The 72,089-nt window shown below is 40.9% G+C and overlaps 5 protein-coding genes across 5 annotated transcripts; 3 read left to right on the forward strand and 2 right to left on the reverse strand.

Annotated features, from left to right (window-relative positions):
- The first annotated feature begins 9,868 nt into the window (after positions 1 to 9,868).
- LOC102960143 (olfactory receptor 7D2) lies at positions 9,869 to 10,807 on the forward strand. The gene has a single exon (XM_007079372.1). It carries the CDS (start codon positions 9,869 to 9,871, stop codon positions 10,805 to 10,807), a length of 939 nt encoding a protein of 312 aa, XP_007079434.1.
- Positions 10,808 to 24,550: 13,743 nt separating this feature from the next.
- On the forward strand, positions 24,551 to 25,489 carry LOC102966048 (olfactory receptor 7D4-like). Its single transcript, XM_007079387.2, has one exon. The coding sequence runs from the start codon at positions 24,551 to 24,553 to the stop codon at positions 25,487 to 25,489; it is 939 nt and encodes a 312-aa protein (XP_007079449.2).
- A 16,534-nt stretch (positions 25,490 to 42,023) lies between these two features.
- On the forward strand, positions 42,024 to 42,959 carry LOC122234094 (olfactory receptor 7A17-like). Its single transcript, XM_042969207.1, has one exon. It carries the CDS (start codon positions 42,027 to 42,029, stop codon positions 42,957 to 42,959), a length of 933 nt encoding a protein of 310 aa, XP_042825141.1. The 5' UTR covers positions 42,024 to 42,026.
- Positions 42,960 to 51,072: 8,113 nt separating this feature from the next.
- Positions 51,073 to 52,065, reverse strand: LOC102965479 (olfactory receptor 7E24-like). The gene has a single exon (XM_007079385.2). The coding sequence runs from the start codon at positions 52,063 to 52,065 to the stop codon at positions 51,073 to 51,075; it is 993 nt and encodes a 330-aa protein (XP_007079447.2).
- A 7,845-nt stretch (positions 52,066 to 59,910) lies between these two features.
- On the reverse strand, positions 59,911 to 60,806 carry LOC122236565 (olfactory receptor 18-like). Its single transcript, XM_042978105.1, has one exon. The coding sequence runs from the start codon at positions 60,739 to 60,741 to the stop codon at positions 59,911 to 59,913; it is 831 nt and encodes a 276-aa protein (XP_042834039.1). The 5' UTR covers positions 60,742 to 60,806.
- Between the last annotated feature and the right edge of the window lie 11,283 nt (positions 60,807 to 72,089).

The raw sequence follows: 72,089 nt of genomic DNA on the forward strand, positions 1-72,089 counted from the left end.
GGAGCAAAAACACTGATTTCCATTGGATTGTCATAATAAGAAACTGATAAAATGATCTCTCTCCCTCAGGTAATGCCATATGTCAGTTAAAGTGTTTGAAGTAGATGAATGGAGTTTACAAAGACACGTAAAACACAGGGTTGTGGTAAATGAATAAGATTACGGGGAAATATGTGTAATATACTATTTAGGTGAACATTAGGTGCTTTTTAGGTAAGATTTTGTGAAACCTGTTTATGGATACATAAATAAATGCTGACATTATGGAGACATTGACAGGAAAATACACCCACCAAACTCTTGGCATGGTAGCTATTGGGAGTAAGATCCACAGAGGAATAGTATCATGCAAGAATACCAAGAAAACTCAAATTTTACTGGTAATAATTTAAATTTGTTTTATGTTTATTTTTGGCAGAGAGAGAGAGAGAGAGCATGACCAGGGGAGGGGCAGAGAGAGAGGGAGACACAGAATCCGAGGCAGGCTCCAGGCTCTGAGCTGTCAGCACGGAGCCCGACGCGGGGCTTGAACCCACGAACCGTGAGATCATGACGTGAGTCGAAGTTGGACGCTCAACCGACTGAGCCACCCAGGAGCCCTTTACTGGTAATAATTTAAATCTCTATGAGTCCTGAAGCTAATAATCCTGAGTGTTAATACTTTTAATATAGGTAGTAGATATTAATGAGAGTCATAATAGGTAATATTAATGAAAAATTTCTAAGTGCCAAGCACTATCTCAGGCAGTTTCTCAACTCTGGATGTTAGGACCTTCAAACACCTCATATGTAGAAATTCTGATTAAATTGGTTCTAGGCTGAAGCTGGTGGCAGTAAATGTATTTTTAAATTTTTTTTCTAATGTTTATTTTTGAGAGAGAGACAGACAGAGTGTGAGCCATGAAGGGGCACAGAGAGAGGGAGACACAGAATCTGAAGCAGGCTCCAGGCTCTGGGCTGTCAGCCCAGAGCCCGACGTGGGGCTCGAACCCACAAACTGTGAGGTCATGACCTGAGCCGAAGTCTGGCGCTCAACCGACTGAGCCAGCCAGGCACCCTGCCAGTGGCAGTATATTTACAATATCCACAGGTAGGGTGCCTCGATGGCTCAGTCGGTTGAGCATCTGACTCTTGATTTTGGCTCAGGTCGTGATCTCTCAGTCGTGAGACTGGAGCCCCCAGTCAGGCTCTGCACTGAGCATGGAGCCTGAGATCAAGAGTTGCATGCTCTACTGGGACCAGGTACCAGTCAGGCACCCCTACAATGACTTTTTAGATACAACACCAAAGATACAATTCATCAAAGAAATAATTGATAAGTTGAATTTTATTGAGATTAAAAACTTCTGCCCTGAGAAAGAGAATCCTGAGAGAATCAGAGAATAAGCCACAGACTGGGGAGGGGGAAATTGCAAAAAACACAACTGACAAAGGACTGCCATCCCAAATATGCAAGGAACTCTTAAAACTCAACAATAAGAGAACAATCTGGTTTAAAATTTGGCCAAAGACCTGAACAGAAATCTCACCAAAGAAGATATGAGCATATGAAAAGATGCTCCACATGATGTGTTATCAAGAAAATGCAAATTAAAATGACAGTGACATATCACTGCATACCTATTAGAATGGTGAAAATCCAGAACACTGACCACACCAAATGCTGACAAGGATATGGAACAAGGGACCTCTCATTCATTGCTGGTGGGGATGCAAAATGGTAAGCCGCTCTGGAAGAGAGTTTGGTGGTTTCTTACAAAACTAAATGTATTCTTACATGATCCAGCAGTTACACTCCTTGGAATTTACCCAAAGGACTGGAAAACTTATATGCACACAAAAGCCTGCACATGGATGTTTGTGGTTTCTTTATTCATAATTCCCAAAAGTTGGAAGCAACCAAGATGTCCTTCAATGGGTGAATGGATAAATAACGTGTGGTGCGTCCAGACAGTGGATTATCATTCAGCACTAAAAAGAAATCAACTATCAAGCCATGAAAAGATGTGGAGGAACTTGGGGGGTGGGGGAGAGAGGAAAGTGGGTGATGGGCATTGAGGAGGGCACCTGTTGGGATGAGCACTGGGTGTTGTATGGAAAAAATTTGACAATTAAATTATATTTAATATAAAAAAATAAATAAACTACAATAAAAGAAAAGTGTTTCAGCTTTCACCTGCAGATCATGAAAAATATGGTGGGAATCTTTAGCACCATCATAAACTGCATATTGTTACCAGACTAAAAAGTACAAAAAGATGTCCATATTGGGAAAAAGATATAATAAAGGTGCTTGGGTTAGAAAAAGCACATACTCCTCAAGTTCGTAACACTATCCCTTCAGGGAATGCAAAACTGAAAGTGGTTAAACATTTGATAAGAATCAAGCCCCTGAGGTTGCCACAAGGACCTCCAGCAGAGAAGAACATGTATGGCATGTGCCTCAAGAGCACTGGGGAATTAGTAATGGGGTGGCATCTAAACCCTATAGATCAGGAAGCAGTTAAGTCCTATTGCCAGAGAAATTTCATTTTTAAAAACGTAAATCATTTTTATTTAAATATAGTGTGAGGGGTGCCCGGGTGGCTCAGTCAGTTAAGTGTGCGACTTCAGCTCAGGTCATGATCTCACATTTCATGGGTTCAGTCTCTCTCTGCCTCTCTCTCTGCCCCTCCCCTGCTCTCTCTCCCTCTCTCTCTCTCTCTCTCTCAAAAATAAACATGAAAAAATTTTTAAGTGGTTAACATGGCAGATTTTATGTGTATTTTACCACAAGTTAAAAAAATCCGTTGTTTATACACAAACCTTTATTTCCTTGTTGATATTACATTTCAACTTTCATAACTGAGTGTATCGTCCTGTGTGTATGTTGCAGACCATCTCATTACTACAACAGATTCGTTCAGTTTGAGTGATTTTCTTAATGCACCAATGTAACATGATAATGTCTTCATAAGAATTAAAGCACAAGTTACAGGGATACCATGTAGATTGTAATTGGGAATTAAATCGAAATATTTCCTTTCCCTTACAGTACAATTCTTTTTTTCTAGTTTAGAAAGTAAGTATGAACGTGTTTTGAATTCCAAATGAAGTATGGTGCAGAGCTGAGTGGAGACGCAGGAAGGTATACAATGAGCACAATGTAAAGAAACAGAGCCTGAAGAAGGTGTGTCCGCACGGATGGCAGTTACAATTTGCTGCGATGGAGCAAAATGAAAAAAGATGTGTTTTGTAAAAACTTTTCAGAAACAACACGGTGGACAAAGTTAAGAGACGTTCTTAGGAAATAATTAATGAATCCGATGAGTTTCCTGTCAAAGGTCAAAACGTTGATTAATTTTGTCACCTGAAATCAGGTGACCAATGTCTAGCAGAAGTTCTTATTTTAACTTGTTTTGTTGGTATTGTGGTAAAATATAATATATACATATATTATGTATGTGACATAAAAGATACCATTTTAACCACTTTTAGTGCAGCTCAGTGACGTTAAGTACATTGACATTGTTGTGCAACCATCCCCCCCATCCACCTCCAGAACTTTCTCATCTTCTCCAACCAAAACTCTGTCTCCATTAAACACTAACTCCCCCAACCCCTGTCCCAACCGTGGCTCCCACCATCTGCTTTCTGTCTCTCTGAATATGACTACCCTAGGGACTTAGTGTAAGCTTACTTCGTGTAAGCTGACAATATCTGTCCTTTCTTGAGTGGTCTGTTTCACTCAGCACAATGTCTTCAAGGTTCATCCATGTTGTAGTATGTGTCAGGATTTCCTTCCTGTTTTAGGCTGAGTAATATTCCTTGTATGTATACACATTCATCGGTCTATGGACCCTTGGGTGGCTTTCACCTCTTGGCTATGCAAATAGTGCTGCCATGAACATGGGTGTACAACCAACAGAAGTTTTAAAGCCATTCCCCGCCCCTCCCCCCCCATCTGAGCTTGTAGCTTTGGTCAGCTATATATATAGCTCAGAATCTTACACACAAAATAAGGAGAAAGACTTTTAGACAAATAAAACAGAAAAAACATATTTTTTCAGTTATCAAAGTTTTGCTAGGAAATTATCAGGAAAAGACAAAAAGGATATTTTTACCGTGAAAGGTTCAACTAAGGCACTAAACAATTGCCCACAGACTAAAGACCTTTCTTAGAGTATCAGAGAAAATTTCTTCAAAATCTGAAAAACTGCAAATATCTTTCTTTAACTGAGACTTGTAGTAGAAGAGACCCTGTCCAATTAATATTTTGATACACTTTGTCTCAAAGAATTTCTAAATTTATTAAGGAATGTGTTCAATTCATAGCTTTAAAAATATGAATTCCTGGGGCGCCTGGGTGGCTCAGTTGGTTGAGCGTCCGACTTCAGCTCAGGTCACTATCTCATGGTCCGTGAGTTCGAGCCCCGCGTTGGGCTCTGGGCTGATGGCTCAGAGCCTGGAGCCTGCCTCAGATTCTGTGTCTCCCTCTCTCTCTGACCCTCCCCCATTCATGCTCTGTCTCTCTCTGTCTCAAAAATAAATAAATGTTAAAAAAATATATATGAATTCCTGGCATAGGTTTTTTTGAATCTTGCCATAGTGAAGTTACTGCTCTCTAAGACTATTTACTAAAAGGGATGAAGATATTTCCTATATGGTATTTGAAGTCTTGTACTTATGGTTCCAACAGCTGTTGGATTATACCACTGAGATTACACGTTTGTTAAATTATATATATATATATGTGTGTGTATATATATATATATATATATATATATATATATGGTAGCAAGCTATGATTTTAATACTTGGGGACAGGCAATTGCTTTTGCTTACTAAAGTTGTGTTACTAACACATCGGACTTTGATTTCACCACTCCAGTTTTAATTTACCCAACTAATTAAAAGTGATACATTTCACTTGCAATTACAATTCCTGACGGAGCATTCTGCACTCAAGAGGTCAGTTTTCTCACTGCCCTAGCCCCAGTACAAGCAGACTCATCTCCACCACCCCACCAAATCACTTTCTATTGTATTTCCATGTCAATAAGTCCAAAGGACATTGTGCAGCCTTTATTACTTGACCTAGTATCATCATTTTACACGGTTCACCCTCCATCTCTTGAAACAGGACTTTGTTTATCTACACAGCATGTTCAACACCGTGTAGCCTACACAGTCACAACGTGGTCACAAGGGATTCACTGAGACAGATGCATGTCTCTTTTCTTCTGTGTTACTTTGAGACCCTAAGTGCTGTGGCTATGGGGGAATGGGTCTTTGCAGCAGGGACACATTCCTGAGGGGGAACGCTTTGCCTCAAAGCCAAAGCCATAGTGATGAAACATCCTCCAAGAAAGAGGAGGCCCATGGAGGCAGAGAGATCCATCTGGCTCCAAAAGTGCCTTCCTGGAAACAGAATTAGCACACATGGTTCCGTTGTGCCATTTTCTCCCTACCCCAAGGGAGCGGAATGAGTGGAAGAACAGAACATCAGAGGAACAATTTATTTAATGAGGAGTGATGAGAAATCATCCCCCAGGGACTTGAGAAACCATAAATACTTCCCTAGCACCCTCACCCACAGTGCAGTGACGCCTGACCAGGAGGAGACCACACCTTGCCTCTCTCACAGACATGATTTGGTGACAGGTTCCATCTCCCCGTCATTCTCTGGTAGAGTCTATCTTCAGCATCCAACAGAGGAGAAAGACGTTGCACAAGTATTGCTTTATGCAATGCCAGCCAATTGAGTCACACTGTCCTAGTGAGTACTAGGTATGAAAGGAGGATAAAAATGGGACAGGGGAAGGAGGTAACAAGGTTGATGATGACTCATGGCCCTTTTTATTTTTACCTTCTGGAATTTATCTCTGATTATTTATGTCTTTTTAGATTCCATTGCTGCTATTTCTATCACCTCCAGCTCTAAGGTGCCCTCATTCTGGAAACTAGTGACTTTCTCAGTGTCACTGGCGTTGACACTCCCTCAAATGGACTCTTAACAGTTTCTAACGCACCTGCTTGCACCTTCCTTGTTCTTCTCTAGTGCAGTAGTTCTCAAAGTGGGGTTCCTGCAGCAGCAGTGGTATCTTCTGGGAGCTTGTTAGAAATGCATATTCCCAGGCCCTGCCCAAGACCTGCTGACAGAAACTCTGGGGGGAGACCCAGAAATCTGCTTTAGTAAGCCCTCCAGGTGATTCTAATGCATGCAGTAATTGGAGAATCTCCACTCCAGCAAGGTATCTCCTTTTCCACCCCACCGCCATCATGGGGTTTCTCCCAGGTTGTATACGCTCTGTGATTCATGGAGTAGGTACTGAATGCCCACTCTGGGCCAGGTGTTATCTGTGTCGTCATTGTGACTGTGAATAGATCTGTCTCTTATTTTTCTTAATGATGGTTTACAGGTACATAAGAAGCTAATGACACTGATTAATTCTAATTGTGTTTAAGTTGACTTTCTTTGGTGTTCTAAGCAGACAATCACATCGGCAGCTGATAGTAACCACATTTGCTTTTGATTTCCTAATATTATATTTTATTCACTCTTCTGTCTTATGGCATTTCTTTTGAATTATTGAATTATTGAATAATTATTGAATTATTGAATTATTTCTTTTGAACATTTAAACAATGTTAAATCATTATAACAGGAGGCATAATTTCATTTTCCCCTTTTTTTTGTTTCCTTATTTGGGGTTTAATAATGGATCTTGGATTAACACTTGCTTTAACAGCTATTCTTGGGGTTCCTGGGTGGCTCTTGATTTCGGCTCAGGTCATGATCTCATGGTTTGTGAGATCGAGCCCTGTTGCTGTACTGACAGCAAGGAGCCTGCTTGGAAATCTCTTGGGATTCTCTCTCTCTCTCCCTCTCAAAATAAATTAAAAAAAAAATTAACATAGCTATTCTTTTTCACCTTTCGGCAGTATTCTTCTATGCCATGTGACTAAAATTTTACTTTGTTCCCTTCCCATCAGTAACGGTTAGATTTTACTAAATGTATTTTGATTTGTTTTGAAGCTATAATTATTTTCTGAGTTATCTAATTCATGCTTCATCTTACTCCTTTTTCAGTTTGTTGCTTCTATAGTCAGTGTGAGATTAGCCTATAGATTTCTTGTTTGTATTACATATGACCATTTTTTGTTTCAACTTTTATCCTACCTCCATACTCTTTGAGTACAAAGCACTGGGGATATGAGGAAAAGCAAATTTTATAACATGTGATCTGAACTTGTGTGATTTAAAATTCGGTGGTGAGAGGGACAGATATTAATCAAATAGTTCCATAAGTAAATGCAAATATATATAGCTATGATCTGTGCAGTGAAGAAAAATGCAGGAAGCTATAAAGGCGTGGATTAGGGGACTATGCCTGGTGGTCAGGGAGGGTTCAGGGAAGGCTCCTCTGAGGAAGTGACGATTCATCCGAGAAATAAGGATAGGAATGATCACGGGAAGACAAAGGCCCCAGCAGAGAGGGCAGTACTTACACAGGCTTACATGTACTTACATGGCTGGGGGAAGAATCGCAGCATTTTTAGAATTCCCAAGAAGGCAAAAGTGTTGGTTCTTCAGGAGTGAAAGGCCAGTGTGGTGCTTAATAAAACTGGGAATTCGGAAGGAACCAGCATATGCAGGCATGCCTGGAAAAGAAAGAAAATCTCAGACCAGCCTCCCTTGTGGGCACAGAGGCAGACATCCTCAGATGAAAGCACCTTCCAGAGAAGATTTGTGTTTGCTTCCGCCTAAGACCCAGAATACAATTCACTCAGGACCACTTCAGACTGATCCCTCTGACTGAGGTTTCTAGGGGAGGGTGAAGTGTAGTGTTAGAAGTCTGACTCTTTCCTGACAGCACCTTATGGATGGATTCTCTTCCTTTTTTTTTTCCCACTCGGCATTGTGTGAAAATGCTACTTTTTAACTTTTAATTGTGACCTCCTTTCAGATTTACAGAAAAGTCGACAGAACAATATAAATAGCTCCTATGTATATCCTTTACCAGATCCCCCCAAAGTTAAATTTTGCTATCTTTACTTTTTACTTCATCCACTTTTCTCTCTGCCTTTGTCTTCGTGTGTGCGTGTGTCTTCAGAGCCATTTGTGAGTAAGGTGCACTACAAGTGTGGTACCTCTTTACCACTAGCTCTTTGGTTATTTCCTAAAATCAAAGATATTTTCTTCACATAGCCACGGCACAATGATCAAAATCAAGATAGTTGCATTAATCTAATGCTACTCTCAAATTTACAGAATGTTGACAGTTACAACTTTTGATGGTTATCCTAAGAATGTCATCTGTAGCAAAAGAAAATCCAAGATCATGCATTTCATTCGGTTGTCATGTCGCTCCCTTTCTTTTTAAGTTTATTTATTTATTTCGAGAGAGGAGAGGGACAGAGAGAGAGGGAGAGAGAGAGAATCCCAAGCAGGCCCCACACTGGAGCCCAACTTGGGGTTTGAACTCACAAACCATGAGATCATGACCTGAGCAGAAATCAAGAGTCAGATGCTTAACCTACTGAGCCACCCAGGCACCCAGGTTGACATGTCTCTTAAACTTCCTTTAATCAGGAACTGTTCCTAGACTCTCTTTGTATTTGATGACACTGGCATTTTTGAAGGGCACGGGTCAGAAACTGTGTAGAATGTCTCTCAATTTGGGTTTGTCTGATGCTTCCTAGTCTTTAGATTGAAGTCCTACATCTTTGGGAGGAATCCCACAGAAGTAACGTTGGGTCCTTTCCGGTACCTCCTACCAGGAGGTATGTGATGTTGCTGTGTCCTATTTTGAAGCTCCATGACCATATGACAGGACTATTATAAAATGGATGCTTATGGGGCGCCTGGCTGGCTCAGCTGGCAGAGCACATGAGTCTTGATCTCAGGGTTGCAAATTCGAGCCTCACGTTAGGTATAGAGATTACTTAAAAAGTAATAAAATATTTAAAAAGAAATCATTTTAAAAAATAAAATAGATTGGATGTTTGAGGAGCCTGGGTGGCTCAGTCGGTTGAGTGTCTGACTTCAGCTCAGGTCATGATCTCACCGTTCCTGAGTTCGAGCCCCACGTCGGGCTCTGTGCTGACAGCTCAGAGCCTGGAGCCTGCTTTGGATTCTGTGTCTCCCTCTCTCTCTGCCACTCCTCCACTCACGTTCTATCTCTCTCTGTCTCTCAAAAATAGATAAACATTTAAAAATTTTTTAAAAAAAGAATGGATGCTCAAGATAGGTGATTGGGAATTCTAGACCCTATTCTGTAGGATTCCATTTTGGTTGTGTTATAAAATGGATTTTTTTTTAATATAGTTGACACACATAATATGGATTTTTAAAGGCTTTTTTTAAAGGTTTTTATTTAAATTCCAGTTAGTTAACATACAGTGTAATATTAGTTTCAGTTAAAGAATTTACTAATTTAACACTTACATACAATACCTGGTGCTCATCACAAGTGGGTGCCTTAATCCCCATCATCTAGTTCACCCATTCCCGCCCCTCACCTCCCTTCTGGCAACCCTCAGTTTGTTCTCTATAGTTAAGAGTCTGTTTCTTGGTTTGTCTCTCTCTCTCTTTTTTTTCCCTTTGCTCATTTGTTTTGTTTCTTAAATTCCACATATGAGTGAAATCATATGGTATTTGTCTTTCTCTGACTGACTTATGTCGCTTAAGAAGGGTGGTTGCCATAAGAAACTCCATGTTTTTGGGTTTCACTTATAAGTGAATGGAGACCCATTTAGACAGAATGACTGACTTCATAAATGACTTGAGCGAAAGCCATGGTCAACATTTTCATTACATGGAGGGTGCTGGTTTCCTACTAATCGACGTTGCTCTTGTGTCTTCCTTCATAGATATATCAGGTACATGGAAGCAGGAAACCAAACAGGAATTTTAGAGTTCATCCTCCTTGGGTTCTCTGAGGATCCAGAACTGCAGCCCTTCATATCTGGGCTGTTCCTGTCCATGTTCCTGATCACTGTGCTCGGGAACCTGCTCATCATCCTGGCCATCTGCTCTGACCCCCACCTCCACACACCCATGTACTTCTTCCTCTCCAACTTGTCCTTGGTCGACATCAGTTTCAGCTCCACCATCGTGCCCAGGATGCTGGTGAGCATCCACACAGAGAACAAAGCCATCTCTTATATGGACTGCCTCACTCAGGTCTATTTTTCCATGTTTTTTCCTATCCTGGACACTCTCCTCCTGACTGTGATGGCCTATGACCGGTTTGTGGCCATCTGCCACCCCCTGCACTACATGGTCATCATGAACCCACCCCTCTGTGGCCTGCTGGTTTTTGTTACCTGGTTTATTGGTGTCATGACCTCCCTTCTTCATATCTTTCTGATGATGCATCTGAGATTCTGTGGAGATCTCAAAATTCCACATTTCTTCTGTGAACTGACACAGATTCTCAAGTTGGCCTGCTCTGACACCTTCCTGAACCGCACATTGATATACTTTATGACTGGTGTGCTAGGCGTTTTCCCCCTTGTCGGGATCCTTTTCTCCTACTCACGAATTGCTTCATCCATAAGGAAGATGTCTTCAGCTGGGGGAAGGCAAAAAGCATTTTCCACCTGTGGGTCTCACCTCTCAGTGGTTTCTTTATTTTATGGGACAGGTGTTGGAGTTTACTTCACTTCTGCAGTGACTCACTCCCCCAAGAAAGTCTCAGTGGCCTCGGTGATGTACACTGTGGTCACTCCTATGCTGAACCCCTTCATCTACAGCCTGAGGAACAAGGATGTGAAGGGGGCGCTGGGAAGGCTTCTCAGTAGAGTGGCTTCTTGTCTGTGACGGATCTGCTGGCCCCAAGACTATGAAATTTTATGGATCCTAAGAGCAAAAACGTTGATTCTGGAGTTTACTCTTGAATCTTACACACTTTTCACCCAATCCTGAAGGATCAATGACTTCTCTCTCCTAGTTTTTACAAATTTTTAAACAACCAATTTCCTCATAATTTATGTGATGATATTTCCGCCCCATCTGTTGTCCCAAAGTTATGTCCTCCACTTTCTTTCTTACTTCCTCACTGGTGAGTTCTAACCTGGATTTGGAGCGTTAACTTCAGCCTTGTTGTCTGAAATGTTGATGGAGAGTGCAGTTGTTCATATTAACTTATTTCTATGTGTTTTATTGTGGGTTTGTGTTGTTCATGTGCATGTATTACCAACAGTGTTTTGGAGTTTTTTTAAACTGGATAAAATATGATTTTAAAACATAATAAAATAAAGTCAATGTTTTAGTGCTTATTATATGGTAAACCTATGTTAGCTGCTCTCTATTTTCTTAAGTATCTTCCTCAATGGAAATGATTACTGTCTCCATTAAAAAAATATATTTTTTAGTGTTTATTTTTGAGAGAGATGAAGACAGAATGCGAGTAGGTCAGGGGCAGAGAGAGAGGGAGACACAGAATCTGAAGTAGGCTCCAGGCTCTGAGCTGTCAGCACTGAACCCAGCCTGGGGCTCAAACTCATGAACGGCGAGATCAGGACCTGAGCTGAAGTCGGATGCTCAACTGACTGAGCCACCCAGGCACCCCACTGTCTCCATTTTAGAGGTAAGGAAATTTGAGACTCTAAAGAGCCTAAAGCAACAGAGGGACAAAGTGGCAAAACCAGGATTCAAATCCAGAACTCAGACCCTGAACCCATATTCTTACCTAACAGGCTGCACAGCTTTTCACATGGATTTCAATGTGTACATCTGAATGGTGGATTTTATTGCTTGGTGGACAATATTTCTGGTTATTCTCTCCTTTTGGATATCTAAGAGAATAGCATTTTCTTTCTCCCTTGAAATTAAAGCTGGTAATATGTTTTCATGTGTCTAATAAAATGTGAGTGGAAGTGTGATGTGTCCCTTCTCCGTTAAAACAAAATAAGAGCTGGCACATTATTCTTTGCACTCCCTCTTCCCTTGATATGGCTGTTGTGGAGTGAAGTGATCATCCAAAGAGTCTAGAAAGCTGGCCAATAGGCAGAGGACTCCCTTGGATTGTTGCCCAAGTTGGTAGATACTTTTCATGAACAGGAAATAAGCTTTTGTTTGATTAAATCAGTAACATTTTAGTTCTATTACATACACTGTTGCTGTGTCAACATCAGCATAGCCTAACCTACTCTGACTATTATGTATCCCAAGGCTGGAAATCCAAATTTGAGAGTTTACCTACTCTGATGATTTTTACTGTTATGCTAAGAGTAAGTCTGAGATCTCCTTTTTCATTCCTTTGCAATCTTTCCACTTTCTTTTGAGAGCTTTAATTCAATTTTACATTAATACTTATACACACACACACACGTATATACACATACAGAAACATATGTTAATCTATACATGGCCTGCATCGTTGAAAGAGGAGAATTCATTTATTATTGTGCCAGAAATGCTCTTTCAATGGGAGATAAGTTCCTCTGAAGTAGAAATCCTGTATATCTTAAAATAAGACTAGCACTATCCACTGGTAGGACTGTGGAGGTATCACATTGTCTAACTGGACCACTTAAGAATATTGAGTCTAGTTCCCAAAATAGTAATTTGAGGGGCACCTAAATGGCTCAGTTGATTAAGTGACCGACTTCGACTCAGGTCATGATCTTGCAGTCATTGAGTTCAAGCCCCACATTGGGCTCTTGGCTGTCAGCGCAGAACCCTCTTTGGATCCTCTGCCCCCCCACCCCGCCTCCTACACTTGTGTGCACTCTCTCTTTCTCTCTCTCTCAGATGAATACACATTTAAAAATGGTAATTAGAATAGGGTTTTTAACATAAAATTCCATTCTGTTAGTGTCATAATTCATAATCTCCTTCCAGTTTGATATGTGATATCTCTGATATGGCATGATATGGGTTGTGATTTTGCATCATGTTGTTAAAATTTTTGTCTATGTATTGTAACAAATATATTTTTCAACAGTTCTTTATAATAGTTCAAATATGTATTTTCTTTTTAAAAATGTTTATTTGTTTTGTGAGAGAGTACGAACAGAGGAGGGACACAGAGAGAGAGAGGGAGAGAGAGAATCCCAAGCTGTCTCCATGCTGTCAGCATGGAGCCCAACAGGGGGCTCAATCCCATGAACCTCGTGATCATGATCTGAACTGAAATCAAGAGTCAGATGCTCAACTGACCAAACCACCCAGGCACCCCTCAAATATATATTTTCATTTTAAAAATTTAAAATTTACTCCACCTATGATGTATTTCTGTTCGGTAGGATATAGAGATCTCTTCTTTCCCTATGAAAAACAAATTTGTTCTAACAGTTTATACTAGTCTTTCCTTTCCCACTGACTTATAAAGGCGCTTTCTAAAATTCTCAAACCACAGTTTTCCCCCTATTCTGAGGTCAAGTATCTGGTCTAATCCCAGCCCATGCCATCTACATCAGGCTGGTCAGCTTCTCTGTACTTCTGTCAGTCATCTCTAAAATAACAATAACAGATGTCAGGGGTGCTGTACATATTAAAGGAGCTAATAATTATAAAGACTATGGTGTTTACTGTTGGCTTTGTTAGTAAGCTTTATTGATACTGTTACATGTTTTTATATTCATACTGATAGGCCACGTCTTTGACTTAGGGAGCCACCAGACACTTAGCAGGCCTTTTACAATTGCTATGTAAGTATTCTGATTGGCAAGGAACATGTAGCTCAGACTCCAATGAGATATTTTTTAGAAGGAATCCTGAACTCTGAGATCTTACCTAAGAAGACAAGAGTTTCCACCATGAAGAAAAACATGATCACCTTCAAATTCTCCACATTGGAATAGAATTGTCAAGCACATTTTCCATTATATTATCATTCTCTCTCCCAACTAGCTAAACTGTTTAGAAATAAATTAATAAGGGGAGCCTGGCTGGCTCAGTTGCTGGAGTGTGAGACTCTTGGTCTTGGAGTTATGTGTTCCTGCCCCACATTGGGTCTAGAGATAGTTTAAAAATAAAATCTTGAAAGAAAGAAAGAAAGAAAGAAAGAGAGAGAGAGAGAGAGAGAGAGAGAGAGAGAGAGAGAGAGAGGGAGGGAGGGAGGAAGGAAGGAAGGGAAAAGAAAAAGAGAAGAAAAAAAAGAAAAGGAACATTTATTTAATTAGGAGTTTTAAGATTTCAACCTTGGATGTCCCTGAGAGGGTAAATGTTGTTTGTCTGCCCCTTTGCTTTCAACTCACTGACCAGGACAATAAGAATAATATTGTTGTCCTGCTGACTCCAGGTTGGCTTGGATTCCATAATAAACCCTATTTTTGGAGTGTACCATCCATCAGTACAACCATGTTCTTGTTTCCCACTATAGTCTGGATGATCCATTTGGACTTAGTAAATGCTTTTGGAAAGAGGAGTGTCTAACATGTGCATAGAGAGTTTTTGCTAGCAGTAACTCCAGGAACAAGGACAGTAATGGCCAAGAGAGCCTAGTTAAAAATCCCTAGAGATTTTAGATTTGTGGCTTTGAAGGGTACTTCAGACTCTGGAGTGGATGAAATAATGATGATTATGAGAGAAAACATGCTTATCATATTTATAAATTTAATGGTTTATGTATCTCATCAACTCTATCCCCTCAGATTATTAACCAGAATCTGACGTTCATTTCCAAATTTCCAGGAGAGAAACTATTTAGCTAGGTTGGACCAGACACCACTCTCTGATCCAATTAGCCATTGGATCACAGGGCCACAGAGCAAAGTGGCCCACCAACATCCACAGATTGGCTACAATATAAAAGAAATGTGGGGAAAAGCAGAATTATCCAAGAGGCAAATTTCAGTCCAAAAGAAGGAAGGATGTTCAAACCACTGATGTTCTATATTTCAAATGGACTGATTCTGAGCTGGACATCCCAGAGGGTGATGGTCCATTGAGATAGATCTGAAGGCATGGCTACTTTGTGATAAAGATCATAAGGAGGAATAGATTACCCCCTGTAATGATAACTGTACAAGAAAATGGCATCTGTAATCCTTTTTTTGATGGATGAATATCAGATTGCTAGTGAAATGTACAATTTTGTTTTTCTTTGGGTATTCATATCATAAAAATATTTTTATATCTTAGGGCTCCTATTCAGAATAGCAGCTGTTGTTGTTGTTAAGTAGGCTCCATGCCCAACGTGGGGCTTGAACTCATGACCAGAGACCAAGAGTTGCATGCTCTACCAACTGAGTCAGCCAGACACCCTTCCTTTTTTTTTTTTTTCATTTTTGTTGACTTTTTAATTCATTTTTGAGAGACAGAGACAGAGCACAAGGGTGGGTGGAGCAGAGAGAGAGACACAGAATATGAAGCAGGCTCCAGGCTCTGAGCTGTCAGCACAGATTCCAATGCGGGGCTCGAACCCACAAACCATGAGATCATGACCTGAGCCAAAGTCGGACGCTTAACCAATGGAGCCACCCAGGCGCCCCCCTATTTGTTTGTTTTAATTAGCATTGCTTTGCCTGTTTCCTGGCAGAATTATCAGCTACATGGATTCAGGAAACCAAACAGGTGTCTCAGAATTCTCTCCTTGGGACTCTACTCTTTGGGCTGTTCTTGTCCATATACCTGGTCACCATGCTTGGGAACCTACTTATCATTCTGGCCATGAGCTCTGATTAGGACCTCCACATGCCCATGTAGTTCATTCTCTTCCACTTGTCTTTTTCGATACTTGTTTCAATTCCACCATGCTGGTGAACATCCATACAGAGAACAAAGCCATCACCCATGCAGGTTGCATCACTCAGATGTATTTCTTGTATAGTGTTTGGGTATTTGGACTTTTTCCTCCAGACCATAATGGCCTAGTACCAGTTTGTGGCCATCTGCCACCTCCTTCACAACACAGTCATCATTTGTATGATCTGTAGTTAGCCAATTTTCATCTGACTATACATGGCAAAACTGTACCAAATGGTAGGCATTCAAATATTTGTCAAATGAATTAAACCAAATTTGAACACCTTAAAATTTTTTTTTTTTATTTTAGAGAGTGCAAGTGGGGAAGGGGGCAGAGAGAGAGAGAAAGAGAGAGAGAGAGAGTGCACAAGAGAGAGAATCTTAACCAGACTCTATGCTCAGTGTGGAGCCCAATGCAGGGCTCAGTCCCAGGATCCTGGGATCATGACCCAAGCTGTCAAGAGACAGATGCACAATTGACCTAGCTACCTAGACGTCCCTGAACCACCTTTTTTGAAATAAATGTGGAATAATAGGTTTTAACCATAGACTCATAGAGGTAGAAAAGAACTTTGTGTCATTCATTTCACTTCATATTTTTTAAAATTTTATTAATTTTTTAAAGTTTATGTCTTTATTTTGAGAGAGAGAGCAAATAGGGTAGGGACACAGAGAGAGGCAGGAAGGAGAGAGAGAATCCCAAGCAGGCTGGGCATTGTCAGTGCAGAGCCTGACACAGGCTCAAACTCATCAACTGTGAGATCATGAGCTGGGATGAAATTAAGAGTCGGGCGTTTTTTTTGTTTTTTGTTTTTTGTTTTTGTTTTTTGAGAGAGAGAGAGAGAGAGAGAGAGAGAGACAGAGTGTGAGCAGGAGAGGGGCAGAAAGAGAGAAGGAGACACAGAATCCGAAGCAGGCTCCAGGCTCTGTGCTGTCAGCACAGAGCCCGATGCGGGGCTTGAACTCACAAGCTGTGAGATCATGACCTAAGCCAAAGTCAGCCGCTTAACTGACTGAGCCACCCAGGCGCCCCAAGAGTCGGACGTTTAACTGACTGAGCCACCCAGGTGTCCCCCCCCACTATGTTTTTTAAATGAGAGGACGGATTTCCTTGAACAAGGGTGAATTCCCAGTAATGGATCCATTGATGCCAAGGACTGTTTGGGGAAGATCAGAGTTCTCTCTGGCAACAAATATGTCATTAGTCTTTTTTTTTTTTTTTTAATTTTTTTTAACGCTTATTTATTTTTGAGACAGAGAGAGACAGAGCATGAACGGGGGAGGGGCAGAGAGAGAGGGAGACACAGAATCTGAGGCAGGCTCCAGGCTCTGAGCCATCAGCCCAGAGCCTGACGCGGGGCTTGAACTCACGGACCGCAAGATGGTGACCCGAGCCGAAGTCGGAGGCTTAACCGACTGAGCCACCCAGGCGCCTGAGTCTTTTTTTTTTTTTTTAATTTAAATATTTTTCAATTTTTTTAACCTTTTCTGTATAATTAATATACAGTGCTATGTTGTTAATCTCGGGTGTACAATAGAATGATTCGACAATTCTTTACATTACTCAGTGTTCATCGTGACAAGTGTACTCCTAATCCCCTTCACCTATTTCCCCCATCCCCCCACCACCTTCCCTCTGGCAACCACCAGTTTGTTCTCTATAGTTAGGAGTCTGGCTTTTTGTTTGTCTCTTTTTTTCTTTGTTTTGTTTCTCAAATTCCACATAGGAGTGAAATCACACGGTATTTGTCTTTTCTGATTGACGTATTTTATTTATTTCATGTCTAGATCCATCCATGTTGTAAATGGCAAGATTTTATTCTTTTTTATGGTGTAGTAATAGAATTACCATATGATTCACGAATTCTGCAACTGTGTATTTACCCAAAGAATACAAAAACACTAATTCAAAGAGATATGTGCCACCACGTGTATTGCAGATTTATTTACAATAGCCAAGATGGAAGTAACCCAAGTGTCCATCAATAGATGAATGGATAAAGATGTATATACATATATATATATATATATATATATATATATATATACACACACATATATATACACACATACACACGCAATGGAATATTAGTCATAAAAAAGAATGAAATCATGCCATTAATCTTTGTAGTAGCCCTTCACATCCTTATTGGAAGCTCATTTCTTCCTTAATACTTGCTATGGATTGAATGTCTGTCCCCCCAAAATTCCTATGTTGAAACCCTACCCCCCAGTGTGATGGTATTAGGAGGTGGAGCCTTGGAAGATCATTAGGATTAGAAGAGGTCATAGAGATAAAATCTTCACGAATGCAACTAATATCCCTATCAGAGTTGCAAGAGGATTTGCTTCTTCTCTCTGCCTTATGTGGATACAATGAGAAGCCAGCTATGTGCAACCCAGAAAAGGGGTCTCGCCAGAACCTGATTGTGTTGGCTCCCTTCTCTCAGAGACTTCTAACCTCCAGAATTGTGAGAAATATTTTTGCTTTGTTGTTTAGAGCCACGCAGTTTATGATATTTTATTATAGCAGCTCAAACAGACTATGACATCACTGTTCAAGTAGATGAAAGAATTTGTATAATCCATCTATTTTTTAATGTTTATTTATTTTTGAGAGAGAGAGAGAGAGAGCACAAGCAGAGGAGGGGTAGAAAGAGGGAGGGAGACAGAGAATCTGAAGCAGGCTCCAGGCTCTGAGCTGTCAGCATGGAGCCTGATGCAGGGCTTGAAATTATGAACCATGAGATCACGACCTGAGCAAAAGTTGGATGCTCAACAATCTGAGCCACCCAGGTGCCCCTAATCCATCTAGTTTTAGATATAATTTCCCACATGACCAATATTCTCTCTATATACTCCAATTTGTCAACTTTCCTGTTGTCAAAATCTACTCCAGATTTTCTTTATAATAATTGTTTGATATGAATAATTTGAGCCTTATCATCCTGCTTTAAAATAATTGTTTGGGACACCTGGGTGGCTCAATTGGTTAAGCATGCAACTCTTGGTTTGGCTCAGGTCATGATCTCATGGTTTTCTTGGTTTGAGCACCACATTGGACTCTGCACTGGTAGTGCAGAGCCTGCTTGGGATTCTCTCTCTCTCCCTCTCTCTCTCTGAGCCTCCCCCAATCACATTGTCTCTGTTTCTTTCCAAAGGAGTAAATAAACTTTAAAAAAAAGTAAAATAAAATAATTATTTGTCTAATGAGTATGTTCAGGGTTCAAAAATTCAAAAGTTTTGAAAGTTTATTTTTAAAAAGTTTTGAAAAGGTAGACCATGTAAAACACCTATCTCATGTCTATTAAGGAAGGAAGGAGGGATAGAGGGAGGAAGGAAGGGAGGGAGAAAGGGAGAGAAAGAAGAAGGGAGGGAAGAAGGGAGGGAGGGAGGGGGGGAAGAAGGAGTGAGGGAGGAAGCAAAGAAGGAAGGAAGGAAGGGAGAGGGGAGGAACGGAGGAAGGGAGGAAGGAAGAGAGGAAGGGAGGGAAAAAAAAATTAAGTTTGTTGTTGGAAAGATTCAGTTTCACGTCCCTCACAGATAATTTCCACTTGGCAGTGGCATGGGTTGATCTTGTGTTCTGTCTTAGTGGCAGTAGTTGGGGAGAGAATTGGGTTACAGAGGAGTAGGTCCAAGATATAATAGTATGCTTAGCTCAGCCCCAGTGTGAGCTCCCACTTCCTAAAGACAATTCTTCCCAACTACTGAACCTCATGCCTCACAAATAAATTCTCATGGACACTACACGTTGTTGCAGGTCACTATCCAAATGGTGATAATGTGGACGGTAAGCCTGTGTTGGGTCACCCACTAGTCCCTTCAGAATGAAGGGTTCCTCTCCAGGTTCAGGGAGTGCAGCCATCTGACAGCAGCCCTCAGCCTTCAGCCCTCTTAGAGAATTGCTCTCAGCTGAAGGAAGCTGCTGCAATTCCCCAAGTTCCCACCACAAAGGTCTCTTGCTGTGGGAGCATAACTGCCTGACAGCCATCTGTAGCCACCACTGTCTTTGCTCCGAGGATGCTGTTGGGCTGCTCCCATCCACTGACTGAGCACAGTAGGGTACCAGTGCATGTCCATTGCCATGCTCACACAATGACATTGGTGACCAGGTTCAATCAACTTTGCCAAGATAGTGACTCCTTCTCCTGGCATGAGGGACCTCAGGTGCCAGGTAGTCAGATAGTTTCAGGTCCAATGGGACTCCTGCCATGTCTCTGGAAGTGCTACCCTTTTAGGTGTCAAGACCTTTAAACTTGCTGATGGCAGAGTTGAGGAGACCTGAAGCAAATACTGCCTAGGTTGCTCACTGGGAGTGACATTACACAGGGCTGCTTCTACTAACAAGCCTGATTTCTGAACCCATGTATCCCACGTATTGGAGATATAGAGCACATCATGATTGTCATTGACTTAGAGTGTATATGCATCCTGTGAAGTGTGTAGCCAGGACGTGTTGTGGATTCAAATACCTACACTGAATATGACCGGTCTCTTTCAAGTTACAACTGCTGCATATTTTCCATTAAGCAAAAATTTTGTCAACTAACCATACTCCATAATTTCTTTATGCAATATTTTACCTCTATCTCACCTTCCCTGACAAACTTAATAGGTGATTTATACTGGCACCTCTATTTCCTCAATACTCCTCAAGCTTCTCTACATGGATGGTTTGTGCCTCTATCCCTCACTTCAGAGGTAAAAAATGGAGCCCTATCTAACATCAACAAAGGCTTCCATGTCACTAGCAAATGTCAAGGGATGTTTTCACCCTTCATTTCCTTAGTCCTTTCTTTCTTTCTTTCTTTCTTTTTTTAATGTTTATTTTATTTTTGAGACAGAGAGAGACAGAGCATGAACAGGGGAGGGTCAGAGAGAGAGGGAGACACAGATTCCGAAACAGGCTCCAGGCTCTGAGCCATCAGCACAGAGCCCGACGCGGGGCTCAAACTCACGGACCGTGAGATCATGATCTGAGCCGAAGTCGGACGCTTAACCGGCTGAGCCACCCGGGCGCCCCTCCTTAGTCCTTTCAACAGTCAAAAGCATTAATCACTCTGCTTTTCTTCAGAAAGAATCTGTTTGTCCCCATGACACTCAGCCACAAGTGATCTTTGAAATCTCTAAAGAGTCTTTAAAGGATGAACATCACAGAATGTTCATTCCTGGTTTTGGTTCTTGCAGGAATGAAACGTTCCTTAGGGGATACATTGTCATTTCAGTCAAACCAAACACAAGAGAATTTCTCCTTGGAGAAATTGCCTTCAGCTTTGCCCATTGTTGCCTACATAAACACGATATTGTCTGATTTTTTTCCATTCTTTTATTTTTGTATCCCAAGGGAACTGAATTGTTTGGAGAGAGGAAAGTCAGTAGAACAATTTATTTAATGAGCAGCTCTAAGAACTCCATCTTTGAGATGATAATAACATATCCCTGCTGTCCCTGTCCTATAATTCTCTGATACCAGCCTAGGGGAAAACCCAAATGAGCTACTTCTGGACACACTGCAGAGAAGAGAAAGCTTCAGTGATAACCATCACAGAGGGTAGGATCATTGCTCTCCAGTAAGGGCTGGAGGAGTATGAAGAAAAGGGACGAGAAAGTGGATGCTGGCTTTACCTCTAGAATAATGAGACTGGAGCAGCCCCATATTTAATTAGTCAACAAAGCTGAAGTCATTGTAGTTTGAAGGTGCTTTACTTGCTACTTAAACCAGTCTTTTCCAGCTCCTGCTAAGTCTCCTTACCTCTCTCACAATCTAGAGCCTCTTCCAGTAAGAGTTATTTTCTAGTGAGTTTCCTCCTCTTCTCTATTCTTTCCCATAAATAGTAGGCTCCTGTTTGATTTCCTGTCCCATCATTTATTTCTTAACTACTCACTGAAGATCTATTAAGCCCAAGATATTGCCTAGTTTGTTTCCCATGTGATTGGATTTTTTAATAATATTCTCTGTTTTTGCTGGCAGATTTGACTTACTTAGAGCACTTAATAGTCAGTATTGTTGTGTTTACCTTTAGTGTCCACAGTGTATCTACAAGTAACATCATTGTTTCTGACATTTGGTTCTCAGGCTAATTTTCTTTTTTCATCAGTCTTTTTAAATGTTCATGAGAATGTGGACTGCCTTAGCCTTTTCATGAATTTAACACAAATGTTTTAGTGTTTGAATGGAGGGACCCTGTTGGCTACAGTTTTAAACAGCTGTCCTCTATTGGGTTAAGAAATTGTTCTTAGATTCCTCCTTTGGTGAGAGGCTGTGTCCTGGCTGCCAGCCATGAAAATAGCTGCTACATTCCCTCAAATTTATTTTCTATGGCGATTATGGTTATAATTCCTCTTAATTTCCCTGTATTTGTGATGAATTGTTTTTCAAACATCCTAGCGTTAAACCATCTTTCCATTCCTAGAATAGGTATGACTTGCTCATGGTGTATTACCCTTTTAAATAGATATGAATGCACTGTATTTACTCTGCTATTCTAGTGTGTATCTACATTCAGGTATATGATGAATTTGCACTATTCATTATATTATTATATTATTTTTCTGCATTATTGTTGATGCTTTTGGTCTCAATCTTTATTACACATCTAACATTTGCATGTACTGAACACCTGCTATATGCAGACACATTGTAAGTCCCTGCAAAGACAAGTGAGCAGAAACAGTCTTAATTTCTGACCCGCTAAAAATATATATATATATAATTATTAACATGATGGCCACAATAAGGAATCATACAGGATGCTTTCTCCACATGTGCTCCTCACACACTCTGTCCCTCCTGACCCTCACTGTCTGCCGTCCATCTTACTGACTTCTCAAGTCCTTTCCATTACCAACCTCACCCAACCACGGAGAAAGTGCAAATTCTATTCTTTCCACCTCAAATTTGTGGCCTTACCTAATTTCCCTTTTAACATTTACCCATCTTTCCTCTTGCAGCTCAGATATTCATATTTCAGAGAAGTCTTTCCTACCCATCTCCTGGGGTAAATTGGTCCCCCAAAATTCTGTTTTCCTTTTAACTAAAATTTTTTAATTAAAAAAATTTTAATGTTGATTTAATTTTTTGAAAGAGAGAGAGACAGAGCACGAGCGGGGGAAGGACAGAGAGAGAGGGAGACACAGAATCTGAAGAAGGCTCTAGGCTCTGAGCTGTCAGCACAGACAGCCGATGTGCTCACGAACCTGGAAATCCTGACCTGAGGCAAAGTCAGATTCTCAACTGACTGAGCCACCCAGACATCCCTGTTTTCCTTTTAATTAATTAACATTCTATAGACACTAATAATATTGAAATTTTTTCTATCACAGAGGAAATAAACATATATTTTCAATTTTTAGGATGCTTCAATTTATAGAAGCTTTAAATATTTTTCAATCAATCAATAAATCAATCATTTTTGGCAATTAACTCCTCTGATCTTAATACAACACATCTCACTTGTGAGCATGTACACAGGAGCACACACACTCACACATGCTTTGTATTTCATTTTAGTGGTTTTGTGATTTCCCCTCCTTATTTATGTAGTCCATATGTTTTGCCTCCCTTGTGGTAGAGTCCACCTGGCAGGTGATATCTGAAAGAGGGAGGTATAGAATCTTCATTAACTAGAAGTGCTACATGGTGGTCAGCAGAACTACCAGACCTGATGTGCTTATCATGATCAGAATTCTGGGGGACCTTGGTGGCTCAGTCAGTTAAGCTATCTGACTCTTGATTTCAGCTCAGGTCATGATCTCATTGTTCATGAGTGCCAGTCCCCAACAGACTGCACTGACCATGCAAAACCTGCTTGGGATTCTCCCTCTCCCTTTTCCAGGCGTGTGCTCTCTCTCTCTTAAAATAAGTAAATAAACTTAAAAAAAATTTTTTAATGTTAGAATTCCATCTTTGATGGCTGCCCAGTCTGAGTAGAATATTGATAAATGATAACCATAAATGACAAAGTTCTTGTGATACTAAGAACAGAAGCTCATATTTTTCAAGTGTCCACTGTATGTCACAAAAACTACAATAGAAACATAACATGCATTATCTTGTTTAATTCACTGACCAGGCTTGTAAAGCAGGGAAATTTACTACTTTCACTGTAAACTGAGGTATCTGTAGTCTCATGATTTTAATTAACTCTGCCAAGGTCACACAGAAAGTAGACTGGTGCACCAAAGTTTTACTCTAGAAGGTCTGACTCAAGATTCCTTTTTTTAAATCATAGGTCTATAATGATTTTTATGACAGTTATATATCAACAAACAATTGTCATAAAAGGAATAGATTAATAAAAAATAGTTATCATTTTTGACATCCTACTGTGCACAAAAGCATTTTGAATCATCATAAAGAAAGTAATAGCAGTAACCACATTTTTAGGGGGAAAAAAAGACAGAGTTAACTGTGACAATAACAGGACACATCAGATCACAAAGTCAAGGGTGTTCGAGTTGAAAACCTATCTTAATCACTATTTTAGGGTTTTTAGAATAAGGGCAGTTATGGAGGTTATCAAAGAGAATACCTTATTTGTCTTCAATGACTTTGGAAGATCATATCAAGGAAGAAATTGGTTTATATCCATAGATTTGAATAGAATTAGAACCAGTGAGTAGGAGATACAATGAGAAAGATTTCTGATAAATTAAAGATAGTCTGAATGATTGCATACATTTAAATGGATTTGGGCTATGACTTTAATGAGTGAATCACTAGATTTGGAAGGACTGATTGAGAGTGAAGGATATTCGTGTAGAATGGATGCAAAAAGGATGTCCATGCAAAAAGGTGATGACTAGGAGGTGTCAGTTGACTCTTAACTGAAGGCTGCTTTTGCCTCCTTCTCCAGCAAACACACCAGATACATGGAAGCAGAAAACCAGACAGAAGTATCAGTATTCCTCCTCAGGGGTCTCTCAGATGATCCAGAACTGCAGCCTCTCCTCTTTGGCATGTTCCTATCCATGTATCTGGTCACTGTGCTTGGAAACCTGCTCATCATCCTGGTTGTCAGCTCTGACTCTCACCTCCACACCCCCATGTACTTCTTCCTCTCCAACCTGTCCTTTGTTGACATTTGTTTCATCTCCACCACTGTCCCAAAGATGCTGGTGAACATCCAGGAATGCAGCAAAGGCATTTCCTATATAGAATGCCTCATTCAAGTGTATTTTTTTATGATTTTTGCTGGAATGGACGATTTCCTCCTGACTGTGATGGCCTATGACCGGTTTGTGGCCATCTGCCACCCCCTACACTACACAGTCATCATGAACCCACGACTCTGTGTCCTCCTGGTTCTGAGTTGTTGGCTCACCCTTTTCTGGGTCTCCTTGATTCATATTCTACTGGTGAGGCGGCTGACCTTCTGTACAGGCACTGAAATTCCACATTTCTTCTGTGAACTGGCTCAGATTCTTAAGGCAGCCTGCTCTGACACCCTCATCAATAACATCTGCTTGTATGTTGCCACTGCACTGCTGTGTGTGTTTCCTCTCACTGGGATCCTCTTCTCATACTCTCAGATTGTCTCCTCCTTAATGAGGATGTCGTCCAGTGAGGGCAAGTATAAAGCATTTTCCACCTGTGGGTCTCACCTCTCTGTGGTCTGTCTGTTCTATGGGACAAGCCTGGGGGTCTACCTCACTTCTGCTGTGACCCATTCTTCCCAGAGAAGTTCGATTGCCTCAGTGATGTACACTGTGGTGACCCCCATGTTGAACCCCTTCATCTACAGCTTGAGGAACAAGGATGTGAAGGGGGCCCTGCAAAGATTCCTCAGCAGAGCAACCTCATGGCCATGATGGGCCACTAGCTTTGAAGCCACGTGGACATTGTAGGTCCCAAAAGCAAATGTGAGATTAAATCTGTCTCTTTTTCTCCTCTAATGAACAAGTTTGATTTATTCTATTCCCAAAGCACCTATGACTTCCCTTCTATTTGTTTTTATATTAGTCTCTCCTCAACAACTCCTCCATAAAACATTTTGGACTTTGCTTCTCCATATGCTGTCAATAAATTTCCATGTTTGATCAGCTTTCTTGCAGCCATTCTTAAGATTTCTAACTTTAGGCTTGAAGGACTTGTCATATCAAACGTTGCTGTGTTTGCTGCAAGAATAATGCTCTAAAATGTTGATGTTCTTCACCTCAATTTTTTTTTAGTGGTGAAAAAACTTATATTTAGCCAGCTGGACTTAGTTTATTTTTTTAATTTTTTTAATGTTTATTTATTTTTGAGAGACAGGGCACAAGCGGAGGAGGGGCAGAGAGAGAGGAAGACAGAATCTGACGCAGGCTCCAGGCACTGAGCTGACAGTACAGAGCCCAATGCGGGGTTCTAACCCACGAACCATGAGCTCATGACCTGAGCTGAAGTCAGACGCTCAACCAAGCCACCCAGGTGTCCCAGCTGGACTTAGTTTAGAAAATCCCAGTTTGTTGGCAACTGCAAAGTGTCATAGTCAGGAGCCAGTTGAACATATGCTTTCTTTTCTCCATTCGGCCTGATCAGAGTGTTGGCCCTGGCCACATCAATGTCATAGAGATTCTTCACAGCCTGTTTGTTCTGGTGCTTGTTGGCCTTGATATCCACAATGAACACAAGTGTGTTGTTGTCTTCTATTTTCTTCATGGCTGACTCAGTAGTCAGGGAAAGTTGATGATGGCATAGTGTCAGCTTGTGTCTCCTGGGGGCTCTCTTCCAGGGATATTTGGGCTGCCTTAGGAGATGCAGTGTCTTGGGTGGTCAGAAAGTAAGTGACATGTGGATCTTTTTTTTTTTTTTTATGACTGTGGACGCCTTTTATCACTGTTTTCTTGGCTTTCAAAACCTTTGCTTTGGCTTCGGCTCTGGGAACAGCAGGGGCTTCCTTCTTTGCCTTTGGCATCATCTTCGTGAAAGACTCTTCACCTTTTGTTTGTGTGCTTGTCTTCCCCACAAGAAATGGAATGAAATCCTATGTGGTCATTCAAAAGTGCTTACCTTCTCAGAACTGTACCTTTTCCTTCACATGTATGACTTTCTGTCATCTTGAAAACGTGTGTGGAGACATTTCCTCTCATTCACCTCACTTTTCAAAAGAGGAGAATAAGATGGAATTGGGTAGAACCTCGCTAACTGACATGGAGTTTCCATCCTACTTTGTATAAGAATAGTGATGTGATTTTCAACTTCAAAATCAGAATCTAGATTTCTACGATCATGTTCATAGTAATATCCTGCCTTGGAAAACTCTGAGATGTTGCTTCATTCTTTGTGATCTTTCCATCTTTCCTCCTTTTCTTCCTTTCCTTCTTTCATTTGATTTTTATTTCCCATATATGCAATTTTAAGATATACCCTCTAAATAAATAAATAAATAAATAAATAAATAAATAAATAAATAAGATATACCCTCTAAGATCCTAAAACATACAATAGTGAAGACAATAGAATAAAAGTTATTTTCTAGTGTGGTTTCTGGGACTCTCTGGAGGTGCCATCAGGAATGGTAATTACACACATGTGGAATGTGTTCAGAACATAACTCACTTTGGGGGAATAACGTGGATAGAAACACTCACTTTCACTGAGTGTTCAGTGAAAGATGGACTAGTAGACGCTGTCAACATTTCTCCCACATTTCTCTCCCATTTCTTCCCTGGGACCCCTCACCATGTCCACTGCATGACTGCCAAATGATAGCCTAGCCAGAACCAATTTTCCCCACTAGGTGGTGGTGGAAGTGACAGAGAATTATGCCCACACAAAGACAGCCCTTCATGGAGACCTATAGGGTATGGCATGTCTTTCACACACTAGACTGGATAATTCTGAGGTTTGTATTTTGTACCACTTTCCGGAATTGCCCCACAGGATGAAATTCTGCTCCTTCCCTGTGGTAGCAGACTGAACATAAACTTAATTCTAATGTATTTTCTTCTTTTTAAAAAAATTTTTTTTAATTATGTTTCTTTATTTTTGAGAGGCAGAGAGAGACAGAGCATGAGCGGGAGGAGCATGAGCAGAGAGAGAGGGAGACACAGAATCTGAAGCAGACTCCAGGCTCTGAGCTGTCAGCCCAGAGCCCAGCACAGGGCTCGAACCCACAAACCATGAGATCATGACCTGAGCCGAAGTCGGACACTCAACCAACTGAGGCACCCAGGCGCCCCTAATGTATTTTCTTCCATGTATCACTTCTCCTCTCACCCATGTTCCATGTTCCTTGTTCTTTCCAATAAAGTGCTTGCACATAAACCCTTGTCTAAGCATCTGCTTCTCTGAGAATCCAAGCTAAGACAGGTGGTAAAGCTATAATGTACAACACCATATCATGAAAGGAGTTCAAACTTCTGGAGAGAAAAAAAAAAAGAAACTAATCATTGGGAACATAGGACTGCAAAATTACTCTAAAATTATAGTCTGTTAGAGAGGAAAGGCTTATTTGATGTAGCTCCAATTCACTTTGATTCCATTAAGTTGACACCAATGTGAATTTATTGTCTACTGTGTCCAAATCAAGGAGGGGTCCAAATGGTTGCAATACACAGTGGTGAGCATAATGTGGTGTGTCATAGATCGTTTTGAAAACAAAGGTAAAAGTTTTGAAAACATCCTGAATAATTCCAAGAAAACTCTTTCAACTTTTTTAAAATAATTTTTGAGGCATGATTTACATATACAAAATTTACCCAATGATAATGTAAATTCAATGATTTTAGTAAATTTGTAGAATTATGTGATTACTGCAATCCACTTTTAGAATATTTCCTTTACCTCATAACATTCCCTTGTGCCCATTTGCAGTTACTATTGACTCCCACCTCAATCCTAGGAAATCACTTATCACTGTCTCTATTAATTTGCTTTACCAGATATTTTATATAGATGCAATCATACAATGTGTAGTCTTTTGTATTGGTCTTCTACTCAGCGTATGTTTTTTCAGAGTCATCCATGTGGAACTATGTATCAACGTTTTGTTTCTTTTAATTGCAGAACAGTATTCAAATGTGTGGATGTACTAATTTTTTAATCTACTTGTCCGTTGGCACACATTTGGACATTTCCAGTTTCGTGTCATTATAAATAATGCTGCTGTGTGTACTTGAGCACATGTGTTTGTGTCAACATGTGTTTTTATTTCTCTTGGGTAGATACCTAGGGTTGGAATTGCTGGTTCATATGGTAAGTTTATCTTTAAGTTTTTAAGCAACTACCAAACTGTTTTCCCCAGTGACTGCCCAATGTACATTCCCACCAGGAATGCATGAAGGTCCAGTTTTTCCACAATTTGGCAACACTTGGTATTCAGGGAAAACTTCTATAGGAAAATATATGCTTACGTGATGAATAACAAATAATGAGTAGAAATTTAACTGGATAATAGGCTTGGGTGACATTTAACAGACATGCAAGAATGAAGTATTTTAGGAATATATATAGAACTTAATGGCTGAGTTATTGGGAATAAGCCTGGGGGTGCCTGGGTGGCTTACTCAGTTAAGCATCTGACTCTTGATTTCAGCTCAGATCATGACCTCAGTGTCATCATCTCAGGTGTTGGAATCAAACCCCTGGTAGGTCTAGACCCTACTTAAGATTCTCTCTCTTTCCACCAAAAACTATAAAATACCTAGGAATAAATATAACCAAAGAGGTGAAAAATCTCTACACTGAAAACTGTAGAAAGCTTATGAAAGAAATTGAAGAAGACACCAAAAAAAAAAAAAAAAAAAAAAAAAAAGGAAAAATATTCCATGCTCCTGGATAGGAAAACAAATATTGTTAAAATGTTGATACTACTCAAAGCAATCTACATATTCAATGCAATACGCATCAAAATAACACCAGCATTCTTCACAGAGCTAGAACAAACAATCCTAAAATTTGTAGGGAACCACAAAAGACCCCAAATAGCCAAAGCAATCCTGAAAAAGAAAACCAAAGCTGGAGGCATCACAATCCCAGACTTCAGGATATACTACAAAGCTGTAATCATCAAGACAGTATGGTACTGGCACAAGAAGAGACCCTCAGATCAATGGAACAGAATAGAGAAATGGACCCTCAAATGTATGGGCAACTAATCTTTGACAAAGCAGGAAAGAATATCCAATGGAATAAAGACAGTCTCTTCAGCAAGTGGCACTGGGAAAACTGGACAGCAACATGCAGAAAAATGAACTTGGACCACTTTCTTACACCATACACAAAAATAAACTCAAAATGGATGAAAGACCTAAATCTAAGACAGGAAGCCATCAAAATCCTAGAGGAGAAAGCAGGTAAAAATCTCTTTGACCTTGGCCGCAGCAACTTCTTACTCAATATGTCTCCAGAGGCAAAGGAAACAAAAGCAAAAATGAACTATTGGGACCTCATCAAGATAAAAAGCTTCTGCACAGTGAAGGAAACAATCAGCAAAACTAAAAGGCAACCGATAGAATGGGAGAAGATATTTGCAAACAACATATCAGATAAAGGGTTAGTATCCAAAATCTATAAAGAACTTATCAAACTCAACACCCAAAAAACAACTAATCCAGTGAATAAATGGGCAAAAGACATGAACAGACACTTTTTGAAAGAAGACATCCAGATGGCTAACAGACACATGAAAAGATGTTCAACATCACTCATCATCAGGGAAATACAAATCAAAACCACAAATGAGATACCACCTCATACCTGTCAGAATGGCTTACATTAACAACTCAGGCAACAATAGAGGTTGGCGAGGATGCGGAGAAAGAGGGTATTTTTTGCACTACTGGTGGGAATGCAAACTGGTGCAGCCACTCTGGAAAACAGTCTGGAGGTTCCTCAAAAAATTAAAAATAGAACTACCCTATGACCCAGCAATTGCACTATTTATCCAACGGATACAGTAGTGCTGTTTTGAAGGGGCACATGCAACCCAATGTTTATACCAGTACTATCAACAATAACCAAAGTATGGAAAGAGCCCAAATGTCCATCGATGGATGAATGGATAAGACGTGGTATATATATACAATGGAGTATTACTCGGCAATCAAAAAGAATGAAATCTTGCCATTTGCAACTCCATGGATGGAACTAGAGGGTATTATGCTAAGTGAAATTAGTCAGAGAAAGACAAATATATGACTTCACTCATATGAGGACTTTAAGATACAAAACAGATGAACATAAGGGAAGGGAAGCAAAAGTAATATAAAAACAGGGAGGGGGAAAAAACATAAGAGCTCTTAAATATGGAGAACACACAGAGGGTTGCTGGAGAGGTTGTGGGAGGGGGGATTGGCTAAATGGGTAAGGGGCATTAAGGAATCTACTCCCGAAATTGTTGTACTATATACTAACTTGGATGTAAATTTAAAAAAAAAATTATCTTACAAACATAAGAAAAAAAAGATTCCCTCTCTTTCACTCTACCACTTATGTTGTCTCTCTCCAAAAATAAATAAGTAAATAATTTTTAAAAAAAGAAAAAAGAAAGTAATAAGCCTGTAAATGTAGATGGAAGACAGACCATTGAGAGTCAAACTTGACATACTAAAGATTTTGTAATCATTTGAGAACCAAAACATGCTGTATTCAAAGGTATCATATGAGGACCTTAGGATTACTCTGAGTGGGAGAATTGGAGCCATAGGGATCAGTTAGGAGACAGTTGAAACGGTCAAGGAGAGAGATAATGGGTACCTGACCTAGCCAGTGGCAATAAGATAGGCAAATTTTGGAAGAGAGGTATATTAATTTCCTATTGAATCTGTTTTGCGTTGCCATAAGTCTAGTAGTTTCAAATGATACAATTTATTATTTTACATTCTGGAGGTCAAAAGTCTAAAATGTATCAGCAGGATTGCTTTCCTTTTGGAGGTGCCTGAGAAAGTCCTTTTCCTTGCCTTTCTAAATTCTAGAGCCCCCCTGCATTCGTTGGCTCATGGATCCTACTTTCAGTTTCAAAGTACAAAGTACAAAATCTTGAAATCTCCCTCTAGCCCTCCTGCTTGCTCTTCCTAGGACCTTGAGGATTACATCGTGCCGACCCAGATAATTCGGAGTCCATTTCCTATCTCAAGATCCTTAACTAAATGACACTCCCAAAGTGCCTTTTGCCATCTAAAGTAGCACATTCACAGCTTCTGCAGAATAGTACATGGACATCTTTGGGAGGCTATTATTCAGCTTACCACAGGAGATGTGTGTGAGTTACAATTTGCCAATGACTGCTTGATAAGGCCTTGAGCTGGAAGGTGGAGGGTCTGTCACAGCACTCCTTGCTGATTTTCAGTGGATATTATCACCTCATGATCCTGTCTCATGTAAAGATAAGGCTGCACTAGACAGGTGTGGTTGGGCCACAAGTTACGGAAGAGAATTCTCTGATTCATCTGAACATAGCTGAGAGACGGATCAGCTGGGCACTGGCACAACTAAACACTGGGGCTCAAACACCATGAGGATTTCCTTTCAGACTACCGGCTTTATTTTCTCAAACTGGCTGCTTTCAAGTGGAAACAGACATGGAGATCAGCAGTTCTCACCTCTCATACCTCATAGCTGCATTTTTCAGAACTGGAATTACTTTGGTTACTCAGATGCAAAGAAAGAAAGAAAGAAAGAAAGAAAGAAAGAAAGAAAGAAAGAAAGAAAGAAAGAAAGAAAGAAAGAAAGAAAGAAAGAAAGAAAGGGAAGGAAGGAAGGAAGGAAGGAAGGAAGGAAGAAAGGAAGGAAGGAAGGAAGGAAGGAAGGAAGGAAGAAAGAAAGAAAGAAAGAAAGAAAGAAAGAAAGAAAGAAAGAAAGAAAGAAAATCCCAGGAAACAATTCTAATCCGCACAAATATGTTCTCTTTCCACCTTGGGCCAATCAACTGGGGTCAGGAAACAATGTTACTAGGAGCCCCTTTAGAACATTTGTTTACTGATTTTTTACTGTGTCAGTCATATTTTAGGCTCAACTACCACAAGGATAAACAGGTACAGGTGTATGGGGAGAACGGGTTGTCACAATAAAAACCGTGTTCTTAATAAACCTCACTGAGTACGTTACATTGTGAAGAAGGTGAATGCACATCTTGTGGAAACATGCCCCGAACAGATGGAAAGGTTAATACAAAGCCCTTAAGGTGGGAGGTTGCCTGGGGAGGATGTGGCTGAAGGAGTGATGGAACCATAGTACAAGAGAAGGACAGGTATCCAGGGCTGATTAGCTGAGGCTTTCCCTGCCTTTCAAGGACTTTCACCTTTATTTGTTCTGAGTGATGTTGTTACAGGAGGGTGGGAGAGACGCTGGTCCTTGTCTCACGGAGTCGAAGAATGAATCTTGTGGACAACAGAGCAAAGTGATAGAATTTACTGAGAGAAAGTGTGGCGTCCCAATTGGGTTGCCACTGAGGATTTCTGTCCCTGGCTTTTTATTGGGACCTTATCAGAAAGTTTGTGAGAATCCACGCATGCCGCCTAGCCTGGGCAGTTCCGGAACAAGTTTACCTTATCCTCTTTCTTCCCCCTGAACTTCACTGCCACTGCTCCTTCTTCAGCCTCCCATTTGTAGCTGCATCCTGCCTCCCTGACGGTCCCTTATCTCTCCATGCCTATCGTAACCCTTTCCCTACTCAATGTGAGGAGTCATAGCAGGGTTTGGGGCAGACAAAGGACACTATATGACAGGATTTCACAGATCATTCCAGCTGCCTGGTTGAGAGTGGATTGCAAGGTGTGAGAAAGTCTGCTTGGAGATGACTGCAGTAAACCAAGTGAAATATGTATAGTTAGCTAGGAGCAGGGAGGTGACAGTGTAAGTGTTGAGAAGTGCTCCCTGGAACTATGATTAGAAGGAAGAGCCAAGATGATTTGTTGTCAGTCAGGATACAGGGATGAGATAAAGAGGAGCCAAGATTGGTTTCAGGGTTTGGGGCCTGAACAATGAAAGAACAGAAGTGTATCCATCGAGACAGGGAGGGCTGTGGATGGAGCATATTTGGAAGAAAAGTGGACGTCAGAAGTTCAAGTTTTGAAAGTTGAGAATTTCAAAATGGAGACGTTGCGAATGGATACATTTTATATGATTCTACTCATATGAGGTACCAAGAGGAGTCAAACTCACAGAGACAGAAAGTCAAATGGTGGTTTCCAGGGGCTGGAAGAAGGGACGAGATAGAGGGTTAGTGTCAACGGGGACAGAGTTTCAATTTGGGAGGATGAAAACATTCTGGAGAGATATGGATGCCAAGTGCACAGAATGTACACTTGAAGATAATCAAAATGGTACATCTTATGTCATTTAAATCTAACCACAATGCAAAACATCAAGCAGCCTAAGACAAAAATGAAAAATCGAGATTTGTTTTACATAACATTTCAATATCACTAAATAATAAAGAGAATGGTTGAGATTTTTTTAGATAAAAATTTTAATATTACTTCTCAACACTTGTCTAGACCAGGGTTCCTCAGTCTCCATAATATTGACATTTTTGGCCTGATTATTTGCCACAGGGGACTGTTCTGTATATCACATGATGTTTAACAGCATCCCTGGCCTTCAGCCACGAGATGCCAGCACTGTGTTGGGATAACCAGAAATTGTTCCGGAAGGGTCAAAATCAGCCCCATGGAGAACACTGGAGCAAAAACATTCCCTGAGTGCAGAAGTTGATGGTGTTAGCTTTCAAAGAGATGGGATAAGAGAAAAGCAACATGTTAGGGAGGAGAAAATATCTTGGGAAGATGGTGAAGGGCCTGCAGAGCACCCCATAGGCACTATTATCTTGGAGGTGAAATGTACTGGTCTGGCGATCATGGGTCTGCAGGGATGGTGGTACAGACCAACTACTTGTAAGGGAAGAATGAGAAGATTCTGTTGTGAATGTCAGGAGTTAGACAAGCTGTTGCCTGGCTGAATCCTGCCCATAACCCTTATTTCTCAGGTACATCGTCTCCACCAGATATATGTTCTCATGGACACTCTGCCATCCACCACATTCACCTCTAGTGTTATTAAATAATTGTTTGTATGATTATTTTATGAATGGGTGCCTCTTAAAACCATCCACCTGAACTTTGAATCCCGTCCCCTTCTAACTTTTGGGGGGAGCTTATGCTTCATTTATCTTTTTTATCCTGTGTATTCCAATGTCTGGGTGCAATGTTAGAATTTCCAATAGAAATAAAATAGAATTCTGCAGAAAAGAAATAAAACTCAAGACACCTGGGTGGCTCAGTCACTTAAGGCTCTTGATTTCTGCTCAGGTCATGATCTTGTGGTTCATGGGTTCGAGTCCCACGTTGGGCTTTATGCTGACAGTGTACATCCGACTTGGGATTCTGTCTCTCCCCCTCTCTCTCTGTTCCTCCCCCACTCGTGCTCTCTCTCTCTCTCTTTCAAAATAAATAAATACATTTAAAAAATAGTAAATTCTCAAGATCCATCAATTCCAGGTATATGCCCCCTAAAATTTAAGACAGAAACTCAAATAGATTCTTGCTGAAGTTCATCCCAGCATTAACCACAATAGCCGAAGGATGAAAACAGATTAATAGATAAACAAAATTGGATATATACATACAATGAAATATTATTCAGCCTTAAGGAATGAAATTCTGATACATGGTGCAACATGGTTGAATCTTGAAAACATGCTAAGTGAGATAAGTCAGACACAAAAGGATAAGCACTTTATGAGTCCACTTATATGAGGTACCTAGAACAGGCAAAGTCATAGAGACAGAAAGTAGAATAGGGGTTTTCAATGGTTGGGAGAGGGGGAATGTGGAATTTGTTTAACGGGGACAGTGTACTATTGGAAATGATGATAAAGTTCTGGAAATGGATAGTGGTGATGGTTGTACAACATTGTGAATGTTCTTAATGCCACAGACTTGCACACTTAAAAATTCTTAAAATGGAAAATGTTATTATATACATATTGTGGAGATATATATCTATCTATACCTATATATTTGTATCTATCTCTACAATAAAATATAAATAAAAATAAAGTAAAGTAAAATTGTTGTAAATTTTTTTCAAAGTACATTCTCAGCCTCTTCCCCTGGAGATATTGACTATGTATGTCTGGAATAAGGTGGAAAGTTATACATTAACAAGAGCCCAAGGTGATACTTTTGATAAAGCTTACATTTTGAAACTCCCCTAGGGCAACTATTCTCAAAATAGTGTCCTAGAGACCAGCAAAATTTAGAGGTTGTGAAAAATCCAAATTATCAGGCCCAAAACCAGACATATTGAGACAGAAACTTGGAGACAGAACTCAGAAATCTATTTAAATAAAAGGGGCACCTGGGTGGCACAGTCAGTTAAGAGTCTGACTCTCAATCTCAGCTCAGGTCATGATCTTGCAGTTCGTGAGTTCAAGCCCCACAATGGGCTCTGTGCTAATAGTGTAGAGCCTACTTGGGATTCTGTCTCTCCTTCTCTCTGCCCCTTCTCTGCTTGTTCTCTCTCTGTGTGTCTCTCAGAATAAATAAATAAACTTAAAAAATAAAATAACTTAAAACTAAATCTAGTTAAACAAATATTCAAGGTCATCCTGGCACAGGCCAGAAGTTTGAGAACCATTACCCAAGTGACTCCTGGGATCCTTCATTACTCAGCCATCTGCCTGATGTGAATACTACAAGTCAGTTGTCTTCAGGAGGAGATCTAAGAAACACTGGAAAAATTCTTCCCAGTGAAAAGGGACCCAGAAGAGAGGTGTCACAGCTGGCCCCACTATTACTCTCCTAGGGATAAGGAATTGGCAGGTCAGAGACCCTTTCCTGTGTGGTCCCTGCCTATCAGGAGTCAAATTGATCAGGGAATGGAAAATCCATTGATCAATTTGTCTAACAAGCTTCACAGGGGGTTCAGTCCCCAGGGCCACCAAACCTGTAACATATCAACTTACAGTCACCAAGGCCCATGTATCACTCCCAAGATACCCATGCCTTTGCCAGGAAAAATCAGACACACCCTGCATTACATGCCTGGCTCTGTATCGCTTCTCTTTGGGGAAACAAATGTTTCTTCATTGCCCACCCTCCATGAGAGAACAAGATGCAGGGGAGTCGGTCCCAGTGGTGAGCCCACATTGCCAAGCATGCATAGCCCAGTAAGTGTTGTGGGAAATAGAGAAAAGAGGTGGTTGGGTAGAAAGGGCATTGACTACTATTAAGCCTGTGGCAGGGACACCTCCATGGTATCCATGCAGGAGGAGCTCTAGGGGCCAGTTTTTTGGGAGGATGAATGGCTACCCTACCATTGTTAGTGAGCTTTTACTTTGCTTGCATGTTATTTGGGTGGATGGTTGATGGAGATTATAGGGTTGAGGAGGAAGAGTTAAGCAGCCAGTCTGCTCTTGGATACCATAGCACTATCCAGGACCACACCGTGTAATGGCACAGTTACCAGTCGGAAGTGCACAAATGGATGCCCCCAGGAACTGATAGATTATTAGGTCTTTGACTGTGCAATATGGATCTTCTCTTATTCTTTACTCCATCACCTGGCCCCAAAACTCCAGAGACTTCACCTTCATTCAGACCAGATAAATCCTTTCTGAATCCTTCTTTACCACCTCCATTTGCTGGGGAACATACCCTGTTTCTCCGTAAGGACCTGTCCCTCCTCTTCCTTCTTCACCTTCATCTGTGGTCCTCATAGAGATATTCAAGAGTGAAGAGTCTGTGTTCCCTGGTATCTAGGGCTGCAGTATATAAAGACGTGGGCAGGATGGATGTGGGAGGAAGAGCAAAGCACACAGGAAGGTCCAATGTCCAGTCCAGTCCCCTCTTGACACCCTCCCCTTCGGCTCTGGAAACATTCTGGAAGACACTGATTTCACATATCCCTTCCTCATAGTTTCACTTGATTCCTCTTGGGTGTCAAGTCTCACCCTTATCAGGAAACACGGAATCATTAGTAAGACATGGGAACAATTTATTCACCTCTTCATCTTTGTTCCTCTTCCCTAAAATTGGTGACGTGGTCCCTTCAACTTTAATGAGGTGAGTATTCCCAATCCCATTCCCTTTGACCCCAGTTTGCCTGCCTTAAATCTATGTTTCACTCCAGGCACCAGGGAAAATCGTGATATGGATCATGTTACTCCTTCAGTCACAGTCCTTCCATAGCCCCTATCCTTTTATCCATTGTTTTTTTTCAAGGTTCCCAGAGATGTGGCCCCCGCTCATCTCATCAACCTCATTCTTCACCATTTCCATGTCCCATTTTGTGTTGCAACAAATTGCTAAGAGCACACTGTCCCATGCAGCTTTTTGCTTATGGGCCTTTTTCCTTGATGCCTTCTCTGCCAGAAAAGCCCATGCTCAGTCATCAACCTAGACAACTCCTTGCCCACGGATCTGTTCCTCCAGGAATCCTTCCTTGACTGCATCACTTCAGGCTGTATTTGTGGTTCCTTTCTCGACTTCACTCTGAAGACTGCATTTACCTTAGCTTTTAAGTCACTGTATTACGATGACTGGTTTCTGTATCCACCACTACCCCTGAAAGGCAGGCTCCCTCAAGACAAAACCACACCATTAATCTTTGTACCCCCAACAGCTAACACTTAGCCTGTCCCAAAGTAATCCTTCTTGCAGAATGGCTTCCAGGACTTTTTCAGTGACTAACAGCCTAGTTCCATTCTTCTCTACATCCTGCCTGGCTCCACAAAATTGCCCACTAACACTAGATCCTAGAAACAGAATAGAAACAGAAGACCAACATGTATTTGGTGCATGAATAAAGGGGAAAGTATAAATGACAAATGGTTGTATCTTTCACCTCTAATTTCTAAGCTCTCGTCCTAAGATAAAATGTTTCTTCCTTTCTTTCTTTTTGCTGATCATAAATCTTTATTTTTTTAATATGAAATTTATTGTCAAATTGGTTTACATCAAACACCCAGTGCTCATCCCAACAGGTGCCCTCCTCAATGCCCACCACCCACCCTTCCCTCCCTCCCACCCCCCATCAACCTTCAGTTTATTCTCACTTTTGAAGAGTCTCTTATGGTTTGGCTCCCTCCCTCTCTAACTTTTTTTTCCTTCCCCTCCCCCATGGTCTTCTGTTAAGTTTCTTAGGATCCACATAAGAGTGAAAACATATGGTATCTTTCTCCGTATGACTCATTTCACTTAGCATAACACTCTCCATTTCCATCCATCCTTTTGTTGCTACAAAAGGCCAGATTTCATTCTTTCTCATTGCCAAGTAGTATTCCATTGTGAATATAAACCCCAATTTCTTTATCCATTCATCAGTTGATGGGCATTTAGGCTCTTTCCATCGTTTGGCTATTGTTGAAAGTGCTGCTATAAACATTGGGATACAAGTGCCCCTATGCATCAGCACTCCTATCTCCCTTGGGTAAATTCCTAGCAGTGCGATTTCTGGGTAATAGGGTAGATCTATTTTTAAATTTTTGAGGAACCTCCACACTGTTTTCCAGAGTGGCTGCACCAGTTTGCATTCCCACCAACAGTACAAGAGGGTTCCCGTTTCTCCACATCCTCACCAGCATCTATAGTCTCCTGATTTGTTCATTTTAGCCACTCTGACTGGCATGAGATAATATCTCAGTGTGGTTTTGATTTGTATTTTCCTGATGAGGACTGACGTTGAGCATCTTTTCATGTGCCTGTTGGCCATCTGGATGTCTTCTTTAGAGAAGTGCCTATTCACGTCTTCTGTCCATTTCTTCACTGGATTATTTGTTTTTTGGGTGTGGAGTTTGGTGAGTTCTTTATAGATTTTGGATACTAGCCCTTTGTCTGATATGTCATTTGCGAATATCTTTTCCCATTCCGTTGGTTGCCTTTTAGTTTTGTTGATTGTTTCCTTTGTAGTGCAGAAGATTTTTATCTTGATGAGGTCCCAAGAGTTCATTTTTGCTTTTAATTCCCTTGCCTTTGGAGATGTGTCAAGTAAGAAATTGCTGCAGCTGAGGCCAGAGTGGTTTCTTCCTGCTTTCCCCTCTTGGGTTATGATGGTTTCCTGTCTCACATTCAGGTCCTTTACCCATTTGGAGTTTATTTTTGTGAATGGTGTAAGAAAGTGTTCTAGTTTCATTCTTCTGTATGTTGCTGTACAGTTCTCCCAGCACCATTTGTTAAAGAGGCTGTCTTTTTTCTACTGGATAGTCTTTCCTGCTTTGTCAAAGATTAGTTGGCCATACTTTTGTGGGTCCAATTCTGGAGTCTCTGTTCTATTCCACTGGTCTATGTGTCTGTTTTTGTGCCATAAGATAAAATGTTTCTAATCTACAAGAAACTCTTTCTTAAGATGAATGTGATAATTCATCATTTCATGACCGGCTTGAATCATAATCCACTCCCACTAAGAAATGGCTTTACTGAATTCTAATGCAGTTGATGATGTTGACACACAGCACCCAGGGAATATCCAGAATTGTGGGCATTTCCTGTGTACTCTGATCTTCTGCTCATAACAGATCAGAATGCAAGGGAGCAAGCTACATCTATTAAAAGTCAAGGAAAATTTTTACAAACTATCATGCTTTAAAGATGAGTCGTGACCTTCTGTTTCGAATACCTCTCACCTGACCAGAAGCCACCAGAGGTGATTGCAAACTGCCCACCTACCAAGGGTCAGAACAAAGACGTTCATTCATACTTAAACAATTTGCCTACAACGTGACCATCTTTATCATTCCAGAGACACTCTTTGCTTTAGGGTTTTTGTGTTCTTTCGTTTTTTAGGTAAAATTGGTATGTAATATTATATTAGCTTAAGGTATATGACATAATGATTCATCACATTGCACATATAATATTTGACATATTACCACAATAGGTCTAGTTAACATCTGCCACCACACATAGTTACAAAAATTTTTTTCTGGTGATGAGAAATTATATGATCTATTTTCTTCTTTTTTAAATATTTTTTATTTATTTTTGAGAAACAGTGCACTAGTGAGGGAGGAGCAGAGAGAGAGGGAGACAGAGAATCTGAAGCAAGCTCCAGGCTCCGAGCTGTCAGTACAGAGCCAGATACAGGACTGGAACTCATAAACTGCGAGATCATGACCTGAGCTGAAGTCAGACACTTATCCGACTGAGCCACCCAGGTGCCCCTATAAGGTCTATTTTCTTAGCAACTCTCAAATATACCATATAATACTATTAACTGTATTCATACTGCACATTATACCTCATGGTTTATTTGTTTTATAACTGGAAGTTAGTACCTTTTGACCACCTTCACCTATTTCAGCCACCCCTTCCCTGCTACTTTGATTTTCATACCTAAGAGGACTGACAGGGATGACAGTCAATGGTGGCTTTTTCCCTTTGTAGTTAGGGGCATTACAGAATAGTAGTTGTGCAAAAATACTTCTAACGAGACAAAATACAACACTGAAGATCATTTTATGATTTTATGCTGTTCAGCATCCTGGGTTATAGGACCCCTTCCTCTATATCTGGGTACAGGACCTCAGGACCAGAAACAAAGAGAGTAGGAGAGTAGGTGGGCTCCTCTTCTTCCCAGCCTCATTGAATCATCACCTGATTGTGAGTGCTGCATCTGACTCTCATTTTTTTGGGCTCCTATGTCAACATCCTGGAGCAGTTTCTATGCTTCCTCGGGTATTTCATGAGCACCATAGAGGATATGACTAAAATTCTATTTGTGACCTTTGTAGTATATAATGGTACTGAAATAGTGCAAATGTTAATATGCATTTTTTGCTTGAACGTATACCATCTGGATGAAGAGCATTTTGTCAAGCAACAAATGTCCAGGAAGCATCTGGCCCTGTTCCTGCAGGATGTTGATGGCCCCTGGTACACTAAGCATTAAGAATCTGTTCATGTGATTTATCATTTTGTGAAAACATTTTCTTTTTCTTCCTTTTTTTTCTTCTTGAGGAGTAAACCTACATTCTACTCATCCTGCAATAGTCTGTCCAGACACGTGCGATACCCTCACATTTTCTCACCTCTGAGACATAGTTATCTGACCCTTTTTTGCGTCCCACACAAGGCAGATAATCCACATTAAGTTACTGTGTTTCACCAGACCTCATGTTGCTCATTTGTGTTAGAATGAGTTTGGATCATGTTATGGCTAATGTCCAAAGTTGTTCTTAACTTTTTAGATTTGGTGATTCTAAATAAAGAGGATAAATGAGGGCCCCAAAGGCCGATGGACAGGGATTGATCAACATTATTAAATGTTGCACATAAAACAGAATATAGGATGTCTAAATTCTGTAATGTTAAGGCCTTTATGCCCAATGCTTCATTTCAAGAAATAAAAAAGTAGACTCTAGAGTTTTTCTAGTGCCTATTTCATGTGCATTCCCTTCTTCAATCATCTAGCTGATGTGTTGGCAACATGGAACCAAGAAATCAAACGAGTGTTTCAGAATTTTTACTCCTGGGATTTTCCCAAGACTCAGAGAATCAACCCATTCTATTTGGGCTCTTCCTGTCCATGTACCTGGTCACCGTGTTCGGGAACCTGCTCATCATCCTGGCCGTCAGCTCTGACTCTCACCTCCACACCCCCATGTACTTCTTCCTCTCCAACTTGTCCTTTGCTGACATCTGCTTCATCTCCACCACCATCCCTAAGATGCTGGTGAACATCCAAACACAGAGCAAATCCATCACCTATGCAGGCTGCATCGCCCAGATGTATTTTTTCATGGTTTTTGGATGTATGGACACTTTTCTCCTCACTGTGATGGCCTATGACCGGTTTGTAGCCATCTGTCACCCCTTGCACTACACAGTCATCATGAACCCATGGCTCTGTGGCCTCCTGGTTCTTGTGTCCTGGTTCATCAGCTTGTCATACTCCCTGATCCAGAGTCTCTTAATGTTGTGGCTGTCCTTCTGCACCAACCGGGTAATTCCACACTTTTACTGTGAACTTACTCAGGCCCTCATGCTTGCCTGCTCAGACACATTGGTCAATCACATCCTACAATACATTGTGACTGGCCTTCTTGGCATTGTTCCCTTCTCAGGGATCCTTTTCTCCTATAGCCGGATTGCCTCCTCAATCCTGAGAATCCCATCAGCTAATGGGAAGTATAAGACATTTTCCACCTGTGCATCTCACTTGTCTGTGGTTTCTTTGTTCTATGGGACAGGGCTTGGTGTGTATCTCAGTTCTGATGCATCTTCCTGGAGGGGCATGATTGCCTCATTGATGTACACCGTGGTCACCCCAATGCTGAATCCCTTCATCTACAGCCTACGGAACAGGGACATCAAGAGGGCTTTACAAAAAGTTCTCAGGATAACACTCTATGTTCAGTGATGGGAACACTAGTCCTGGGTTTTTGAGCTGACAGTGGTAGCAGCAGGTGGCTGCTAAAGAAATCCTACCTCCTAATCACACTGAATTGTGCTTCTCACCCGTCCTCCATAAGTAAGTGACGTTGCCCAGAGCTGCCTTGCAAGAACTTTTTCTAGGTACTCTAACCTCTTATGTTGACTCCTCTGTTATCCTCAGTTCTACCCTCTGCATCCCCTCCTTTCACCTTCCTATTACTGCACCTCACCTTGGATTTCCAGTCCTGGGGCCACTTATGCTACTACCAGTTCAGAACAGTTGCATGAGGATTATGAAAAGTAGTGCATTTTATCAATAACCATTTTTAGTTCTTATTAACTAAGCGCCTTTGGTGTGCTAGGCTGCAGGAGATGTCTGGAAAACAGCACTGAAGGAAAAAAAAACACAGAAAAAAATCTTTGTCCTAATAGAGCATAAGTTCAGGATCTCAGAGTTTCTGATCACATTATGTGTCCAAACAGAATATTCACTGATGGATTAATTATTTGGCTATTAGCAAGGTTGAATGTTTCTCCAAATGCTTATTGAGTGCACTTCCAAAATAAGCTATAAAAATATATCACTAAATGTAGAAAAACTTCTGGGTCCAGAGTATCAGAATTGACCAGGCTCTGATACATCATTTGGTTTAGTTGCCTTGTTGTGCAGGTGAATTTACCAAGGGCCCAACACAGGAGAACACACAGTGATAAAGTGTGTGTGAAAGGAAACATGTCTTTAAGGATGATGTCAATTACTGGATTACAATTCAGGAGAGTAAGGACAGAATCACAGAATCACTACTCTCTAGGTATGTGATTCTGGGCAGCTTCAGCCGAGGTAGAGTAGGTTAGGACCAGTGGATCTTCTGATAAATGTTTGTTTTCCTATCTTCTTCACCATAAAGCAATTGGATAATGTGTTAAGTCTTTGGATGGTGGTGTTTGCCAAGGCACTGCAACAGGAAAGGCAAACATTAACACAAAAGTATCCGTCCTGATAAAGATGAGTCGCTGACCACTCCAGGATGGAAGGAGTCTGACAGAATCTACTTTCCATCAAGTGGAGTCTTCAAGGGATAGCACCATTTTGAAAAACTATTTATGGATTTCCAAAAGGGGGACCCACCTCCCCCTTAATTTCTTTTAGGCTTTGTGTCTAAAAATAGATTTCATCTAGAAACTGGGGAAAGAATCAGGATATTCGATTGTGGTAGCCGACATCTGATAATTGCAGACTTGCTTTTTATATTTTGGGTTATCTAAGTCAACTGATATTCTTGATGTCTGCTCATCTATGATCTGTTACCACCACCACAGGTCTCTGTGGCTCATGGATCCCAGTCACCATTCTGGATTTGTTGGTCAATCACCCATGGTTAAGACTACTGCCATTTAAGTTTAGAACTCAAGATATTTGTGAATGTAGTTTAGAACTTCTGTCCAGGTATGGAGGTTAGCTAACTGAACCATATTAAAACACTCAAGAATTACAAGTTTGGAACAAGAGTAGAAATTTTGGATATCAACTGATTAAGACTGCCTTAACATTCCCTGCAGCTTGACTAAAGTTAAAACATGTTTCTTCCTAGGAACCCTCTTGCACTGTTGGTGGGAATGCAAATTGGTGCAGCCGCTCTGGAAAGCAGTGTGAAGGTTCCTCAGAAAATTAAAAATAGACCTACCCTATGACCCAGCAATAGCACTGCTAGGAATTTATCCAAGGGATACAGGAGTACTGATGCATAGGGGCACCTGTACCCCAATGTTTATAGCGGCACTCTCAACAATAGCCAAATTATGGAAAGAGCCTAAATGTCCATCAACTGATGAATGGATAAAGAAATTGTGGTTTATATACACAATGGAATACTACGTGGCAATGAGAAAAAATGAAATATGGCCTTTTGTAGCAACATGGATGGAACTGGAGAGTGTGATGCTAAGTGAAATAAGCCATACAGAGAAAGACAGATACCATATGGTTTCACTCTTATGTGGATCCTGAGAAACATAACAGAAACCCATGGGGGAGGGGAAGGAAAAAAAAAAAAAAAAAGAGGTTAGAGTGGGAGAGAGCCAAAGCATTAGAGACTGTTAAAAACTGAGAACAAACTGAGGGTTGATGGGGGGTGGGAGGGAGGGCAGGGTGGGTGATGGGTATTGAGGAGGGCACCTTTTGGGATGAGCACTGGGTGTTGTATGGAAACCAATTTGACAGTAAATTTCATATATTAAAAAATAAAAATTAAAAAAAAAATAATAATCACATGGATAAAACATGTTTCTTCCTGACTGCAAGGGCCTGACCACCCCTTTGTCATCAATTTTACAACCCAGGATGTCTTCCTTAAAGACCTGGGAGCCATCCCTTTGAAATATAATCGTCAATAATGTTAGCACCTTTATCTCCCAACCTCTTTGCATAGGAGGGTAGGCACTTAAGTTCAATAAGCAGCAATTAGCAAACACAGATAGACTAGCCACATCGACCAACCTCCCCCCAATATCTTCCACCCCTTTTCCATAAGCTCACCCCAGCTTCTAAAATCCTCCTGTCTTTTGTTCTGTGGAGTTGAGTTCAATCTCTATCCCTTACTGTAATAGTCTTGAATAAGGTCTTCTTTACCTGTTTGACTATGTGCAATGCAATTTTACTTGGACACACAATGAACGACTTTCTCTAGAAAGTCTCTAGAAATTTCTAACAAATTTCTATCAAAGTACTCTTTTGATGAAATTGCCCAGTGTTTTGCCTGTTTAAGCAAATAATATTGCGTCTTACAAAGGACTTCAGACTGGAAGAGGAACAAAACCCACTTTCTTGATGCATCAGTTTCATTTGGAACAAAATATCTGAGGTAGCTTGGTACAAAGACTGTCCATGACACTCAAAACTTGTGAACTCACTCAGAAGGTAATGGTAGTAAAAGATGAATAGAGACTAACCTGATGGAGAACATCAGGAGAATTTAGATGGGTGTAAGAGAAGGCATCTTTTTTTTTAAGTTTATATTACTTACTTTGAGAGAGAGAGAGAGAGAGAGTGAGAGCAAGCATGGGAGGTGCAGAGAGGGAGAGAGAGAATCCCAGGCAGGTTCCTCACCGTCAGCATGGAGTCTGATGTGGGGCTCCAACCCAAGAACTGTGAGAAAATGACTGAAGCTGATCAAGATTTCTTCACTTAACTGACTGAGCCATCCAGGTACCCCAGAGAGAGAAAACATCTTTAAATTTCGATATTTGAGTGGAAAATTGAGTAAGAAAGGGGAAGAAAATTTTAGGCAGAGAGAATTAAGTGTAATGGTCTAGAGACTGAAAGAATATAGTCTGTTTAAAGAAAAATAAGAGGGGTGCTTGGGTGGCTTAGTCAGTTGAGGGCCCAGCTTTGACTCTGGTCATAATCTCACGGTTTGTGTCTCTGTGCCCCGTGCTGGACTCTGTGCTGATGGTTCAAAGCCTGCTTCGGATACTGTGTCTCCCTTTCTCTCTGCTCCTCCCCGGCTCCTGCTCTGTCTTGTATGTTTCAAAAATAAATAAACATTAAAACAATTTTTTAATTAAAAAAATAAATATAAGATATCCAATATGTCTGGGAATGCACGCTGGTGCAGCCACTCTGGAAAACAGTATGGAGGTTCCTCAAAACATTAAAAATAGAACTACCCTATGACCCAGAAATTGCACTACTAGGCATTTATCCAAGGGATACAAGTGTGCTGTTTTGAAGGGACACATGCATCCCAATGTTTATAGCAGCACTATCAACAATAGCCAAAGTATGGAAAGAGCCCAAATGCCCATCGATGGATGAATGGATAGAGAAGAAGTGGTATATATATACAATGGAGTATTACTTGGCAATCACAAAGAATGAAATCTTGCCATTTGCAACTACGTGGGTGGAACTGGAGGGTATAATGCTAAGTGAAATTAGTCCGTCAGAGAAAGACAAGTATCATATGACTTCACTCCTATGAGGACTTTAAGAGACAAAACAGGTGAACATAAGGGAAGGGAAACAAAAATAGTATAAAAAAGGAGAGGGGGATAAAACATAAGAGACTCATAAATATGGAGAACAAACAGAGGGTTACTGGAGGGGGTGTGGGAGGGGGGATGAGCTAAATGGGTAAGGGGCACTAAGGAATCTACTCCTGAAATCACTGTTGCACTATATGCTAACTAATCTGGATGTAAATTAAAAAAAATAAAATTAAAAAAAAAGATATCCAATATGTCTAGGCAAATGGTTCTCACACTTAGTGTGCAATAGAATCACCTGCTGGGCCTGTTAAAATACAGATGGCTGGGTTCCAGCTGTAGAGGTTCTGATTTAGCAGGTCTGGAGAGGGTATGAAAGTTGGCATTTGTAGTTTCCCAGGTGAAGCTGATGGTGCTGGTCCAGGGACCAATGAAGGACCTGGAAAGGGATAGGAGAGACTAACTGAAGGGTGTTATAGACCATGGCAAGGGGTTCGAATTGTATTCAAACAGTAACAGAAAGTGACTAGAAGGTTTTAAGCAGAGAAGTCACAAGTTTTGACTACACCTAAGAAATCAATCTGGCTGCCATGTCCACAGGGAGAAAGTGACTATTGCGCACCCAATTAGGGCACTCTTGTAAGAGCAATAATACAATGTGACCATGAATTGTTTTGGAAGAATGGGAAAAGCAAATCATATCACTAAAACAGTGCTATACAGATCATTTAATTGCTTTGATATGAAGGCAAATAAAACAAAGACCTAAAATGACAAAATTTAGGGGGGGGGGGTCTGAGTGACTTGAAAGGGAGGAGTAGGTCTCTCACTTGAAAATCTGAACAGCTATATTGTATGTGCTAGATGCTAGATGCTAGTGAATTTTGGCAGTGGAAACAAGAAGAGACTTACTAGTATGTCTGCCAACATGCAGTTAAAGCAACTTCCACTAATGGACCAGTGTTGGAATGTTTCTTAATTCTTCAGAAAACTCCTCTTCCGAGAAGGGCAGGAATAGCCTCAGTGTTGAACACTGAGGTCATCCCCATGAGCAATGCTTTCAAAATCCAATGAACAGAGGAATCCGTGGGGCCATGGTAAAACTTGTCACAAAATAAAGGGTTGGGTAGGGGGGAATGTTTACGGTTGGACCACTGACTCCAGAAATTTGAGGATTACAATAGCAGCAGCAGCCAAAATTGTCATTTTTAATGCATATTTTATTTACACCAAGGGTTTAATGTTTTAAAATAAACTTTTTAAAAGTGTAACACACATGGGGATATGTATGTTACCTTATTATCTCAAACTCTACGCTCCTTTTCTATCAAATATCTCTGCATTTGGATTTCCAGAGTTATTAAAAATTTCAATGGTGACCTCCCTGCTGCCCCCAGGGAGCACTGAATGAATGAATGCCCCCATTCTTCATCTCTTGCCCTTGAATTTTCCTTTTCATGAACCCAGCGTTAGGTTTGTAATTCAAAGAATATTTCAACTACTTCAGAACTGCCTTTAAAATTCTTTCAAGGAGCACCTGGGTGGCTCAGTCGGTTAAGCAACCAACTCTTGATCTCGGCTCAGGTCATGATCTCACAGTTTGTGAGTTCATGTGAGCCCAGTGTCGAGCTCTAGCTTGGCCTCCCAGCTGAGCATGCAGAGCCCACTTGGGATTTCTCCCTCCCCCTCTCTCTCTGCACCTTCCCCCTCTCAAAATAAGTAAATAAACTTGAAAAAAATGAAATAAAATGTTCTCAAATACATTTTATTAGTAACAAGGGGTCCCATATTGAGTTCCTTCTGAAGCCGACTCTGAGACAATGATTAGCACACAGGATGTTTACCAAGCAATGTTCCTAGAATCAACATCTGTGGAAGGGCATATGTGTAGTAAAGAATTTGGCCTCACCTAAACAGAGATGGCCTTTGTCCCAGCTCCTGGGAGGTAACCTTTAAATGCTTGAAAATTCCCTAGTGATAGAAGTGATTGGTTATTCGTGAAAGACCCCAGGTTATTCATGAAGGACCACACCTGATAGTTTATGCTAATGAAATGACTTAGGATGGGAACTGGCCTTGCCAAAAAGACCAGCCATGTGATTAAAGGGTTGGAGTGTTGGGGAAAGGGATATCAGGCCAATATAAGGAGGAAGGTTGGAAATTGGGTTCAACCTGATAGGCCATAATTCAACTACTCATGTCTATATAATGAAGCCTCAATAAAAATTCTGGACAATGGAGCTCAGGTGAGCTACCTGGTTGGAAATGGTCTTTGAGTATTGTCACACATATTGTCACCAGGAGGAGGTAATGGGTCTGGACTCCAAGGGAAGAGAACAACAAGAAGCTTCGCATATGGGAACTTCCATATGCCCTTTCTTTGGCTAACTCTAACTTGTGTCTCTTTCCTATAAGCAAACTGCAATCATAAGCACACTGCTTCTTGAGCTCTGTGAGTCATTCTGGTGCATCTGAGGCAGTCCTCTCGGTTTGAATCATTCTAGCAAAGTATCGAATGTGAAAAAGTTCCCAAATTGGGATCCAACTGGTCTGATGTGAGAGTGGACCTAGGGGCTCCTGGACTTGCATCTGGTGTCAGAAGTGAGGACAATCTTGTGGTTTGGCAAATTCTTTGCAGCAAGGAAGGAAGCTGGAAAAAGTCGAGCCAAGATGAAGCCCATCAAAGATCTCCAACAACCAGCAGGGAGTTCTGGAGCTAAGATGATCTCTTAGAGTTGCCTGGAATTAGGGCAAAAGGACCAAATGTTTGCACCCCCACACCTAATCAGTCATCGGATGTGGGCGCCCCAAGGAGGCATGAGCTTGCTGAAGTAGATCCCTATAGAGGTTGATTGCTGAGGGCTGAGTAACACCCAACATTTCAAGCAACATGTCCCTTATTCCTGACACAAGATCTTTTTTTAAATTGTGGTAAAAGAACATAAAATTTACCATCTTAAGCAGTTTTCAGTACAGTGGCATGAAGTACATTCACACTGTTGTGCAGTCATCACCACCATCCAACTCTAGAACTTTGCTATCTTCCCAGACTGAAATTCTGAACCTACTAAACACTACCTCCCTGTCTCTCACTCCTCCAGACCCCAGCTCCCACCATTCTACTTTCTGTCTCTATGGATTCAACTACTTTATGAACCTTATGTAAATGGAAGTATACAATATTTTCCCCTTTGCGTCGGGTTATGTAATAGGACTGGGGAGAAGTTAGATGGAATGGGAAGGAGAATTATCAGGAAAATTGGGAATCACCTCTGTTCTGGTAGTTCCTCTCCCATCTATTCCTTGGGAACCATACATCCCAATGTTCCTAGAGAAGTCCCAGGAAACTTGATAACTGTTGACTCAAACTCAATATTAATAGCGTCCCATTTCAATTTCTTTTTTTTTTTAACGTTTTATTTATTTTTGAGACAGGGAGAGACAGAGCATGAACAGGGGAGGGTCAGAGAGAGGGAGACACAGAATCTGAAACATGCTCCAGGCTCTGAGCTGTCAGCACAGAGCCTGACGCGGGGCTCAAACTCACGGACCGCGAGATCATGACCTGAGCCGAAGTGGGCAGCTTAACCGACTGAGCCACCCAGGCGCCCCGCATTTCAATTTCAAAAAGAAATTAGTCATCCTACTCGCTCAAAAATCTGACCAAGAGCATTAAGGTGCCAACATGTATCAGACACCTTGGTCCTTAAGGTAGGGTTTAGAACCTCCCATCAAATTTGTGTGTGGATGGGGCGGGGGAGAGGAATCTCAGGAAAAGTATAGAAACAATAAATAACAAGAGACAGTTATGATTATTTTGCATTGATAGAAACAAGACTGCTCATGACCAAGAGTCCTGCGTAATGCAAAAGGAAAGTGAGAGGGATATATGGATATATACATAATCCTGCAGAGGTTATAATTTAAGTGGGGAGCCCAAAATAATCTCCCAATTCCATTAGAGCTATGCTAAGAGGAAAAATTGTGTAAGCAAAAACCAGAGATCCATATAGGTACCTATACCGTGTGACTGCACATCCAGAATGTCTTGTGCATGTTTGATTTGCTGCATTTTGCAGTGCAATGAACCGAAAAGGATAAGACACATGCTGAGATTAGTCTGTCCTGCTGATAATCCCCCACAGTGCTCTCTTGATATTCTTGTTTCTCAGGCTGTAGATGAAGGGGTTCAGCATTGGGGTGACCACAGTGTACATCACCGACGCCACTGCACCCTTCCTAGGGGAGGGCGAGACAGATGAACTGAGGTATACCCCAAGACCTGTTCCGTAAAACAAGCAAACAACTGATAGGTGAGAGCCACAGGTAGAAAAGGCTTTGTACTTCCCGCCTGTTGATGGGACTCTCAGAATGGAGGAAACAATTCGAGTATAAGAGCAAAGGATCCCTGAGAGTGGAATGCCACCAAAAATGGCACCCATGAAATACATTAGTATGGTATTGATGGAGGTGTCAGAACAGGCGAGGTGGAGAAGTTGAGGTGCATCACAAAAGAAATGACGAATTTCCACACTTGTGCAGAAGGTAAGTTGTGACACCATCAAACAGTGAATCTGAGAGTCCAAAAGGCTGCTGAAAAGTGACACGAGGACCAAAAAGCCACAGAGGCATGGGTTCATGATGACTGGGTAGTGCAGTGGGTGACAAATGGCCACAAACTGGTCATATGCCATCACAGCCAGGAGTAGATTGTCCAAACATCCAAATAGGAAAAAAAAGGATACCTGAGTTAGGCAGTCTGCATAGGTGATAGATCTACTGTGTGTTTGAATGTTCAACAGCATCTTGGGGATCGTGGTGGTGCTGAAGCCAATGTCAGCCAAGGACAGGTTGGAAAGGAAGAAGTACATGGGTGTGTAGAGGTGGGGGTCAGAGCTGACAGCCAGGATGATGAGCAGGTTCCCCAGCACAGTGACCAGGTACATGGACAGGAACAGCCCAAAGAGAAGGGGCTGTAGTTTCAGGTCATCTGAGAGTCCCATGAGGAAGAATTCTGAGACACCAGTTAGATTCTGTGGTTCCATGAAGATGGGACACCTCTTGAAAAAGAAGAGAGAGTTGAATAAACAAAACAAGTGTAGAGACATCCAGCTAAGTGTGAATATTTAGATTCAAGCAATTCATAAGTAAAGCATTCACACTTGAGGATCCTACCTCCTGTTACCTTCAGCAACATTTCTCCATTGTAAACTCTTCTTAGAACTCTTTCCTTATTGGTGTCTTGGCAATTTACCTGTTTCTACATATACCCATCATGAAGACATTGAACCAAAGAATGTTAGAGAAGCATCTAAATATATAAACATAGAAATATTTAGGGGCGCCTGGGTGGCTCAGTTGGTTAAGCATCTGACTCATGATTTCAGCTCAGGTTATGATCTCATGGTTTGTGGGTTCAAGCCCCTCATCAGGCTCTGTACTGACAGCATAGAGCCTGCTTGGGCTTCTCTCTCTCCCTCTCACTCTGCCCCTCCCTTGCTTGTACTTTCTTTCTCTCTCTCAAAATAAATAAATAAACTTTAAAAAGAGAAATATTTAGTTATACTTGCTTTGGAACTCATATTTGTGGCCAGGAAAAGTTGAGTTTTCTTGCTATCCCTGCATGATCCCATTGCCCTCTTCACTTCAGCTGCCCAAAGGCAAACACTGTCACGAATGTGGCAGTATATTTTCCTTTCAATGTGTTCATAATATTAGTACTGATGAATTCATGAACAGTTTTCTTAAAAACTTACTTAACACTGGGGCGCCTGGGTGGCTCAGTCCATCGAGCGTCTGACTTCGGCTCAGGTCATGATCTCGTGGTTTGTGAGTTCGAGCCCCGCATCAGGCTCTGTGCTGACAGCTCAGAGCCTGGAGCCTGCTTCAGATTTTGTGTCTCCCTCTCTCTCAGCCCCTCCCTGACCTGTGCTCTATCTCTCTCTCTCAAAAACAAATAAAGCTCAAAAACAAATAAAGTTTAAAAGAAACCTTACTTAATACTATAATAATGCTCACATTGCTTTCTTCATTCTCACCACAATAATGTGCTTTAAGTGTCTCTGTGAAGTACACACATCTATTTCAAGCACTTCAAAAGATGCATAGTATTACCTGATGGATGACTTTATTTTATTTTTCCATTTCTTATTATAATATTCCTAATAAAATTCTGCACACTTCCATATTATACAAGAATTTCTGTACCATATAAGCAGAAAGGTGAAGAATTGTAAAAATCAATACATGTACAATTGTACTATTAATTACCTATATTTATTTTCCTAATAGAAAAGGTAGACAAAAGCAGCTTCATGCTTTTATTGTCAAGGTATAGAACTGGAAAGATGCCTGAAGTCTGTGTTGCCATGCTCTTTCATAGTAGATCCACATGAAAATTCTATTTTTGTCTAGGGAATAATATTTCCAAATCACAGATCTCCAAAATAGGCTGCCAAATGCATTACTCCTCATAAAAAAATCCTATGATCTATAATATTCATATAGTAAAGGCCCCCGTAAACCCTAATTCACCCATTTCCCTAATTCACAGATGAAGTCACAAAATCTCAAGAGAAGGAATTGGTCATCCTCTTTCTGTTTTCTCATCTGGGACAAAAGCATGTGTGAAATTGAAGAAATCATTCCACACTGGTGGAGTGCACCGAGTCTTGGGATGGGAATCAGGACTTTGAGTCTCACATCTGTCACATACTAAATCTGGAGTATTTGCAAGCTCTCAACCTCTCCGTGCTGGTATCCCTCTAGGTATCACCTAGAAATGGGGAGAACAGTACCCATGTGGCACCTAACAGAGGTTTGTACTGGAAGGAAGAGAAGCACGCAGAGAGAGCATTGAAGGCATATTGTCTATGCTCTGTTTCTGAGAACCAATGTAGGGTCTATTCAATATTGAACAGCGATCACTGTTGCCCTTGTCACCACTCTGTGCCAAGCAAAGTATAGACTCTGGGAAATCAGAAATGAATGTGATTCAGTCGTTTCCCTCCAAACACTCAGTACCTACCTGCATAAGAACAACAACAACAACAAAAATGTTCTCTCGGGATCTCAGGAAACCCAAAACTTCCAATCACAGGATATTTAGTTGGATAGATGGTGCTTAGCCTTGAGAACGACAGTAAAAACAATGTTAATAATACCTAAAATTTACCTTGCCCTTACTATATGCATTCATCACATAATTAGTCACACGTACAGTGCTCATGTTAATTCTTACTCAGTGCAGTTGTATAAACCAGATCAAAGATATCAAGAGCTTGCCCAGTCCCATACAGATAAAAAAGTAGAGCAGATAAGGTTCAAAATTCAATGGTGGGTCCCTGTTTCCATGAACTTCAGAGCATTTAAGGAGAAGTCCAGAGGTCGTTTCCAAAATCGCTAAGATATACCTTTGAACTGTTTCTTTCTGTTTTGTTGTTGTTGTTGTTGTTTGTTTGTTTGTTTTTTGGAGAGAGAGAGAGAAGCATGCAGGGGAGAGGGACAGAAAAAGGGAGAGAGAAAATCCAAAGCAGGCTGCATGCCCAGTGTTGAGCCCAATGTGGGGCTCAATCCCACTATTCTGGGATCATGACCTGAGCGAAAATCAAGAGTCAGACGCTCAACCGACTTAGCCACTCAGGCACCCCTGAACTCTTTATTTCTTAAGAATGGGATCTAACATACTGACTCTATCCCCTTAGAGATCAAGAGGGCCGAAATTACAAAAATGGAAGAGAAAGTGGAGTGTGAAGCAAAATCCAGGAGAAGGGGCAAGAGAGAGCTTCTCTGAACAGTCATGAGTTCTTTTTTTTTTTTTTTAATGTTTATGTATTTTTCAGAGCGGAAGACAGAGTGCGAGTGGGGAAAAAATATAGAGACGGAGACACAGAATTCGAAGCAGACTCCAGGCTCTGAGCTGTTAGCCCAGAGCCCAATGTGGGACTCAAACTCATGAGTCCTGAGATCATGACCTGAGCCAGAGTCTGACGCTTCGCTGACCGAGACATCCAGGTGCCCCATGAGCGGACTGTTTATATGATCTCTACCTTCATCTCAACTATCTTTTCTATAGTTGATGCAGCTGGTGACACCACTGCTCTCTGGTGTCTTCAACCATGAACCCCCAAAGGAAAGAGCACAGAGAGCAGGAGTCTCTTCCTGGAGTAACGGGAAAAAGACAGGCAGGTTGGATAAGCAGGAGTGAATACAGTCTAGGTGTCCTGTGAACAGAGTCTCACTGTCTGCATCTAAACATGACTTCATCCCTATCTATTCCAGGACCTGGTAAAACTTAAAAACTTTATGCATAGCAAAGAAACAATCTTTCCAAAAAAGACATACAGACATGTGAGAAGATGCTCAACATCACTCATCATCAGGGAAATACAAATCAAAACCACCATGAGATACCATTCAACACCTGTCAGAATGGCTAAAATTAGCAACACAGGAAACACCAGGTGTTGGGAAGGATGTGGAGAAAAGGGAACACTCTTCACTGCTGGTGTAGCCACTCTGGAGAATAGTATGGAGATCCCTCAAAAAATTAAATATAGAACTACCCTATGATCCAGCAACTGCATTACTAGATATTTACCCAAAGAAAATAAAAATACTAATTCAGAGGGATACATGCACTCTGATAGCTATGGCATTATTATCTACAATAATAGTTATAGAAACAGCCCAAGTGTCCATCAATTGATGAATGGATAAAAAAGTCGTGAGATAGATATTACATATATGTTTGTGTGTGTGTGTGTGTGTGTGTGTGTGTGTATTTCTCAGCCATAAAAAAGAATGAAATCTTGCCATTTGCAACAACATGGATGGAGCTAGAGCATTATGCTAAGTAGACATAAGTCAGTGAGAGAAAGACAAATATAATATGCTTTCACTCCTATGTGGAATTTAAGAAACAAAACAAACAAGGAAAGGGGCAGAAAAGAGACAGAGGCAAGCCAAGAAACAGACTCTTAACTATAGAGAAAAAACTAGAAGGGAGGTGGTTGGGGGGATGAGTGAAATGGGTCATGGGCATTAAGGAGAGCACTTGTCACGATGAGCATTAGGTAACATATGAAATTGTGGAATCATTATACAGTACACCTAAAATGAATATTATGTTAACTATGATCACTAACTGGAATTTAAATTAAGCCTTAAAAATAAAAGTCGGTTGGACACAAAAAATAAATAAAATCAGGAAGTGAAAGAGAATGCTGTGCTCCTCTCCTTATCTCTGAAATGATGATAATGCATGTTGTTGTCTGTTGGGGATGGTAATGCAGATAAAAGGTAGCAAGCTACATAGAAAACTTAACTCAGTGCCTGAAACTCGGAGTCCCAAGGTAAAAGTTTGTAACATTCTGGTTACTGTCATCATTGTCATCATCACCGTCATCATCACCTTCGTGATCATTTGCAGGACTTGTGGGCAGTTAAGAAGGACCAATTTCCTGCTCTGATGGGGAAGATGCCCACGGGACACAGAAATAACATGGGGGCAAAAATAGAAATCTAAATAAGAGTTCTTGGATCCGCACCAAAACCAATCACATTAAGTCTTTATAGGGCTGTGAGTTGAATCTTTCCATTTTGGTCCCCTCATGTCTGGCTATTCCAACCGCTCTAGTTGTCTTGATGAGGAGGAAACAATGCTCTTCCAGTCCCTTCTGCCTTCAGTCTCTCCCACTGCACTTACTACTCCTGGACTGTGCTGTGTCTCTGCTGGAGCAGGTCTGAGGAACGCAGATCCCACTGCCACTCCCCTACCTGGAACTGGATGAGGACAGAGGCTTTGTTTCCAGGACTGGCAGGAACACAGATGCAGCTATGGGTCTCCTGGAGCAGACAACTCTGGGAGGAGGAGAGACATGTATGGAGCCCACTTAACGGGAACTGGCCACTAAAGGGCTGGAAAGCACGGGCTGATTGTTTACAGCTGTTTGACCTTGAGGGCTCAAAGCACATGGCACATAATTAGCCAAATTGGTCCATGTTCTCCCAATCTCTAAGGACATTCTATTACTAATGGAAGAGGAAAAGGAAAAAAGTGAACGTACCGAGGTTGCAGGGGGTTGGGGACGGGGTGTCAAGACCCTTCCTCTTCTCAGGAAGAAGCTGACCTCTACTCCTCACTTCTGACTTCCAAGTTACATACTTAACCATAAAATTCAGACACATTTTTTTTCCAACTAGAGAAAGCACCTTATGACTTTTGTATCTGTGAAGCCATTGACTTAATCATAATTTAGAGAGAATTAGGTCTTCTAATCTACTACTTCTATTTCTCCTACCAAGAATCTGATAGTATTTCTATTTTCTCTGAAAATTTATGTCTCTAAGGAGAACTTTCTATTTTTCTTTCTATAGACCTGGTTTGGGGTTTGGAATTTTATACACTGGAGATGTCTGGGTTTTGATGTTTTGCATGACTGTCCAGGTTCTAAATTTACCATCTAGCCATATACATTGTTATATTAGACAACTGTTTATCTTTACATATTTATCCGGTGACTTGATAGTTTGCTTAAATACTTCAGGAGCTCTCAGAGATCTCTACATTCAAAATGTGGGCCAGGGATGTAGTCCTCTCAAGGCTTGACTGGAAGATGAGCTCAGAGATTGATTTCTCATTTACTGATACAAAGAAAACCTCAATAATTACCAAATTAATTGGATATGAAAGGAAGTGTGCTAATCATGTTTGTGTGTGCATAAATGGCAGAGGAAAATTTTAGAGTGTGCAAAGGACCAAATGACAGGAATATAGAGAAGGGTTGGAGAAGGAAGTATGCATACTGAGATGTTTTATAATGCTTGAACAAGAGGAAAATTTAGTATTAAACTGTAGTCACTTTGTAGCAGGAAGAGCTAATCCAATGCTAGGTTCATTGCCAGTGAAGCTGGTAGGCCATTGGCTTAGTGTAGAGGCAGAGCAAATGAAAGCAATTATCAGAAGGCTTTTCAGAAAGCCCCCAAATTTCTACCTCAGAAACTATCTGTATGTACCACCTGTAAAGGAAAGATTGATACGAACACGGGTTCCCAGGAGTGTAGCAGAAGAGAGAAGAACCCGTCATGATAGAAGTGGTCATGATAGAAGAGAAGGAAGCATGGTGACAAGATGGAATCCTAATAAGGTGGTTACTAGTGAAAGGGAAGATCTGCCTTTTGCTGAGGACACGGTCCTTTGCTATCCTTGAGTAATGACAATGAAGATACAGTTACATTTATCCACAAAGACTTAGGTGATTTACAACCTACAGGCACAATCAAACCCACTGGAAATATCACCACTACTTGAAACCTCAGTTGTATACCCTTGACCAAGACACATCACTACACTCACCTTTTCATCCTCACCCACTTGCATTCTTCCCATCGCATCTCAAAATGTAGCTTTATTCCCCACATTACGATTTACCAGAGTTCAATCAAGAAAAAACCTGCACTAGTTATTGTAATGAAGGTAATTTAATGTAGTTATGATTAAATACTTATTGAAAAGTGAAAGACACAAAAGGAAAAACATGGCAACAGAGCAGTAGCCGCAGGATGTAGTGATAACAGCATGGGCTAGGAAGTATGGGGAAAAGGTTGGGGATTAGTGCATGTGACATTGATCACCATTATTGGAAGAACGTAAAGAAAAGACAGATGGAAAATTAGAGCAGTGGTTGAAAGGTCCCTAGCCCCTACCACAGCATCACAACTTAACGTAGAGAAGGGTAAGTCTGGAGCAGAGAACAAGAGCATAATATTCAGCTATTCAGCACAGTTAGCCAGCTGTAGAGTATGGAGGAAGAAGACATGTAAAAAAATATTACCAGGCATATGAAGGAAAACATATTGGTTATGGCTATGGAAAACTCGTATCTCCTCTATTGGATATGAGCTATGGAAAGCTCATATCTCCTCCTTTACAAGCTCTGATCACTTGGAAATGTCCAGGATCTGGCCATGTACAGCGAAGGACCCAACACATGTAAATCATCTTTGAATGAAAGGTCTGACAAAATCCCATAGGCCTCCAAATTAGCTGCACGTTAGCCCCACCTGAGGAGCTGTTAAAAAAGAAAAAGAAAAAAAACTGTTCACATTCTTTTCACTCTCCAGTCCAATTGAATCTTAATCTATAATGGTGGGACTCAGGCATGAGGATATTTTTAAAGATTTTTTACACTTTATTTATTTATTTTTGAGAGAGAGAGAGAGAGAGAGAGAGAGAGAGAGAGAGAGAGAATCCCAGGCAGGCTCCTTTCTGTCAGCATAGAGCCCAGTGCAGGGCTCAATCTCATGAAACCTAAGAACGCTACCTGAGCCAAAATCACGAGTTGGACTCAGTGGACTGAGCCACCTAGGGGCCCCAAGATTTTAGTTTTAGGTAACCTCTACACCCAATGTGAGGCTCGAACTTACAACCTCAAGATCAAGAGTTGCTCACTCTTCTGATTGAGTCTACCAGGCACTCCATAGTATGAGGATTTTAAAAGGCTTATCAGATATTCCAAAAGGAAGCCAAGATTATGGACCAGTGACATACATTCTCTCACACAACCTGGATAAACAGATTTGACCAAAGCCAAACTTTTATGGATAATAGACATTATGGTGAAAATGGCTGAGAATTGTGTATCTATTTGAAAATGGAGTTGTGAATTTCTACAGGAAGCTCAGGTCATAGGTGACCAATCAGAAGATTCCATAGGTATAAAGAGATTCAATTGTGCAGTGATATTGGGATGCATAGCATCCTGGAATACTCCCATAATTCCATCAAAAGGGTGCCAAGATAAGCAATATTTAGAAATGACAAATCAAGAGGAATGGACCACGACCTACAAAAAATGTGGCCAAAGAGACATGCTTGCCAATTCCATATGTTTGGTTTGGCAATCATTTCTGATCAATAGGCACACACACACAAAAAAGCCCAAGTATTAAGACTAGGCTGTTCTGTTAAGGAGCCTCTGCAAGGCCCTCTTGATGTCCCTGTTCCTGAGGCTGTAAATGAAGGGATTCAGCATGGGAGCAACCACAGCATACATCACGGAGGCCACTGCATCCTTCCTGGGAGAATGTGAGACAGTCGATCCCAGGTACACCCCAAGACCTGTTCCATAATATAAGCAAACAACCGACAGGTGAGAGCCACAGGTGGAGAAGGCTTTGTACTTCCCACCTGTTGACGGGACTCTCAGAACGGAGGAAAGAATTCGTGTATAAGAGAAAAGGATCCCTGAGACTGGAATACCACCAAAGATGCCACCAATAAAATACATGAATATTTTATTGGTGGAAGTATCATTACAGGAAAGCTTGAGGAGTTGAGGAGGGTCACAGAAGAAATGGGGAATTTCCACGTTTGTGCAGAAGGTAAGTTGTGACACAATGAGGCATTGCAGCTGAGAGTCCAGAAGGCTGATCAAAAAAGACACCAGAATCAGCAGGCGACAGAGGCGGGGGTTCATGATGACTGGGTAGTACAGAGGATAGCAAATAGCTACAAACCGATCATAGGCCATCACGGTTAAGAGTACACTGTCCAAACAGCCAAAAAGATAAAAAAAAGACAACTGAATCAGGCAGCCCGCATGGGAGGTCACTCGGTTATGAGTCTGAATGTCCAAAATCACCTTTGGGACTGTGGTAGATGTGAAACCGATGTCAGCCACGGACAGGATGGAAAGGAAGACGTACATGGGAGTGTGGAGGTGGGAGTCAGAGCTGACAGCCAGGATGATGAGCAGATTCCCTAGCATGGTGACCACATACATGGACAGGAACAGGCTGAAGGTTAGAGGCTGCCGTTCTGGATCATCTGAGAACCCCAGGAGGAGGAACTCCAACACATCTGTTAGATTATCTGGTTCCACAGAGCAGAGACAGCTTTTGGAAAATAAAGGACAGTTTACATAACAGAAACAAGTATACAGGAATCCATCAGTGTGGCTATACTTTGGATGCATGCAATTCACAAATAAAGTATTCACACTTGAGGGAAATTTAGCAACACTTCTCAGTTGTGACAACATATTCTTCCTACAACTCTTTTCTCATTGTCCTTTGCTCCATTCACCTGTTTCTATGTGCACCCACTTTGGAAAGATGGAGCTAAAGAAATTAGAGATGCCAAGGATACTTACAGATTTAAAATTCCATAAACACACTAACATATCAGTACCCTCCTAAAGGAAACAAAAGGAATAAGAAATGTCATTCTCCCTTAAAAGATTGTTCTAATCTAAGGGCACTAATTAGCAGTCAAAAGTACGTTATTTCATCTAAATGCAGAGAAATTACAAACACCCTAAAGAACTATGTAATAAAGTGTCTGACTCCATATATTGTGGTGATATTTGACTGCAAATGGTGGTTAAGGCTCTCTTTACCCCATCTGCCCAACACCTGAGCTAGCTGGTAAAAAAAAACCCGGGTCCTCCAGTTATAAGTGAGTTGATGTACAGCATGTTAACTATAGTTAATAATACCGTGTTTCATATTTGAAAGCGGTTAAGAGTAGATCTTAAAAGTTCTCATTACAAGAAAAAAAAATTTGCAGGGCACCTGAGTGGCACAGTCGGCTGAGCACCCAACCCTTAATTTCGGCTCAGGTCATGATCCCAGAGTCATGGGATCAAGCTCTGCATCCAGCTCTGCATTGAGTATAGAGCCTGCTTAAGATCCTTTCTCTCCCTCTGACCCTCCCTTGCCTGCCTGCTCTCTCTTTCTCTCTCTCTCTCTCAAAAAAAATTGGAACTATGTATGTGATGGAAGCTAACTAGACCGTAGTGATCCTTTTGTAATATGTATAAATTTTGAATCATTATGTTGTATACTTGACCCTAATATGTTATATGTCAATTTATCTCAAAAAACAAACAACAAAAGAAGCAAGCCAGGCAGCCTGGGTGCTCCCTCCTTTAGAGACAGTGAAACATTCAAACCTCACAAGCACATATGCAGGAACTCTCTCTCTCTGAACTCACACCATAGCCACAATACAAAATCCAAGCCAATCACTTTCCTTGAACTTTTGTGCCATTTCATTTTTTTTAAATTTACATCCAAATTAGCATATAGTGCAACAGTGATTTCAGGAGTAGATTCCTTAGTGCCTCTGACCCATCCCCCCTCCCACAACCCCTCCAGTAACCCTCAGTTTGTTCTCCATATTTATGAGCCTCTTCTGTTTTGTCCCCCTCCTGTTTTTAGATTATTTTTGTTTCCTTTCCCTTATGTCCATCTGTTTTGTCTCTTAAAGTCCTCATATGAGTAAAGTCATATGATTTTTGTCTTTCTCTCACTGACTAATTTCATTTAGCATAATACCCTCCAGTTCCATCCACGTAGTTGCAAATGGCAAGATTTCATTCTTTTTGATTGCCGAGTAATACTCCATTGTGTGTGTATATATATATATATATATATATATATATATATATATATATATATATACCATCTTGTGCCATTTCAGACCAGTTTAGAAAGCCTGCTATGCTTTCCCTAAAGGGAGATCTTTATGAAGAATAAAACGTTTTATAACCTCTTGTATGTGTGGCATTATCAGCCTCAACATCCAAGCCAAAGTTTGAATAGGAGTCAATCCTATTTCTGCAGTGTCCTATTGATGCAGTGACTAGGGCATGAGGCAGTGACCACCACCAGACGAGGTCTTTCTTCTCTTGGTCTGGCTTGCTCACTGGCTCTGCTGCCTCATGGCAAGCATGCACTCTGGACTGTGCTGCACTGTGATGCATTTCTTGAGCCCTTCCAATCCTTTCTTATAGATCCAAATGACCTCATTTAGAAGTGTCAATAATCACTTGGCTGTTAGACACAAGAGTATGGGATGGGGTCTTTTTCTTTTAACATTTATCTTTGCGAGGGGAGCTAGCACAAGTGGGGGAGGGGTAGAGAGAGGGGGACAGAGGATCTGAAGCATGCTCTGTGCTGACAGGCTGACAGCAGTGAACCTGATGTGGGGCTCGAACTCACCAAGCACAAAATCATGACCTGAGCCTAAGTCAGATGGACGCTCAACCGACTGAATCACCCAGGTGCCCCAGGATTGGGTCTTTTCTTAATGTGGCCCTGGGTCTTGTGTCTTGGCGCAGACCTATCCATGTCTTAGAATGAAGCTGTGACTGACATTAGGGTTGAGGAAAGGCTCTTACCCTGACTGTTGTGTGTTTCAAACCAGCATTGGCCTCTATGGGTGCTCAAGGGAAAGAGTACACCCTGTGCAAGATCTAGGTCCATTGGGTGGTTGTACATGGAAGTGTCATTGGAGAGATAGAGAGGGAAAGAGAGACATAGGGAGGGAAATAAAGGAAGAAGGGGAGAGGGGAGGGGAAGGAAGGAGAAGGAGAAGAAAAGCAGCCATCGTGTGTCATATGAGGTCTGCATTCCTAAAAACAAGCTGGGACCTTTCAATACCTCTGCTGTTCCTGTTGCCCATGCCTTTGTCACAACAAAGATCCAGACCCTCAGGGTTAATGGGAGAAACATCCATAGCATCCCTGTAGCACAGTAAAGAGGTTAGTGTAGACCTGGCTTAGGCATGGGGTATATAAACCCTATAAAACAATCATCATCATGGAAGAGGCCCCTCATCATGAAGATCCTGGCTTGAGGCTCTCTGGAGAAAGAAATTTACAAATATGAGCAGGATGGAGAGGACCTCCTTTGAAATATATACAGTGTTTAAAAATAAAGGAAAAAAAAAGAAGAGAAAGAAAGAAACTTGCATATGGGGAAGGAGACAAAAAATAGAACAGGTATACAATTTGATCCAATTAGAAATCTGAAATGTACTAAAATACTTTATAGAACAAAAAATAAAAAGGTGCTGATTGGCTTTGCATCTCTTCACACAGGTTCTGAATTAACTTTAATATCTGCTGAAATGCACCAGTTGGCAAACTTCATGTTCGCAATCAATACAGGGGTTCAGGTTACAGTCATTTCTTGGGATCCCATTAAATTTAAACAACGTGCCCTCTAGAATCTTGGGGAGGAGGTTCTTGAACATAAGAACAGTGAACAAACATGTATGCTTCACCTTCACCATTAAAACTATTGCCTTGCCCTCAAAGGTCCCACAATGGGCATGAACACTCTGACCCTATGAGTAGTAAACTAAAGTTGAATTAAGTCTTTGGCACTGTATAGGAAAAACCCACGCACCTTTTCACCTCCTCCAATTCTCCATTATTTTACACAGAATACTTTCCCCCCACACTAAGCAATTCTCTACAAGAGCTGAATGTCCTACAGTTTAACTCAGTTCTGACACTATCTGCCTGGAGTGTCAGATCCCAGAGGATAAGGGCTCAGTGTCACAAGACTGCTCCCACCCCACTTCAGATGCCAGTTGAGAGTAGTATGTCCGTCATGTTCTGGCCAATTTCTGTCTGATTTGGCTACAAACCAGGGGTTCCCATGGCCCCTTCCTCAGGGTTTGGTTAATTTGATTTGTCACTCTGGAAGAGTGCTTGGAGGAAACCACTGAATCTCATTCATTTGTCATACAGGACATCCCTGGAAGAAAAGAAAACTTAGGAAAGCCTCTAGTGTGTGGAAGCCATATTGACTACAATGTGTTCCTGTGAACTAACAAAGGGTAATCAATATTATATATATTATATGTATATATAATATACATAATACATATACATACACATACACTATGCTAACCACAGTGTAGGTGCTGAGGAATGAATGAGGCTCAGTTGTTTCCTGCTGACATTCTGCCTGGAGTGACCTAGAAGGAAAAAGGAAAGGCAGGTTGAGATGATGCTTGGTTTTCGTTTGTTTGTTTGTTTGTTTGAATATTTTACTTCACCAACTATGTCAAAAAATATTATAATTTCACCAATAAACAACATTGAGATATTTTACATTCTTTTTTGAACATCTTCAAAATCTGGTATCTTGTATGGGCAGAACATGTCAATTTGGACCACTCACATTTCAAGGGCTCACAAGCCACATGAAACTAAATTGTACGGAAAGACATTGCCCACACCCTGTGCCTTGTGAATAGAGTCTTGATACTCAGATCCAAACCTGACTTCACCCCTTTTGACCCCAGGACTTGGTGAAAATAAATAAGAATGCTGTGCTCTTTTCCTCAATTGTACAGCTGTGTTTTGGGAAGGATTATGTACATGAAAATAAAAAGCTGTATAGCACAAAGTTCAGAGCCTGGCACATGGAGACTCTCAATAAAGTTTTGTAGAATGGCTACTCTCCTCATCACCATCATGATTACCGTCATCACATTCATGATCCTTTTGGAGTGCTGAGGGAACAATTTGGAGACATCCATTTCTTGCTCTCATGTGAGTGTGGCATATGGAAGCTAGAAATGGTGTTGGAGGAGAGCAGAATTCTGAATGAGATTCTGAAATTCCCAACAGGAAAAAGACCATCAACTTCATAGGCCTCTGAGCTGAAACTTTGCATATGGCTGTCCTCCCATCTGGCCAGCCCCAGCTTGTCTTGCTGAGGAGGAAACAGTTCCCAACAGTCCCTCTTCCATCCACCATCTTCCTGGACACTCACTGGTCTGTGCTATACCTCTGCCGGGTCATGACATAGGAGTTTGGATCCATCCTCCCCTCCTGCCTGGTAAGTAATGATGGCTGAGGTTTTGTGCTCAGGACTGGCAGGAAGACAGCCTCACGCATGAATCTTGTTCTGCAGATGATGACTCTTGGAGGAGAAGACACAGTATGAATCCTAACGGAATTGCCATCCAGAAAGGCTGGAGGCACTGGCTAATTATTTACTCCTGTATGACCTTGAGAGCTCAATGCACAGAGCTCATAATTAGCAAAATTGGTCCATGCTATCCCACTCTCTGAGGACTTCCTAATAACAGAAGAATAAAATGAGAAAAGTGACTGTAGTTACAAGGGTCTAGGCCCGTCTTCCTCTCTGGAGAAAGCTCATCTGTCTGTACACTATCCTTCTGACTTCTAATTTCAAAGATCTTAATATAAAATACAGACTCTTTTTTTTTCAATTTAATGTATGGCTTTTTGACTTTGACATCTACAAATCGATTATGTCAGTCATGTAAATTAGGGAGAATTTGGTTTTCTACAACAAGAATCAGAGGCTATTTCCATCTTCTAAGTTAAAATTTATGTTCCTAAGAGGAACTTCCTTTTTCCTGTTTTTAGGGGTTTTTGTTCCCTTATTAAAATGACAGCCCAAGTTCTAATTTTTCTGTTCCTTTGATGTATGTTGGCATATTAAGTACTATTAATTTTTATATGTTTATTTATAACTTGCTACTTCTCTTAAATAAACAAGAGTATCTAACAAGACTGCAATGAGTGTGCCAGCTAGAGTTACAGTCCCCTCAAAGTTTGACTGGGAGAAGACCTGTTTCCAAGCGCACTCACATAGCTGTTGGAAGGATGGACTCCCTGTGGGCTGTTGGCCAGAGGTATTCTTCAGTTCTCTGCCACATGGGTCTTTCATGGGGAAGCAACATAGCAGCTGGCTTCCATCAGGATAAGCAGGCAGGTGACAAGGAAACTACAGACAGGAAGTTGAAAGCCAGAGTCTTTTTGTGCCCCAATCTCAGAAGTGACATCCCATCAGTGTTGCCATGTTGTGTTGGTTGGAAGCAAGTCACTAGGCCCAGGACACACTTCAGGGGATAAGTCTCCACATTGGTATAAATCCAGGAGGTGGAGGTCTTTGGGAACATATGACAATCTACCCACCATGCAGGTCTCACCCTTTTTCAGGACATTGGTCTTAAATACCACAAGACTCTGAAGATGTCTCTCTGCTTCCCAACACAGCCCACAATCCATAACACCAAAAGACTCTCAACAAAATTCCTCTGCAAAAGATCTGACATGTGAGTAGAAATGGCCACTGATTTGGTATTTCTGCAGACCCCACCATGTTGCTTCAGGACATGAAGCTAATATAGTTTCTCTTCTACCACCAGGGTCCCTCCATTGACATCACACCAAGCTGAGCCTTTCTGTGCACAAATTTAACAAATGCCCCCGGTAGTTTCTCATTTCTGCACATTGAGAAGAATTCATTTGCCCTCGAATGTATTTTCTTTACATTACTTTGTGTTCACAAATACTAATATTTAAATAAATGGCCTGTTGAGGGGCACCTGGGTGGCTCAGTCGGTTAAGCGCCCGACTTCAGCTCAGGTCATGACCTCGAAGTTGGTGAGTTCAAGCCGCGCGTCAGGCTCTGTGCTGACAGCTCAGAGACTGGAGCCTGCTTCAGATTCTGTGTCTCCTTCTCTCTCTGCCCCTTCCCCACTTATGCTCTCTCTCTGTCTCTCAAAAATAAGTAAATGTAAAAAAAATTTTTTTAAATAAATGGCCTGTTGGTTTTTTTCTGGGTGACAAAATAAATTGTGTGAAAATATTGGTCCCTCACAACCTGCCACAGCCTATCATGTGGTTCTCCTGGTTCAGAGGACTCTGGATGAGTAACTCAGAGAATGGTTTATCATTAACTGATGCAAAGAAAAATCAATTAATCCAAGATGGTGACCAACCCTGGCCTCTGCCACACCCACCCGAGAGATCAATAATTAACCATCCATGAGCAAAAACACCTCTGGGAGAGCTCAGGAGTCTACTTAAGAAACTTCAGCAAACAGTGACTAACCACACAAAAGGGAATAACCTGAGAATAAGGTTAACACAAGAATAACTACACAAAAGGGAAGAAAGAATAGCTTCATTTTGCCTGCATCATTCCATCCCTCAGCTGGCACTGCTCAGCACCAAGAGGGTATCCATCAGCCAGAAGAGCTCCTCTCAAAAGGAAAGGGAGAGTAGGGTGAGTGACCAGTTTGCCCAGAGGTTCAGGGCTCTGCACAAAAGACCTGCTTCTGGTATACCCCACCCAGAGAATGGCAAAGCTTGCACATATAGACGCAGCTAGAAACAAGGAAGAAGTGTAAGCACTACCAATATCAACCACAAGCAGGTATGGTAATGGCATAAAAATAGACACAGAAACCAATAGTACAGACTCAACAGCCCAGAAATAAACCCCTGCATATATAGTCAACTAATATTTAACAAGAGAACCAAGAACACTCAAGGGGGAAAGGATATTCTTTTCAAAAAATAGTGTTGGGAAGGGGCATCTGGGTGGCTTAGTTGATTCACTCTTGATTTCAGCTCATGTTTTGCAAGATGGAGCCCCGTGTTGGGATCTGCACTGAAAGCATAGAGTCTGCTTGGGATTCTCTCTGCCTCCCTCTCTGCCCCTACTCAACTCACACTCTGTCTCCAAAAAAAAAAAAAAAAAAGTTTGGAAAACTAAATTACTACCTGCAGAGGAATAAAATTGGACCCTTATCTTACACTACTCACAAAAACGAACTTGAAATGGGTTAAAGATTTAAACAGAGGACCTGAAAACATAAAACTCCTAGAAGAAAACATAGGGGAAAAAACTCCTTCACATTGGTCTGGCAGCAATTTCCTAAACAGGACACCAAAAGCACAAGCAACAAAAGCAAAAATAAATAAGTGGGACTACATCAAAGTAAAAAGCTTCTGCACAGCAAAAGAAACAACAAATGCAAAAGCAACCACGGAATGGGAAAATGAGAAGACATATTTGGAAATCATATATCTGATAAAGAGTTAATATCCAAAATATATAAAGAACTCACACAACTCAAGGACTAATAATAATAATAATAATAAATAATTATAAATGGGCAGAGGAACCAAGCAAGCTGTTTTCTAAAAGTAGACTAACAAATAACCAATGGGTGCATGAAAGTGCTTGACATCACTCATCATTAGGGAAATGCAAATTGAAACCACAATGAGATATCAACTCAGACCTGTTAAAATTATTGTCTTCAAAGACACTATAACAAATGTTGGCAAAAGTAGAGAAAAGGGAACCCATGTGCACTTTTGTGGGAATGTTCATCAGTACAAACACGATGGAAATGGTATGTGGGTGTCTCAAAGTATTGAAAATAGAACCAGCATATGATCCAGCAACCCCACTTCCAGGTATATTTTCAAAAGAAATTAAAACAGAATCTCGAAGAGATATCTGTGCTCCCATGTTCATTGCAGCATTATTCACATTAGCCAAAATACAAAAATAATCTAAATGTCTTTCAACAGACAAACAGATAAAGAAGATGCAATATGTATCCATACACACAAAAGAGAATATTAGTCAGCAAAAAGAAAGAAGTAAATTTGGGGTGCCTGGGCGGCTCAGTGGGTTAAGTATCCAACTCCTGATCTTGGCTCAGGTCATGATCTCATGGTTCGAGTGTTCAAGCCCTGTGTTGGGCTCTGCAATGACAGCATGGAGCCTGCTTGGGATTCTCTCTCTCTCTTCCTCTTTCTCTGCCCCTTCCCTGCTCACTTGCTCTCTCTCTTTCTCTCTCAAAAATAAATAAATAAACATTTTTTAAAAAGAAAGAAACAAGCAAATTCTGCCATTTGCAACATAGATGGACCTTGAGGACATGATGCTAAGTGAAATAAGTCAGAGAAAGACAAATACTGCATACTCTCTCTTATATGTGGAATCTAAAACAACCAAACTCAAACAAACAAAAAGTAAACAACTGGTTACCAGGGGATAGAGGGTAGGGAAAATAGGGATATGTTGGTCAAAGGGCACAAACTTTCAACTATCAGATAAATAAATTCTGAGGATCTAATGTACAGCATGATGACTGTACTATATCATATACTTGAAAGTTGCTGAGAGAGTAGATCTTAAATGTTCTCACCACAAAAAAGAAATGGTACTTATGTGATATATGGAATTGTTAACTAACTCTGTGGTTGTAAATCACTTTGCAATATATCAGTGTATCAAATCAATACACTGTACATTTTAAACTTACACAATGTTGTATGTCAATTATATCTCAATAGAGTTGAAAAAAGAAATATATCAACCTTAGGATATAATGATGATAATGATATCTATATTTATTGAGTTCTTACCATGAGCATATTGTCTTTTTATTTTTACTTTTCTTTAAATTATTTTGTTAATGTTTATTTATTTTTGAGAGAGAGAGAGAGACATGTATGAGTTGGGGAGGAACAGAGAGAAAGGGAGACACAGAATGCGAAGCAAGCTCCAGGCTCTGAGCTGTCAGCACAGAGCCCGACGTGGGGCTTGAACTCATAGACTGCGAGATCATGACCTGAGCCGAAGTCGGACACTTAACCGACTGAGCCACCCAGGTGCCCCCCCCTTTTTAATCCTAGAGTCTTTTTAATCCTAGAGTGCTTCCAGCTAAATATTACTTAAAATGAAGGATCAGAGGCCATCAAAGTTATAAAAATATATCCCAGTGCACTCAGCTAATGAGTCAGCTGATGGTGAAGCCAGAGCTGATGTTACAAGTCAAATTTTGGCCTACAAAGCCTATATGTTGGAACTATACACTGGCCTGTCAAGATACTACAACAATCTGCCCTATCGATCCCTTACTATATCCTAAATTGTGTTCTATCATTACATTTGATGATATCTTCTCAATCAGCCTCTCATTTAGATACTCTTATTATCATAACTCTACAGATAAGAAATTAAATAGAAATGTGTTCTGTATCATACTCAAAGTCACACTGTTTTTAACATCAAGTTACTTATAAATTTCTGGAATGTTTATTTAAATTAACTTCCTTAATGTTATAATAAGAATTACCATACACCATCTGACTGGTCCATGGCAAAATTATATATAATTATTGCATGGCCTCAGAGGATAAACACTGTTGCACTTAATTTGCTGCTGAGGATTCTGAGGCTCAGAAAAGAACTTTGACTTACTAATTTGCAAATTTTTGAGCCAATACCAGGCCATGGAGTATTTTCCTATCCCACATTTTTTTCTATTATCTGTGTTTCCTATTCTTTTTTGGGTTTTGGGGTGTTTTTCTTTTTGATGTTTATTTATTTTTGAGAGAGATACAGAGTGTGAGCGTGGGAGGGGAAGGGGCAGAGAGAGAGGGAGATACAGAATCCAAAGCAGGCCCCAGGCTCCAGGCTGTCAGCACAGAGCCTGATGCAGGGCTCAAACTCATGAACAAGATCTTGACCTGAGCCGAAGTCAGACACTCAGCTGACTGAACCACCCAGTCTCCTTCTGAGTTTCCTATTCTGATCAAGTGTTGTCACACCACATTTACATGGCTGTATGAATCTTCCAGTCTTTTCCCATGCTCAGCACTCTTCTAAATCTAAACCTAAAAACAAACAAACAAAACCAAAGTGCTGCCACTGGGTACAGTCTACCATCTGACAAAAAAAGCGGCATCACTTTCCCCCTTACCAAGTTTCTTTGGCCATCACTTAGGTCTGCATAAATGGATAGGCAAATATAGTAATGTGGTAATTTTTCTTGGATGGTAACTTCCCGCTAACTGTTTTGGCTTCATCATCTGTCAATTTCATGCCTTTCGCCAATATCAAGTTCCTTATCCATGTAGTTGATAGATGATTTACCATAGAGGTAAAAGGGTAAATTAAAGTAACTTTTGGACAGGTTTTCAGAGAACCAAGATTACTACCAATAAACTACGTATGACATTTCTAAGGAAAGATGGATACCAAATGGAGCCCAAAGACTGATTTATCAATGACAGAAGACAAGACGGGAAGGCAACAAAGTGAAGTCCTAAACAGGCTGTTTGTTACCAGACAAAGAAAAGAGCTCACCTTTGCTGACAACATAAACCTTTGCTGCTGAGGATTTTTTAAAAAGGAGGACAAAGTACAATTTATTTATGATGAAATTTGTGACTTTATAATCCTCAGACACCATTAGAGCCACTCATCTACTGGAAATAGGATTCCCAGACTTAGATCTCGGTTGTACATTCCTAAACCTATATTTAAAACCACCTTTATTTTATGAGCTCATTATGCAATATTCCAACTGCACACAACTTATTACACACCTTTCTCCTCATGTTATAATTTAACTTTCAGGGTTCAGGCAAGAAAAAAAAATCAATGGATTATTTTAATAAAGAGAATTAAGTGTAGGTAGTTGAGTAAATAGCTACTTCAGGAGAAAGCAAAAGATGGGAAAATGTGGTGACAGATGGAAGCC

Source organism: Panthera tigris, chromosome A2 (genome assembly GCF_018350195.1).
Source record: "Panthera tigris isolate Pti1 chromosome A2, P.tigris_Pti1_mat1.1, whole genome shotgun sequence".
Classification (NCBI taxonomy): Eukaryota; Metazoa; Chordata; class Mammalia; order Carnivora; family Felidae; genus Panthera; species Panthera tigris.

Coding starts and splice junctions, on each gene's coding strand:
- LOC102966048 (XM_007079387.2), top strand. CDS start 24,551: ATGGAAGCAGAAAACCAGACAGAAGTATCAGTATTCCTCCTCAGGGGT.
- LOC122234094 (XM_042969207.1), top strand. CDS start 42,027: ATGGAACCAAGAAATCAAACGAGTGTTTCAGAATTTTTACTCCTGGGA.
- LOC102960143 (XM_007079372.1), top strand. CDS start 9,869: ATGGAAGCAGGAAACCAAACAGGAATTTTAGAGTTCATCCTCCTTGGG.
- LOC122236565 (XM_042978105.1), bottom strand. CDS start 60,741: ATGTATGTGGTCACCATGCTAGGGAATCTGCTCATCATCCTGGCTGTC.
- LOC102965479 (XM_007079385.2), bottom strand. CDS start 52,065: ATGTCTCTACACTTGTTTTGTTTATTCAACTCTCTCTTCTTTTTCAAG.